This window comes from Chenopodium album, chromosome 11 (genome assembly GCF_948465745.1).
Source record: "Chenopodium album chromosome 11, dcCheAlbu1.1, whole genome shotgun sequence".
Taxonomy (NCBI): domain Eukaryota; kingdom Viridiplantae; phylum Streptophyta; class Magnoliopsida; order Caryophyllales; family Amaranthaceae; genus Chenopodium; species Chenopodium album.
The window spans coordinates 39686170-39758258 of NC_137844.1; the positions used below are offsets into that span (position 1 = coordinate 39686170).

The 72089-nt window shown below is 35.8% G+C and overlaps 3 long non-coding RNA genes and 1 pseudogene across 3 annotated transcripts; 3 read left to right on the plus strand and 1 right to left on the minus strand.

The window, feature by feature from the left end:
- Positions 1 to 5531: 5531 nt before the first annotated feature.
- LOC145569655 (small nucleolar RNA R71) lies at positions 5532 to 5629 on the plus strand (annotated as a pseudogene).
- Positions 5630 to 9172: 3543 nt separating this feature from the next.
- LOC145568869 (uncharacterized) lies at positions 9173 to 10151 on the plus strand. The gene is made up of 3 exons (XR_014095996.1): positions 9173 to 9435; positions 9711 to 9835; positions 9916 to 10151. It is a non-coding gene; the product is annotated as an uncharacterized LOC145568869 (long non-coding RNA).
- Positions 10152 to 30804: 20653 nt separating this feature from the next.
- Positions 30805 to 35789, plus strand: LOC145568870 (uncharacterized). Its single transcript, XR_014095997.1, has 3 exons — positions 30805 to 31019; positions 31164 to 31189; positions 35542 to 35789. It is a non-coding gene; the product is annotated as an uncharacterized LOC145568870 (long non-coding RNA).
- A 12474-nt stretch (positions 35790 to 48263) lies between these two features.
- Positions 48264 to 48844, minus strand: LOC145568871 (uncharacterized). The gene is made up of 2 exons (XR_014095998.1): positions 48692 to 48844; positions 48264 to 48592 (listed from the first exon to the last, which is right to left on the minus strand). It is a non-coding gene; the product is annotated as an uncharacterized LOC145568871 (long non-coding RNA).
- Positions 48845 to 72089: the final 23245 nt, after the last annotated feature.

Sequence of the window (72089 nt, forward strand, 5' to 3'; positions counted from 1 at the left end):
TGCGTATAAAAGAGTACGCAGCAAGCCTCGCCCCTAAGCTGCGCGCATGCGCCAGCCCTCTGCTCGCCCGCGGCCGTGCAAATTGAGGTTGTCATGCCTCCGAGCTTTTTCGTGCGCACACCGGTGCGCACAACACCTATAATGATGATAAACACGAACATAAGCAGTTTCTAAACCCTTGACGGTGGGTTCAACATCCTTATTTCATGAACCCTCCATATTGCACCTACCAAGACTCAATTCTTACTCAAAACTTCAAATAAGCACAAAAACACTTTATTTTCAAAATTTGATACCAAGATTGTTGGAAAACTAACTTCCATCATATTAAAACTACCTAAAATCACAACAAACAAAGAAAATTGGTTAGTCCATAAACATCAAGAAGAAAGATAAAATCAAAAGAAAAATGGAAAGAAGGTTAGAAAGTCGGGTTGCCTCCCGAGAAGTGGTTGTTTAACGTCATTAGCTTGACGTTCTCCACCTTTTCTCAAGGTGGATCATAAAGAGTCATCTTGCGAATAAGACCGACAAAAACACCATCGAAATATTTCTTGAGCCGATGACCATTGACTTTGAAAGAAGATGATGAATCTAACGAAGAAATTTCCACAACACCATTAGGAAAAACATCTTGCACCAAGAAAGGACCACTCCATCTAGACATGAGTTTTTCGGGGAATAACTTGATCTTGGAATTGTAGAGGAGGACCTTGTCACCAACACAAAAATCCTTTTTCTTGATAACCTTGTCATGAGCTTCCTTAGAACGCGCCTTGTAAATGCTAGCACAATCATATGCATCAAGCCTAAGTTCCTCTAACCCTTTAAGATCTAACCACCTCTGCTCTCCCGCACTTGCTAAATCAAAATTGATTTTCTTGATCGCCTAAAGAGAACGGTGCTCAAGTTCCACCGGAAGATGGCATGATTTGCCATAGACAAGATGATATGGAGTGGTGCCGATAGGAGTCTTAAAAGCCGTTTGATATGCCCACAAGGCATCATCAAACTTGTCCGCCCAATCTTTCCTATTTCTAACAACTGTCTTCTCAAGAATTAATTTGCTTTGGCGATTAGACACCTCAACTTGTCCACTAGTTTGAGGATGATAAGGAAGGCCAAAACGTTAATGAACTCCTTGCTTTTTCAACATCTTTTGAAAGGCATTGTGCACAAAATGCGAGTCATTGTCACTTATCACCGCCTTGGGAACACCAAATCTTGGGAAAATGATTTTTTGAACAATTTCAGCACCACCTTGTGGTCATTTGTTGGGGACGCAATGGCCTCAACCCATTTTGATACATTATCTACCACAACAAAAATGTATTGGTTTCCAAAAGAAGAAGGAAACGGTCCCATGAAATCAATTCCCTACACATCAAATACTTCCAACTCAAGGATAGGTTGTTGAGGCATCTCGTTTCTCTTTGAGATGTTCTCAGTTCGTTGACATCGATCACATGACTTAACAAAGCCTCATGTATCCTTGAAGAGATGAGGCCACCATAAACCATTTTGAAGAATCTTAGTTGCGGTTTTAGAAACACCCATATGACCACCACTAGGATCCGAGTGGCACATCTTAAAAACGTTATGGCACCTCCTCATTTGGATCACAACGCCTTAGCAAGCCATCAACCACTCGTTTGTACAAGATGAGATCATCCCACAAATAGTGCCTAGCCTCTCTCTTGAGCTTCTTTCTTTGATTCTTGGAGAATGAAGGTGGAAACTCCCCACATGCAAGGAAATTGACCAAATCGGCAAACCATGGGAGCTCCTTTACATCAATGGCATACAAGAAGTCATCATGCATTCTATGCTCAATTGGAGAACCATCATCATGGATTTGGGAATCTTCAAGGCGAGAAAGATGGTCCGCCACAACATTTTCCGCTCCTTTCTTATCTCTAATCTATATATCAAAAGTTTGAAGTTCAAGCACCCAACGGTTCAACCTAGGCTTGGATTCCTTTTTGGCAAAAAGTTATTTGAGAGCCGCATGATCCGTAAAGACAATGGTCTTAGAACCCAACAATTAACAACGGAAATTTTCAAAAGCTTGCACAATTACAAAAATTCCTTTGAGCTCCATTAAGGGTTTTTGACATGTAGTAGATGACATGAAGCTTCTTATCCACCCTATGACCTAATAATCCCCTAATGGCCGTGTCACTAGCATCGCACATCAACGTGAAAGGCAAATCCCATCTCAGGGCTTGGACAATAGGAGTAGAGATCAAAGCCTTTTTCAACTTGTAAAAAGCTTCTAAGCATCTACCATCAATTACAAATACGACATTTTTTGGAAGAAGATCATTGAGAGGTTTTTATAATAAGAGAAAAATCCTTGATGAATCTTCTATAGAACCCGGCATGCCCTAAGAAAGGTCTCACTCCTTTTACATTAACCGGAGGTGGAAGCTTTTCAATCACTTCAATGTTCGCCTTATCCACCTCTATGCCTTTGTGGAAGATCTTGTGACCAAGGATAATGCCCTCCTCAACCATGAAATGACATTTCTCCCAATTCAAAACTAAATTCACCTTCTCACATCGAGCTAAACATTTCTCAAGATTCTCAAGGCATGCTTCAAATAAAACACCACCTACTGAAAAATCATCCATGAACACCTCCATTTCTTCTTCCAACAAATACCAAATATGCTCTTCATACATCGTTGGAAAATGGCAGGGGAGTTGCAAAGCCTAAATGGCGTTAACCTATAGGCAAAAGTTCCATATGGACAAGTAAAACTTGTTTTCTCTTGGTCGTTCGGGTGAATAAGAATTTGGAAAAACCCAGAATATCCATCAAGAAAACAATAATACTTGTGACTTGTTAGTCTTTCAAGCATTTGATCAATGAAGGGAAGGGGAAAATGATTCTTTTGGTGGATGTGTTTAGACGTCGATAGTCTATACACATTCGCCATCCTTTGACCGTCCTTGTAGGAATGAGCTCACCTATCTCATTCTCTACAACGGTCATGCCCCCTTTCTTTGGGACAACGTGGACCAGGGAAACCCATCTAGAGCTAGACATGAGGAATATGATTCCCGCATCCAATTACTTAGTTATTTCCTTCTTAACTACCTCCCCCATTTGAGGGTGTAACTTTTGTTGCCTTTCAATGCTATGTGAGGCGCCCTCCTCAAGAGTGATATGGTCTGAACATAAAGCCGGGCTTATAACTTTGAGGTCATCAATTGTATAACCCAAAGCACCTTGGTGCCTTCTCAAAGCACCACATAAATCTTGAGCTTGACTCTCACTCAAGGAGGAGCTAACAATAACGGGATAAGTAGAATTGGGGCCCAAGAATTCATACCTAAGGTGTGATGGTAGAGGTTTGAGCTCTACCATTAGGACACCGTTACCTTCCTTGGTTGAGGATGCTTGCAATGCACCTTTACTTGAGAATCCCATGCAAATATGATTATCACTCTCTTCCATGCTTTCATCAATGACTCTCTCAAAGAACGCCATTTCCTTGCCATGCTCACCTATCTTTTCCTTATTCAATAAAACACACTCAAGTGGATCATTAGAAGTGAGCAAATGCTCATGCATAGAATTCACAATATTATCCAAGATTTCAACTCTCATGCAATTTTCAAGTGAAGAAGAAGGATATTTTATGCTTTCATTCAAATCAAATTCAATGGCTTCTTCTCCAACTTTGAGAGAAATCTTAGCACTTTTAACATCATTCATGGCATCCGAGGTAGCAAGGAAAGGTCTACCAAGTATGATAGGAATATTGGCATCCTCATCAATTTCAAGAACAACAAAATTAACGGAATTACAAACTTTCCTACCCTCAAAGGAACATCCTCTACCTTACCTTTTAGAAACTTAATTGATCTATCGGCTAGTTGCAAGGTGATATTGGTAGGTAAAAGTTCCCATAACACAAGTCTTTGATAAACCAAATATGGCATAAGGATAACACTAGCTCCTAAGTCACACAAGGCATTATCAATTTTCATCTTATAGATAGCACAAGGGATAAATAAAATTTCGAGGTCCTTCAACTTGGGCGATATCTTGTTCATAATAATTTCACTACAATTCTCGGTCAAGCTAACCATTTCCGCCACATCACAATTTCTTTTTCCACTCAAGATGTCCTTAAGGAATTTTGCATAATTCGGCATTTGGTCAATGACATCGGTAAATGGAAGGGAAAGATGAAGTTGCCTAAGCATCTCTATGAATTTGCCAAATTGTTCATCTAATTTGTGCCTATTGAACTTTTGGGGATATGGGAGCTTGGGTTAGACAACTTCTCTTACTTTCTCTTTTTCTTTTTCAATTGATTTCTCACTTACATCCTCATTCAAAGAGCTTTTTCCTTCCTCATCCTCCACCAAAATTTCCTTAGGACTCTTCTTAGCCTCACTTTTCTTAGGCACTACATTCTCAAGAATCCTACCACTCCATATCACTATGGCATTAATTGGTCTCTTGGGATCTAAAGCTTGAGATGGTAGAGAAGAAGGGCTAACATGCTCTTTAAAAACATTTGTCAATTGAGAAATTTGATTCTCCAACATTTTACTATGAGCCATCATCATTAAACTTCTTATCACTAGATGACATGTAAGTGTTCAACACCTCGATTTGATTTTCACTGACATCCTCCAAACTACCTCTAGAAGAAGATGGTTGGGAATAAGAGCTATCATTTTGGCCTTGAGCCTTTGGACAGAAACCGGGTAGGGGACCCCTTTGATTGTTATTTTTAAAATTCCCCGATTTTTATTACTCCAATTGCCCCTACCTTGATTTTGGCCATTTTGGTTATGAGTACCATAATTTTGATTTTGGTTCCCATATCCTAGGCCTTGGTTTTGACCACCATAACCTTGGTGGTTATAGTTGCCTCGGAAACCTTGGTTTCCTTGGTTTCTATGACCCCATTGTGGTTATAATTATCAAAATTCCCATTATGATAGCTCCTATTCCCATTATTTCTTTGATTATAAAATCTAGGTCAAACATTTTTACTAGACACATAATTCACATGTTCATTCTCATTGCCAACATAGTCATAACATCCATGAAAAGAAGCATTAGGGCAAGTTGAAGCATCATGATCATATGAATCACAAAAATCACAAAACATATAGCTACTAGACATGTTGCTAGAAAAGGGAAGGGGATTTAGGTTAGGAATGAACCTCTCCCCTTTGGGAGAGAAGAATCGGGGCTTAAGATGAATCACTCTCAAGTTTGGCTTTGATGGAGGTCATTTCCTTCCCTAATTCCGAGATTTGTGAGGAAAAATTGTTGATGGCATTGATGTGATCAACTGAGTACACCGAAGTACCACTTTTGCTTATTGTTTCATGCTCATCATCTTGTCAATCCATATAATGCCTCACTATATCTTCGATGATGTCCACCACTTCCTCCTCCGTCTTGTTCATTATTGGTCCTCCGGCTCCCACATCAAGGACAAGATATTCCTCGAGGACTAAGACCGCCATAGAAGATTTGGATGACTTAATAGGTAGGAATCCCATGGTGTGGGCACTCTCTTTGGTATTCCTTGTACCTCTCCCATACCTCATAAAGACTTTCATTGGGTTTTTGCTTGAAACTTTGAATGAGAGCTCTTGCTTTGGCCGTCTTCTTTTGAGAAAAAAACCGAGATAAAAACTCTTTTGTCACCTCATCCCATGTCCTCAAGGAGTTTGGTTTCACCTCCTTGTCCAACCACTCCAATGCACGTCCAATGAGAGAAAAAGGGAAAATCTTAAAACGAATAAACTCTTGAAAAACCCCACAAACTTTGATAGTGTTGCAATACTTCTCAAATTCCTTATGATGGTTGAGGGGACTCTCATGCTTTGCACCACTAAATGGACGCCTTTCTATCAAGGTAATCATGGCTAGTCTAATCTTAAAGTCGTTTGCCGGTGTCATAGGTAGAGCAATACCACTCTCATATCTATAGACTCCTGAAACTCCTAACTCCTTTAATGCCACTCTTTGGTTATCTCCCATGATGACTTTCTCTTCTTCTTGCCTTGGAGAAAGTCTAGCAACTCTCAACTTTGTAATCGTCCTTTCAATTTCCGAATCGAAAGGCAATAGAGAATGAACACAAGATCTACGCATACAATCTCAAAGAAAAGATTAGTAGCACGGCTACAAATGTAGCCTAAAAGAAAGAAAATCTTTTTGTATTTTCAAGTAAGATGAAATAGACTCAATCAACAATAGCAAATAACCATGCCATTCTTCGCCAACGGTGCCATTTTGACGGGAGGAAGATCTAGGTAGTTGAGTTCTAAGTATCCCCCGATCAAACCAAATCTATAACCAAACCCAACCCTAATTATAGGGGTAAGTCCGGGTCGAACCCAAGGGAATGAGGTATTAGCTATAGTCTCAATTTAAGCTATCCCGAATTCTAGGTAAAAGTTGGTCTAAACTAACTAATCAATGCTACTATATGAATATGAAGAACAATATTATGTATGCTAGGGAATTAGGATCCACATACATTCACGACAATCATACTAATTGGGCAAGAATTCAACCAATCGAATAATGTGAGGGAAGGTAGCAAATGCAATCAAAATCACTTGTAAAGCTATTTCCTAGGGCCAAGCTAGTGGTCTCTACGAATGACATTCAAAGGAAAATCGCAAAACAAGATCAATCGATAATAATAACTTCCAAATCAACGTGTCGTATCAATGAAAACTACTGTGCAATCTAGCTTGATAGTTAAGGTTGATCACTCCTCAAGACACCAAACACATGCACAAATTTCACCAACCAATTTAATCACAATATTGATCAATCAAAATCCCCAAATTAGCTATGAATTATCACTCATACATGCTTCACTACATCCCTAAAAAGCAATCTACTCACTACACATTGCAAAAATGAATAGCAAAACTAAACTTATCACCAATTTCATTATCAACATTGTATTCAAAATATACTCAAGTTATAAAAATTCAAATTAAACAAATAATAAGAAATTCAACCAAATATCAAGAATCAAATACTAAAATTACATTAAAGAGTAAAGAATTCTTACAAAACTTTGATCAAAATCAAAGAGGAAGAAGGTTGAAAGTAGCATTCATCAAAATCACCAAGTTTCTATCTCTAGAATCCAAGAACAAAGGTTTCCAAAATTGAGCTTCTCTCTCTAAAAATCCAATCTAAAACAAATTCTAGTCTAATTCTCTCTCTAAAAAGGAAGAAACTCTATATATAGCAAAATTAATAACGGAGGAGTTAGTTAAACGTCCAAAAAGAACCCCAATAGGTGCACCCTCGCTTCAACATGCGCGGATGCAAAGAAGTGGGTACGAAACGAGGAAGTAGAGATGTGCAGCCTCACCTCCCACCTACGCGGCCGCGCCCCTGCTCTGTGCACCCGCGCCGACCTAGTGCGTGCCTGCACCAAGGAGCGGGGCATCTCCTTCTCATGCGTCCGTTGATGCTTTCGTGCGCTCCACTTGATGCATTTGGGGGTGGCAGTTTCCAAAGGCCTCCACGGTGGGTTCAACACCATTTTTGATGCCCACGCAACTTGAGAGCGCGGCTTAGAAGACTTGGATTTTACACTCCTTAGCACTTGAGCTTCTAGGGGAGAGACCGGCTTGCATTTTGAGCCTTACAAATCCCGAGAAAAATCCATTATGCTCCATAGACATCACCAATCTCCTGAAATCAAAGAAAAGCACACAAATAAAAGAGAAAAAGCAAAATAAACCTAAGAAATACAAGAAAATGGGAAGAACAAATTAGAAAGCACAAACTAGAGATAAAGTAATATAAAACTAAAGAAAAAAGGATAAAAGAGTTATAAAAGAAATCAAAATTCATCCTAAAAAAGACTAAATGAGTGCCATAAATGACACTCATCAAGTATTATTATTGAGGCGGGTGTATATTTAGAATGGGAGATGGAGGGATATAAGGATTATTCCAACCCGACCACAAGGATTAAATGCGGAGTTGTAGCCACTATTTCAAACCATTTCCAAAATTTTATGATTTTTGAAGCTAAACTTTGATCATGTAGGCAATTAAATGAATAGTATAAGAGAATAACAAAAGCCTGAAAAGGAAAAAAAAAAAGGAAATGAGTATAGAAGCAAGTATGTATTACATTATTGCTGAGTAAAGCTAATAATTAGGTACTCACATTAAAGGGTTTTCACCCTTTGAGTACTCACTTTTTTTTCTTCACCCTTTAGGTACTCATGCTCAAATGTAGGTTAGTAATCATTTTTTCACCATATCACAATTAATCCTAATATAATTAACTTGTTTTTTTCCAAAAAAATATCAATTTTATGTATAAATGTAAGTTTTATTTTATCCGGCATTGTTTTGTATAGTGTTAATGTTGTGTGGCTTGCTTTTAGAATGACCAATTATAAATATAATGTAATCTACTCCATATATGTATGCATACAATAATTTTAAAGAGCAAATTTTGTAAAATATTTAGTTTAGTATATATTTATGATTTTATTTTTAGATTTAATTCTTGATCAAATTCTTCTATGAGGATTAATAAAATAATCATGTAATATTATTTCCTTGTATTTTTTCAATTTTTGGGACCGCGTACGTCTTTTAAGTGTTGCATCTATTATTTTTTATTAGAATTAAAATCTGATCTAGATCAAAGCCTTTTAATTGTTTCATTTTATTTTGAACGAGTTAATATTGAATTTATCTTTTTTAACTTTTCTTGTTTCTTGGTATTTATAAAAAAAAAAATTTTTTTTATTAAAAAAAAAAATTATGTTAATGGCCTAGTGAGTTAAATCATACTTGTAGTTAACTTACATGATTTGTAGGGGAGAGTACCCAAAAGGTGAAGAGGAAAAAAAGTACTCAGAAGGTGAAAATCCTCAAATTTTAATACGTAATTATTAGCTAAACTCCGCTATTACTCTATATTTACTTAAGAGATCAAAATTGAAATTAAACTTTGAACAAGTAGAGAAGCAAATGTGTGGTGGAGGTAAGGATGGCAATTTTATATGGATATCCAGTAATCTGCTCCACCTGCTCTAATTGAATGGATGAAAACCCGACTTATACGGATGGAAGGCTGGTGGTGGATAAAACGGATAACGGATCAGGTCGGATTCGGGTGGAACTTTTAGTCATTTGTCACTCGATCCGTCACCCGTTTACCATCGGATCCATCATCCACCCGTTTAATTTTTATAATAAATATATATATATATATGCCCTAAACTTTAAAAAAAAAAAAAAAAAAACCTAATCTTAAATGCAAGCAGCCGCATTCTTTCATTTCAATTTCTTTCTAACCTCTCTCTATCTTTTATTTTTTAGGCTCCACCCTCACCGACGACTCCACCTTCACCGGCGACTCCATCCTCACCTACGACGTCCAGCGATATTTTTATGTAAGTTATAATTTTTATACTCTTGTTTTTTTTTTTGTTTTTTTTTTTTTTAATTTTTTTAATTTCCCTATTTTAATTTGTTCTTTTGGCACACCATCTATATTCTGACAATCAATTCTGTGATTGTGTGTTTCGATTTAACCATTTTTTATTAAAGATTGTTACTTTATTGTTATGTTTTTAATTTGTATATAGTTGCATTCAAAATTTTCGAATAATCACTAAGCAGTAGCTCTAAAATTTGTTTTAATCTTCCTTCTTTTACGTTTCTGAAGTTATTCAACTTTAGCTCTAAAATTGTGGAGTATAAGTGGTATAACTTTATAACCACCTATTCAACTTCAACATTCATGCGGTGGTGAGTGGACTTAGTTGTAACGAGGTCGTTGACATGGATTCGGTAATAATCAAAACTTATATAAAAAAATTGTGTGTTAATATTCATTATATGGTCTTAATTTCGTTGTTTAACTCTTGTAGGATGATGACGATTTCATGGATATTTGAAGAAAAAAAGGACTTGATGACAAAGCTCACCTCTTTAGCTCTTTGCAAGTTAATTCTACTGTAATTGTGTTCTAGTCATTAGTTCATTTCTATGTTATTGACATATTTGAGTAATTTGACACCTAGTTGGTGTCCTACTTTACTCGTAATTAAGCTTGTAATATTATACATTTATTGAAGGTTGTAATGTTTTGTTTTTCAAGGACAAATTATAATTTCGGCAAATTATAATTTCATTACAGGTTTAATAGCTTTCATTCGTTTAGCATCCGATCCACCCGTTTCACCCGCAGATGATAGGTGGATCGGATATGGATGACGGGGTAAGCGGGTGGTGGGTGGAGTGAACGACGGGTGCGGATGGATGTAGGTGAAGCTCCATCCGATCCAAATCCAACCCTTTGCCATCCCTAGGTGGAGGATTAACCAATACCCAAAAATGAAAATAAGTACCGCATAACTCAAACCCGTGACCAAAGGTCCAAAGTACTATATTATAAGCGGATGTTAACGCGTGACCAAACACTAGTACTGATGCAACGCCAAAAAAAGGACTTCCGCGACGCTAAAAAGAGCTACTATACCCTATACCGACGCTACAAATAGTGTCGCTTAAGTGGATGCCGCAAGACCCTACAGCGACACAATTTACATGTGTCGGTAAGTATAAAAAAGCGTTGCGACCTTGACGTGGTTTTTTTTTTTTTATCTTATTGAGGCACTTGTAAGCGCCGCTATTTGCTAGAACCACGTACTGCACATCAGCCTTCCAAGGTACTAAAAAGCGCCGCCATAACTTATAAGGTCTGCTTTTATATTCTTTTAGCGACACTTTTATGCGCCGCCATCACCATTGTACCGCACTTTTCTATAGCCTATTAAGGCACTTTTAAGCGTTGTTTAGGTAACCTAAGCACTATTCTCAATTCTTTTTTTCATAATAATATTGTAAATGATTTTTAAAAAAATTTCAAAAATGAATTATAATAACAAATGTCATTAAGAAATAAACATTAAAATTTATTCAAGGGCCTAAAAACATTCGCATAATAACCATCTAAAATCTTTCAACACCAATGTATTTTATACCTAAAACAAAATATGTGCATAAAAGTTCAATAATAACTTGTCCTACGCAAGACAATTAATGTTATTCAAAATGGCCTTCACGTTCCAACTTCCAAGTTTCCATAGCACAACCTACATTAGTTAAAATTAATAATCAACAACTGAACGAAAGTAATCAATTACAATTACGTAATGAAAAACACACGTATTTAAGAGGAACCAAAGTTATCCACTTCGAGAAAAGTTAAGAAAATTGTTAAAAATACAATAAAAGCTAACCTTCAATTAAAGATTTTACAAATGCAATAACTAATCTCTATGATCATTGTTAGCCCTGGGAGAAGCTTCGACATCCTAGACCAAAAAAATAAAAGTTACATCACATCCATAATCTTTTTTTTTTCTTTTTTTCTTTTTTTTTTTTTTTTTTTTTTTTTTTTTTTTTTTTTTTGTTAAAGAAAAGTCCAGTATTGCCAATGTCAAAGTTTAACCAACAAGCATATATATAATTTTATTTTGAAATTTTGAATAATAATGACTACAACTAAAATAGAGACACAACATGGTAGCTATAAACTAGTTTTATTATTTACCTGATTAACATGATCATATTCTTCCTCAGATTCAGATAAATCAGAATCAAAGAGACGATACAAGCTAAAACTCAACAAAGAAAAAGTGTATAAATTAATTAAATAATATAGTTTCGAGGTTTAAAAAGGTACCATATCTTCACCAATACGTGCATAACTCTTAGTACCAGTAGTATGAATCGGCTTCACTTTAGCATTTGCATGTGATTCTTTGCTACGCTTGCTTCTTTTCCGCCATCATGCAAAATAAATTAAAAAAATTAGTATACCAAAAATATATATGCTTCAATTTTCCGGTTCCTGATTATGAATACACTTCAATATATTTTCACTACGATAAATTTGAATACAACCACCAAAAGATATTATTCCTATAAGAATATACTTGCAAAAGTCATACCAAAAGCTCTTCATAAGGGCTATAAAGTATTTGTAATGATAGGCATTTGAAAGACATATCACATTGTGGAGTCAGGAATATGTGAATATGTAGTCATAAACATCTAGTATAAGACTAAGACTTTAAAATTGAATATGTGATGGGCTACTGCCAAAATAGTTTTTCATATTATGTTTGAGTCATTGGGAAAAAGGTTCTGTAAACTCAAATGATGATCAACATAAACAATAGAAACAAGAAGGAATAAAATTCACTTCCATCATCTTTTTCATAATTTTTTTTTTTGTGTGTGTGTGCGTGAAAAGGCTGATTTTATTACTCAAAGCAAAAAAGATCATATAGTACATCAGCGTTGCACTAGGAGGGATTTCCTTTATCCAAGCCCTCATTTCATCAAACTCCCTACCTAACTAAACTATAATGGCAACAATATGAGTTCTTTGGTGTAGTAAAATTAAACTTTATAAAGAACTATATCATATTCTAATATCATTCACAATATTACTACAATCTTGTCAAAGGCTATGTAATTAGGGAGGATATATATATCGGTTTTTTCACTAAATGCCCTTGACCTTTTGCAAAATTCACCAAACACCCTCAAGTTTTTCAAAGTTCACCAAATACCACTGACGTTTGTTATTATTCACACCATGACCTCAAAATACCCATGACGTTAAAGGTCCGTTAGCAATAAAATTTAATTCACCAAATGCCCTAAATTTGTTAAATAATTACACAATTTCACACGAAACTGAATTTGCAAGCACTATTTTTATATTTTGCGTTTACCTAAGCGCCATAATAGACTGTATTTGTAATAGTGTAAAGTACACATTACCAAAGTACTGTATTAGGTTGGTGCCAAAAGATTAGAATAAATAATTTAGGAGAATAAAATTTCTTTGTCCATGACTAGATAACTCTAACTATTGGTAATCAGAACAATATAATACTTATAATTTGTATTTATTTTGGTTTATATTCAGTATATATTTAGTGTAACAACTGTTATTTATGGTCTCTCAACCTTTGGCGAATATATCATTTAATTTTACACAAGTAGATTCAAATTAAATAAAAAAAATAAATTATATTATAGTTATTTATAAATTAACAAATTACATGAAACTACGTATATATTATATTGGAAATGTTTTCAAAAAAATAGAAATTATTGACACATAAAATTATTGATATTGATAAATTAATCATAAATTTATTTGTTACAATATTTATTTTACACAATTTAGTGGGGTCATTTGACCTCATTACTTTAAACATAGATCCGCCTCTACTCCCAACATTGTTGAAAATTTGATAAATTTGAGTTAAGATATTACGATAAGTATTAAGGGAATCACCGAATCAAATATATGCATCCATGTAAGCGAATCAAAGTTGCATGAAATATGCATGTTGTACTGTTTTACGTTGCTTTTTTACTACATGCAGATTACACTTGAAGTTGCTATCTTACTTGTTTTTTACCTTCACAAAGAGTAGAGAACAAGCCAAATAACAAACCAAAGAACTCTATCTTACTTGAAAATACTATCTTACTTGCTCTTCAACTTAAACCTTCTCATAACTAACTTCAACCGAAATACCTTTTCTGTATCAAAATGTCTTCTTCAAGAGCCTCTTCAAGAGCTATATATCAAAGATAACCAAACTCAAATGCAACAAAAACTTTGATCTAAAAGTTCCAAAAGGTGAAATAATTTTTGACATGAACAAAGAAGATGTTATAGAAATCAATGAAGAACAAGAAAATGAAAATATTGATAATGATGTTTTGGACAAATCATCGAAATTGGCGACGGAGGGTGCTATAGTCAAGTATACCTTTAAAGCCGGCGCGGCGGGAAAAGCGTATGCCGAAGGAGATGTTACTTTTGAGAAGCTCAAAAGCAAGCTCGGTGTCTCGGGTTCGGATGCATCCTACCATGATGTGAACAATATGCATGAGGAGGTGATAAGAGATGCGGACAAGTGTAGGCATCGTTTGAAGCGCGCCTACGTTAAGCATGTGTGAATATGCTTGGCACTCATAGGAAGTGGGAATTGACGTATATGATTAGGGACAAATAAATTAGGGAGCCGCCAACAAGTTTTTAAGGAACTTTTAAACCGTTCACGGATCATTTAAGGCAACCACGATAAAAGGACAACGATAGGCAACAACGATTGACCCGTGAAGGTTACACCCCATTCATAATCCATGAGATTGCTAACTCCATATGGATCAGAACCACAAAAGAAGGATCGGGGATGATGGTACGAAGTGAGTCATGGAGTAACATTCGCCCGTATTGGCCTCTACTCGATTCTTATAGTGAAAAGTAATCCCTGCAATCTCAAAGGCATGCAAACAAAGATTCAATTCTCTCCAAACTATTATTAGGCTAAATTAGTTGAAAATTAATGCAACATATAATTCTAAAATTTGTGATCACTTGATTAAATAACAAGATTAAAAAGGAACCTAAACCGGTTGTCCAAATTATCTTATTCGGTGTTATATTCAATTACATATTCCCTTTAAACATGCAATATGATGATCATAAAATATAGTAAAATAAACTTTAATATTGGAAGCAATTTAACAATAATCCAACAATTAATATATGACAAATATGATAAAAATTATTAGAAAAATAATAGAAATAAAAGGAACATGATTCCATACTTTGATTTTGTTTGCTTGCAACTATAAAATAATAAACGAGTTAGTAACTTCAAGGAAATAAATAAAACAATAATTAAAATTAATTTAAATAAAGTTGATTTGGGGCCAAACCCTCAAATAGTTCTACCTTTCACGCCTTGGTTTAAGGATGGAACCTTGGGTAAAGTACGGACTCCTTGGAGTGCTTAAAGGAAGTATTTTGGAAGAATAGGGTAGGCTAGTGTTTAGGCTAGAGTATAGAAGAGAGAAGAGAGAATTAATTAATGCCCTAAACTGCAAAAAAGAAGGGGTATTTATAGGGAAAATGAGTAGAGGGAACACACGGAACCCTAAAAAGATAAAACCCTAAATTTGGGTACCGTGACACGTCAAGGGTTTGCCGCGACATGGGAAATTATACCACGTTGCGGGAAATATCTGCCCTAAAAAAGATAAAACACGTTCAGGTTTTACGCGGAGAAAACACAGGAAAATCCCGTATCACGGCATGTGTACCATGACACGGTGGAATTTGCCGCGTCGGGGCAGAATATGCCGCGACGCGGCAAATTCCACCGTGGCGCGGCACGTGATGCCGTGACACTGTGGACATTTTTCCACTTTTGCGTCCAAATTCATTTTAAACCTAATTATGCTCAGCATTTTTAAGTGTCGTTTTATAAGTTCTGGCTGTTTAGGTTTATTATTCATTAATTGGGATAAATTAATAATTAATATGAAATGAATAAAAAGGGTTCGGGCCAAAATAAAAATTGGACTATGCTTTGATTAAACATTAGGACTGATCCGTTGACTAAGTTTGATTGAACATGGATTTTAAGCACTCCCAGGATAAAATACTCAACCCGACCAATAATGGACGTGAAAGATTGTTCATAATCGGGTTCATTTTCGGGGAGACATTTTTAGGTGTCTACAGAAGCCCCCACTTTGACTGAGTTTATAGAAACGTCAGTTTTGAAAAAAATAGTCAAAGTAGTCAATAGGGATGGAGAATGATTTAAGACGTTCTACGATCCTAAATCACTCTGTATATGCCGATACCTGCAGAAAAGTGTTACTTCCACAGATAAAAGAGTGAAGAGATAGAATGCTTATCTGACACCAATGTATCGGTGGCAAATATGTTCAATAGTATCTGACACTAGTGTATCGGTGACAAATAAATTTGACAGTTTTCTATGCTTGAAGAAATCCACCGGATGATGTTTGTTGAGATACCTTCCATGCTTGAGGAAAGTCGATAGATGATATAATCGCTGACTTCTTCGCCTTGAGAGGAGGCAACGACCGACATTTTTCCATGCTTGAGGAAAATTTGTCTAATGATTAAATTGCAAGTCTCTGTGTATCGAGAACCTTGCGCCGTGAGTCATCTTCGCTTGGAAGATGATCACTAAAATGATGATGGTTCGATTGTCCCCGAATGTGGGCCGTAAATGGTTCATTTTCCCCGAATGTGGGCCGTAAATGGTTCACTTGTCCCCGAACGTGGGCCGTAAATGGTTCGCTTGTCCCCGAATATGGGCTGTAGATGGTTAGGCCTTGAAGTCGACTATCCGACCATATTAGGCGCTTGAAATATGACTTTGATGCTTAGTAAGGGTAAAATGGTAATTTTAGTACCATTTAAATTTCAGTTAGGATTTCCCATGAGTTTTTAGGTAGAAAAATAACTGTTCACGAAGTTTCGGAAATAATTCAAACTGGTCAAAGGTGCCTGGAATATTCCAGGAACAAGTCCCTGCGGTGTGCAGGTCACGTGCAAGCACCGTGCCACGTGGACATCTGTCGTGACACGGCGTTCCTTTGCCGTCATGCGGCAATTTTTGGTGGCACAGCGTTGCTTTCTTGCCGTTGAATTAGTCAAATAGCTGCAGGAAACTTCGCTGACATATTCCAACAGGTGCAGACCACCGTGCCACATGGAATGTTGCTGTGACACGGCATATGTTGCCGTCACGCGGCATGCTTTTGTGTGACGCAACGTCCTTTTTCCTGCTAAAACAGTCACGCGTGCCCGAATCTTTTGGTTTATGTGCGCTGTTTTGCCGCGTCTCGAAGGGTAACACCGTTACTCGGCAACAAGTACCGTGACACGGGACGTTACGCCGTGCACGGCGTTTTATTTTTTCTTTAAATTCAGAATTTTCGCATGCCATTTTCCTCATTTCATTTCTGCTTCTGCTGGTGCTGCTCGTGTTCTCTGCCGGTTTTTCGAGTTTTCCTCACTCAATTCTCCATCAAATTCACCCAAATATCTTGCTAGCTTCATCATTTTCAAATCTCTACAAGAATCTATGTAAGTTTCCTTTCCTTTTGTCTTGAATTTCGTTGTAAATGAGCAATTTTAATGTAAAAACCTTTGAAAAATAAAAGTGGGGATTTGATTTTGAGGTTTTATGTCAAAATTCTTGCCATGAATTATCTTGTATATAAATGTATGTTGGTTTATGAGCAATTTGAGACCAAGTTTGCATGATTTGGTGAAGAAATGAGCAAATCACCATTTTTAGTACTACTTTGTGTGTGAGTGTGTTCTTGTTGTTTCTTTGCACTTGAAATGATGATAGAATTGTTGTAGATCTTGTAAAACATGCTATGATGAGCCAATCTATTATTTTCGTGCAATTTCGAACATGTTCTTTTTTTGTGTATGTACTACATTGTCATGGAGAACATAGTATCATGCGATTAGGAGAACTTTACTATTAGTTTGTCATGGAGAAACTAAATATTAGAAATGATTCTATTATTTTGCCAATTATTTAGCCTTGAGGTAAAAATTTAGCATATAACAGAAAATGCAAGTTGAAGTAGTTGTTAAGCTATTTTTTAATAAATAACTAAATAACTTAGGAAATGATGCTAAGTATTTAGATTTTTATCTTTTGTTTGAACATAATAGCGTGCCTAGACAACGAGATCGAGATATTTCTACTCGTGGCCGGCGTTAGGCTTTTCGGAGGACACTCCGACGGTTCCCGAGGATATAGATGATGCCTTGGAGACCGAGCCTCGCCCCTCTACAAGTAGGGGTAGGTGGACTTCACCTTCGTGGACACCAGACGAGTTGGTTTTCTGTCGTGAGAACCGTATTTCTCATCGTCCGCTTATCGGAATAGTTGATGGTGTACTTTGCCATCATGGCTCAAGAGCCGGAGACTTGATTCCTCGGATATATATGATCATCATAGGGGATCCCATCACCAACACCTTGTGGGAGTCTGCTGGTTTAGGAGATTTTTATTCAGTAGTTGTGGGATTTCGCAGCCCCTGAGGCTTTGGTTCGATAGAAGTTCGAGCGCCGTTGGAGTATTTTTGGGATACTACCAACAGTTTCCACTTCGCTTGGGGGGAGATGACGGTGACTCCTCTTGACTTCAGCATGATCAACAGCTTACGTTTCACTGATCGGCCTGTCAAGCAGATTCCTGACCTCACTTGGGAGGCGAATGAGGCAGTGGAGTTGTTAGGTCCTGTCGTTCAACTGGTGCCTCAGGGTGGTCCTAGGAGTGAGCGATCAGAGTCGGCTTCTGTTCTCGCCCATGGTTTTGATATAGCTGAGACGACGCCTGAGTAGCGAGTACGGATCTTCATCTTGATCCTTATTTCTAGGACCCTTTTCCATGATACGAGTTCTCATGCCCTCAATTGTTACCTGCCGTCTTTGACCAGGATTGCTGAGATAGGATCATTCAGTTGGGCTAGTGTAGGGTATGCTGATCTGCTCACATCGCTGCGTAATGGCTGCAGGCAACTAAACGATCAATCCCCTGTCACTGTCTATGGTCTTTGGAGAGTCGTAGAGGTGACGATCTTTCCTTCTTCGTGTTTTGCTCTTATCGGTTTGGCTCATGTACTTAGAGACTATTCTTGTTGCAGCTATGGTTCTATGAGTACTTTCCGGGATTAGACCCTCGACGGCGTCGCAGAGCAGTCCATGATTTTCCTGTCAGTGCCAGCTAGGGTGACCGGGGCGAGTCACGAGTGGAATCAGTATCGAGTCTTTGAGGGCTACTGCGTTAGGGTACCTCTATTGTTGGGGTAAAGATCGAATTCTTAGTGTATTTCTTTAACTTTTTATTTTTCGGCATTCATTGAATTCTTTTATGGTTTTTAGGTCCCTGTTGAGATCCAGTATCAGCCTTGGGCTAGCTTGACCGACCTTCTCGAGGCTTTGGAGCGCTCAGCGTGTCGTACCGTCTTCTTTGGTACATGACGTTTTGTTTGGTACCTTGGAGAGCGTGTAGTCCGTCAGCACATTGTTGATCGTTTTGTGGTGCCATTGCCTCCACCTGAGTCGATGTTGCACTCACTCTTATTGGAGGAGCTAATGAACAGGAGAGAGCACTATTAGTTTCCTTGGCAGGAGCTTGTGCGCATGGACGACGATTATTCTCAGGACTTGCTTCCTTACTTGGCTCCTCCGCCCCGTCTTCCCGAGGTTTGATTTTCTTTGAAGAATTTTCATTTTTTGCTAGTCCCTGTTTAAACTTTCGAATAACCTGATTATTCGATAATGTTTTAGACGACTGTTCGTTGTAGGGGGAAGGTTGAGATCCCGCCTCAGTCTGTCCGTTACCCGGGGCCGATTGGTATGGTTGAGGAGCATATTGCTGATGCACCGGAGGGTTTTAGACAGGCGCAGGAGTCCCTGCCCGATGAGTTTGAGTCGGTAAGCTTTCTGGCATATCTATCATCCTTCTTAATATTGCTTGTTATTGAATTTTTTGCTTTCAGGTCACGCACTCGGATATTATGGGCTTTATGAAGTTGATTGATGCTCTAAAGCTTTGTGTCATCAAGCTACGACGTGGTGCGAGTTGTTAGAGTGGTTTAGACGATGTTCACGAGGTATATTCACCTGTTTTCCCATGTTTACCTTTTCTTTTATCTTACATCACTGATATCTTTTTATTTTGTGTCTTTCAGGAGTGACGGAGGTCTCGTTTGCGCTAGAGGCATATAGGCTCGGACGAGGGGGATCCTAGTCACCGCAGACGATCCCCTGAGGATCGTCGGCATTCTCAGATCCAGTGGCAGCAGCCTTAGACTTCTCAGCCATTTCAGGGGTTTCAGACTCAATGGCAGCAGCCTTAGTCTTCTCAGCCGTTTCAGGAGACTCAGTGACAACAGCCATTCTTGCACTTTCAGGCTCAGTGGCAGCATCTTCCATCTTCCCAGCCATTCCATTCTTCACAGCCTGAGTTTAGGCCGGTCATTACTCCTGTGGATCAGGGCTTATTTTCGGTTCCATTGTTTAGGACAATGCCTCCACCGACGCTTCCTACATCTCGGAGTCAGTCTACGCAGTTTACCAGCTGAACATGACCTGCTTTGAGTATGTCTTCTGCTGGAGTTGTGGGGACTAGTAGGGACACTACTCCGCCATTCCCTTACTCACGGTCTCGTGATGACACTGATCCTAGTTCTTCTGTATCTAGAGAGTTTTGACCGAGGGTTTTATTATGTACATTGACACTACTTGTACCATGACTCATTCTTGTTCATTTTATTCATGCTTTATGCATTTGACATTTATTTACTCATTTAGTGTGTATGTTAGTGTGTGCTTGTGACTATTTGTGTGTGATCGTGTATTTATGGAGGGTACTGTCTTTCTCTCTAAAAAAAATACGACAAAGAAGAACGGAAAAAATTTACAACTTCCCAAAATAAATAAAAAAATGGAACAAGTTTTACAACTTCCCCAAAAATGGGACAAGTTTTACAACTTCCCAAAAATAAATAGAAATTAAAAACAAAAATGGGACAAGTTTTACATCTTCTCCGAAAATAAAAGGAAATAAAAATGGGACAAGTTTTACAACTTTCCCGAAAATAAAAAGAAATAAAAATAAAAACAGGAGAACTTTATTAGGTATAAAACTCTCAAAAGAAGATTTCGAAGGATAAACGGTTAAGGAAAACATAAGAAAAATTCGGGATAAATAGGTCAAGGATAAAAATTGATAACGTGTGACCATCGAGACACGTGGGCCAGTACCGTGTCACGGTATATGTTGCCGCGTAACAGCAATATATCCCGTGACACGGTATACTTTGTCGTGTCGCGGCGTGCAAATAATGCAGCGGTGTGTTTGCGCGTGGAACAGGATAATTTTTTTGCGTTTTTAGGCTCTTTTGGCTATAAATTACGACCAGTTAATTCGTGATATGCATAATTCCGAAACATAAAATAGCTAGAATTTCATATTTCAATAATAATGTCTCAGAATTTTGATAATACATTGCGTGACTGGTCATATTCTTTGACTAATGCAGACAGAAGAGAGCTAGAATTGTTTCGTGTCAGAGGTTTATTAGCATTGAGGCATGTAGCAATTGAACATGATTTTCTGAGAGCAGCCTTAGACTATCGGAGTCCGGAAACCCATTGTTTCAAGTTCGATTATGATGAAATATGTCCTCTGCCGGAGGAATTTGGTGCTATTTTTGGCTTCCCTGCTAAAGTTCTCGTTGCAATGCCTACTCTGTGTGAATATTATTACCAGCATTTCGAGCGTCATCTAAATCTAACAGATCTAAATTTAAATAAAATTGTATGTGGTAACGAGGTGGATCTAGAAAATGTTGCAAATTTATATTGCAATCGTCCTGTCTCTGAGTCATACCATGCATACCGTAGGAGAGCTTATATTTTTTGCATGTTTAGCAAGCTTTTATTTGCAAACGGTAGAGTAGGACTGCTAGCTTAGCGTCTTTGCTTGAACATATTGAATCTGGGAGATCCCGTATGCCTACTTGCCTTGGAGAAACTTTGCGTGGTCTCGACGAAGCAAAATCTGACCACAAAAGTCGTCAGGAAGGGCTCTCTGGTACTGTTGCAGGTAAAAACGATTTCAGTTTGGTTACCATGACACGTGGCTAGCACCATGCCACGGTGCTTCTTGCTGCGACACGATGCGTTGTGCCGTGTCACGGTGCCCCATCAATTTTTTTTCCCTTTCTAGATTTGGTTGACGGAGCATGTGGAACTCTTTAGTGGAGACTTACTAGGATGGTCGGGACGAATGATACTCCGTATTGTCGTGTTCCTAGCATGTCAAAGTTGACTTTTTATTTCCCTTCCCGATTAATGCGACAGTATGGACTTGAACAGGTAGTTCCACGCTATAATGATACTCCTCGTGAAGTATCATTGCATGAAAGTAATCTTCATAAGTATGAGACCTATTGGATTAGAAGGCCTATGTTGACCGTTTTTGCGATTAGTCAACCTTCTCCACCCTTGTCTAGTGCATACAAATCATGGTTGAATTCTCGGAGTAGGAGAGAGCAAGTTGGACTGCGTAAGTTTGACGGTGATGTGAAGGAACGACTTGGAAGTAAGAAGGCACCTCCTAAGGATCGTCTTGATCTGAGAACACGAGGAATTGAGTTTAAGACTCCTATCATGCCTAAGAAGAAGAGTTGTGTAAAAGGAAAGGGTAAAGACAAGATGGTGTATAGAGAGAAACAACCTAAGAAACCTAAGAGAGGTGAAAGGGGTGAAAGCTCTACTAGGAGTGTGACGGTTCGAGCTACGAAGGACACACTAATGGTGAAGGCCGACTTAGTTGAAAAGAAGAAAGAAATTCCTAAGTCTAAGAAGGATTAGACCAATATTGCTTTGCTTTTATGATTTAAGTTTTAATTTTTTAAATAAGGCGCATGATGCCAATAATTGTAGTGACATTTAATTAATAATAGCATATTTATTTTTGCCATAATTAAAACTTACAATGAATTTTATTTTATTTTAATTTAATTTTATTTTATTTTATTTTAGGAAATTTTAGAAAATAACACCACAAAAAAACCCCAATTTTGATTATAACACCACAACAAAAAAAACTTTTATTATAACACCACAAAAAACCTCAAAAATTTGATTTCACAACCACTTAACAGATTCTTGGATGAAATCCGTTAGTGGAGCCCATAATAGACACGTGTCAATAATTTGTTGGTTTTAAAAAAAATTTAAATAAAAAAAAGAAAAATTAAAAACAAAAAAGAAAAAACCCTAAACAACCTAACCCAGCCCACTGCACCACCGACAGCACCTGTCCCCCACCACCAACAGCCTAACCCAAGCCGTCGGCACCCATGCCCCACCTAAACCGGCGAAACCCTCCCCTCCCCCTCCCCAAAAACCACCGCAGCTTCGCCTTGCCTCACAGCTCCAACAACACCAACTCGAATCCGTACACCCCAGCCACCAGAATAGCTACTAGCGGTCGAGCAACCCCCGCAACCACCTCCGCCACTACTCACACCGATCAATTCCCACCCCTTCGAACCATTTCTGACACCCCTCCATGCTTCAGCCACCGAAACCCTCCTCCAACACACCCTAGCCACCGGAATAGCTACTAGCGGTCAAGATCGGCTACTTTAGGGTCGAATTTGACCACTCCGGCCCTAAATTGGCTGATTTCAACCGAAAGTGGCCGTTTTGGTAGCTAGGGTAAGGGGAGTTGAAGGCTGGGTTAATCGATGTGTTTGGTGGACAATAGGGCTTTTCGGGGTTGGTTAAGGAGGATGGGGGTGAACGCTAGTGGTGGGCTTGGTGGCTAGGCTAGGGTTGGGTAGAGTGTGGTGCGTCGTTCAGGTGGTCGGCTGGGCGGGTTTCGTCATTTGAGAGTGGTCGGATGTGAGAGCCGGCAGTGGGGGTTAGGGTGACGGTGGTGGGGCTAGGGGGAATCGGCGCCGGTGGTGAAGGAGGTGGCTGGGTTAGGGTTTTTGGGTTTTAAATTTTTTTTTATTTTTCCATTTTTTATTTATTCATTTTTTTAATCCAATAGATTATTGCCACGTGTATAATGTGGGGACAATTACCGGTTTTTTTGATGGCGTTAGTAATTGGTGGTGAAATCAAATTTTTGAGGTTTTTTGCGGTGTTATAATAAAAGTTTTTTGTTTAGTGTGGTGTTATAATCAAAATTTGGGTTTTTTTGTTGTGTTATTTTCTAAAATTTCCTTTATTTTAATTTAATATTTTTTAAAACCCAAGTCAAAGAGTTGGACGCAATGGAAGAATAATAACATTTATCAAACAAATAATCGTAAAAACTGAATCGCAAAATCCTGCAACAGACTCCACCGCGCCACAGTACGTCTGCCGCGTCACGGTAATTTCTGCCGTGTCACGGTACGCTTTGCCGCGACACGATGCTTTTATAGTGTATTTAAATGCCAAAATTTCGTTGTGTCGCAGCAATTTTTGCCGCTTAGCGGTGTAATCTGCCGCGTCACGGGCGTAACTTGCCGTGGCACGATGCTTGGTTGTTGCATATTTTCGCTAAAATTTCGCCGTGTCGCATTATTTTCTGCCGCATCGCGGTGTTTTCTTGACGTGACACGGTGCCCGTTGCTTTGCGATTTTCTTCAATATATGTTGTAGTTATATTGACGAAGAAAGGATTTTTATTTTTAAAGTGGCCGGGCCCCCTTGAGGGGTTGCCTACGTATCCTTAACAAGGAATTAGGCCAAACATAGCTCTATCAGGTCTCGAACCCATGAAACTAGGCATAAAATTTCTTGAGTTGATCCAAGTTGGTTAAATTATGGAAGCTGTTGCCATCCATGTCTTCTAATTGTGCCGCTCCGCCCGACAAAATGGACTTGACAATGTATGGACTTGACAATGTATGGAGTTCTTCCTTGAGGAGCACATACTGTGAGGCTAGGAGCCTCAAAGCACGGCATGCCCTTTTATATGTGTTAGGAGGGTATTCTCCCTTTGTCTCATAGTTAAGGATATTTTTATATCATGATTCTTCATCTTCTTCTTGTGATTTTTGTTCATCATCATGTGCATGAACATAAGCTGGCTCATATCTTCTTTCTATGGTCAATGGCATTCGGATTGTGTCTCTGGGGATTTGCACCATTGATACCAACTTAGCTAGTGCGTCGGCAACCTGATTCTCTTCTCTAGGAAAATATGTGTATTTTACTTCATCAAGTTGCTCCATGAGAGTTTCCAGATGAGCTTGAGACGTAGCGAGACTTTCATTTCTCACTTTTCATCTCTTGGAAATCTGGTTGATAATTAGTGACGAATCGCCGTAGATTCTGAGCTTCTTAACTCCCAAGGCCACAGCTGTTTCTAACCCAAGATGCATGCTTCAAATTCTGCAGCATTGTTGGTGACATCAAAATCGAGCTTCATGGAATTTGGGATGTGTTCTTGGTTGGGTGATACGAGCAGGACTCCTACACCACAACCTTTTTGGTTCGAAGATCCGTCGAAATAGAGCGTCCATCTATCATCCTGGGTCATTAGTAGATCCTGATTAGGGAAATCATACTCTTCTTCTTCTTTCTCAACTTCTTCTAGAGGAAAATCTGCTAAGAAGTCAGAAACTACAAAACTTTTGATGGCCTTTTGTGGTACGAATTTCAAGTCAAACTGAGCAAGGTTGACTATCCACCTTGATAATCTGCCATTAAGTGTTTCCTTTTCGAACAAGTACTTGAAAGGATCCATCTTTGACACAACATGAGCTGTATGAGAGACCATGTAATGTCTTAATTTTTGTGCGGCCCACACGAGATTTTCAAGTGGTGTGTACCTGGTCTCATAACCTTGAAGCTTCTTACTTAAATAATAGATTGCATTTTCTTTTCTTTCGATCTCTTGTGCTAGCATTGCTCCCATCGTTTCTCTTGTGACCGTAAGGTAGAGTCGAAGAGGAAAGTCAGGTATTGCTGGCGCTAGCACAGTTGGGTTTTCCAAGTACTCTTTGATCTTGTCGAAAGATTTTTGGTAGTCGTCATCCCATGTAACTGGAACATTCTTTTTTAGCTTCTTGAATATAGGTTCACATATCCCAGTGAGTTTTAATATGAACCTACTTATATATTGCAACCTTCCAATAAAATCTCGAATCTCCTTCTCAGTCTTGGGTGGTGGCATGGCCATGATTGCTTTAACTTTTGTAGGATCTATTTCAATCCCTCGAGAACTGATCACATAGCCAAGGAGTTTGTCTGATGTAACTCCAAATGCGCACTTTGCTGGACTCAATCTCATGTTGTATTTGCGGAGTCTTTCAAAGAATTTACGAAGTGCAATGATGTGACCTGGTCGATCTTTTGATTTGACGATCATATCATCAACATAAACCTCCACCTCTTTATGAATCATATCATGTAACAATGCTATGGCTGCTCTTTGGTAGGTAGCCTCCGCGTTTTTCAACCCGAATGGCATTACCGTATAGCAATATGTACCCCATTATGTGATGAATGTGGTTTTCTCCATGTCTTCCTCAGCCATCAGTATTTGATAATATCCAGCGTAGCCGTCCATGAAGGATAGGAGCGCATGGTTTGTTGTTTTGTCGACCAGAATGTCAATGTGAGGTAGAGGGAATCCATCCTTTGGGCTTGCCTTGTTGAGATCCCTGTAATCAACACACATTCTGACCCTTCCATCTTCCTTTGGAACTAGAACTACATTAGCTATCCACTCTGGATACTTGGATACTTTGATGAAACCTGCAGCCAGTTGCTTTCTGATTTCTTCCTTGATTTTGAGTGCCACATCCGGTTTCATACGGCGTAGCTTTTGTTTGATAGGCTTCATACCTGGAAGAAGTGGTATCGTATGCTGAGTTATATCCTTGTCAATCCCTAGCATATCTTGGTATGACCAAGCAAATACATCAACAAATTCACTAAGCAAGTTAATTAGCTCTTTGTGTTCGTCTTGAATTAGTGTTAATCCAATTTTAACTTCTTTGATAGTTGTATCATTGGAAATATTAACTGTTTCTGTATCTTCCATAATTGCAGTTTTATTTTCATGTTCTTCCATTGCTTTTATTATTTCTTTGTCATCTTTATCATTAGCAAAGCAATATTGATCAGGGCTAGGGGAATGCCTCGCATCGTAAGGAAAGGTACTCATCTTATTAAATTCATTAAACATTACATCAGAGAGGGCGAGGTCAGCTGCGACCTCACCGGATTTACTTGGGATAAAAGGAGGAGATTCGACAAGAGGCTCAATATTAGGAGGAACTACAGAAAAGACTCAACAGCAGAAAGGGGGTGTAAGGAATATTTCAAGCATCCCACACTTGAGCCCCACTATGATCATACACTTAAGCATGGTGGCGTCAAAAGGGAAGGAAGCTAGAGTAAAAGAGTCGCCAACAAGTTTTAGGAACTTGTAAACCGTTCACAGGGTGAAGGTTACACCCCTTCATGATCCATGAGATCGCTAACTCCATAGGTCTGGAACAATGACTAGATATTCGGGGATGAAGGTACAAATCCAACCTAAAAGAGATTGAACCTGCCCTAAAAATAGGCCTCTACTTTATTCTTCTCATATTCATGTGCGCTTTCTGACTAACATACAATTATTAGGTTAACCCTAAACCTGTTTATCTATGTTGGTTGAATATTAATATACAAACAAAACTATTATTGGTGATCACTTGAATTATAATCATTTTAACCTAAACAAGATTATTTATTATCTTATTAAGCGTGATTACAAGTACAAATTCCCTTTGAACATGCAAGAGAGAGCGTGATCAAGCAATAACAATAACAATATATATCAAGCAACATATTTATAATAATAACAACCATGTTAACAATAAAGCATAATAATGTTAGCAAGATCCTAGGCATGATACTAACAAGATTAATAACAAACCCTAGCGTGTTACTAAACAATAAAAATCAAATCTTTATCCCTAACATGATATTAAGAAAGAATAGGAAGCATCATATAAACATACATGATATTAGAAATCTTAGTTATTACCCTAAACATAATACTAGGAAGCAATAAAGGCATCCTAACATGATATTAGGAATTAAAATAATCAAAGCATGCTTTCTATGTCAAAACAATTATTAAATTACTTACTTGGATGCCTCGTATCTCTTTCTAATAACCAAATACACACGTTAGTAACTTCAAGGAAAATATAAACAATTGATCTAAATAATTGAAATAAGATTTGGGACTAAACCCTCAGAAATTATAAACCTTTCACGTCTAGGGCGAAGGCAACTTCGAACTTGGCTAGGTGTGGCTAGAACTAATATATGCGATATGATGTATTTTGAAAAGGGCTAAGCTTAGAAAAAGAATAGAGGGAAGAAGCTTTAGCTTAGAGAGTGAAGAGGGATGATTGGTGATTGTTGGTAGATGGGAATAATGATTGTGAATGAATGAAAACGGGGGTCTAGGACCCTATTTATAGAAAAATAGTCCGAAAAAAATCAAGTCCTATTCGGAATAAAACTGGCATCTGTCGCCAGGCGACAGACATTAGCTCCAGGCGACAAGATTATCGCCAGGCGACGGAAGTTAGCGCCAGGCGACGGACTCTGTCGTTTGGCGCTAATTAAAAGATAAAACGCGCTTTGTACGCGAAATCCTCTTCTTAATATGATTAAGCAGCAGATTTCGTGTTTATCAAATTAAAATCAAGTTTATCATAAAACACTTATTTTATTCCAAATAAAACTCTTTGAAATATAATTATCAATCCTAATACTATTAGAATTTAAAAGAACCTTCTAAATTATTCTAGAAGAGCAATCCTAATAACTTTAGGAATGATAATTAATAGGCCCTCCTCTAGATCATTGGGCCACATATAAAATTCATTTTGGGCCAAATTTAATTTAATCCATAACTTTCTCATTATTCATTGGAATTGGGCTTATAATGTATCGTTGAAAAGCTCTTTTCGAGCCTAATCCAACTACACTATTATTGGATTCTTATCATAGACCAAACTAAATTGGACTGACTACTTTCATAAATAGAGTGTAAGAAGAAATATTTTCAAAAACAAAAAGAGAGATATTTTAATAAAAACAACCACATAACTAGACTGTTCACACTTTCACTTCGTTCGATAATCAAATAACGTGAAAGGTATTCATCACTGGGTTCGGTTTTGGGGAGACACATTTAGGTGTCTACAGAAGCCCCCACTTTGACTGAGTTTGGAGAAACGCAAGTTTCTAAAACAAAAGTCAAAGTAGCGATAGGGACGGAGAATGATTCAGAACGTTCTGCGATCTTAAATCATTCTTGTAAAGCCGATACCTGCAAAGTAGCGTTAGTTAAATAGATAAAAGAGTTAAGAAACCCGTATCTTGCACCGTCGAGCACACGTCTCTAGAGTAACCGATTTTTGTTTGACGATCTTCCTCAAGCTAGGGGATATCGCCTGAAGACTGCTCCGCTTGTAGCTGCCTTTAATTTCTGCTGCTTTATGACCATCTTCCACATCCTAGGGAATATGATCGAAGATAACTCTGCTTGTAGCCATCTTTTATTGTTTATGGCAACTCTCCACATCCTATGGAACATAGTCGAAAGTGACTGCTTATAGTAATCTTCACTTGTTTGTCAAAATCTTCCACATGCTAGGGAACACCGTCTATCATTGCTGCTAAATCTCGAGCTATTTTCTTGAATCATGGTGACAACCTTCCCAATCATAGCGAATGTCATCGAAGATCGCCCATCTCGTGCCATCTTCTCAAATCTAGGTGACAACCTCCACAATCTTAGCGAACGTCGTCGAAGACCGCCCATCCCGTGCCATCTTCTCAAATCTAAGTGACAACCTCCACAATCTTAGCGAACGTCATCGAAGACCGCCCATCTCGTGCCATCTTCTCAAATCAAGATGAAAACCTCCATAATCTTAGCGAACGTCGTCGAAGACCGCCCACATCGTGCCATCTTCTCAAATCTAGGTGACAACCTCCACAATCTTAGCGAACGTCGTCGAAGACCGCCCATCTTGTCCCATCTTCTCGAATCTAGGTGACAACCTCCACAATCTTAGCGAAAGCTATCAAAAATCGCTTCATCTCGAATCGTTCTTTTCTTAAATCAAATAATAACGTCCCCAATCATAGTGAAAGCTATCGAAGGTCGTTTTCATCTCAAACCGTCCTTCTCAAATCTAAGCGAGAGACTCTTTTGGAGCCTTCTGTTGAAAGCTTCTTCACCTTGAATCTTCAAATCTTCTTGTCCTTACTTTTAGGAGTAATCGACCTTTCTAGCTTTGGGAAGAACTTTATTCTTAAGATTCTTCGATCTTCAAGTCAATCTCTATAGAAATCTCCATCCTAGGAATCCTTTGTGATTATAATCAATCACTACTCAAATTAGTTTTCAAATTCTCTTAATTAATATGCAATTGATAATTTGATCGTCATCAGGCCGATCATCAATCAAGATCGTAATCAGGCCCACTACTAATCAAATATCCATCAATTGCTCAAATGTTCTTCAAAAAGGCTCCAAATCAGAGTCGTGAGATTATCGAAGGCCGGCGCGAAAAAAATCAAAGTCGTCGCGCAGCGATAGGTCTGTCACGTCGCGTCAAAGAATATTGTGATGCGCCAAGGTGTATCGTCTTGCGCCGGGGTGCATCCTGCTGCATGGTGCTTTAATCCAAGTCCGAGATTTTTTGCTCATTCATTTGTGCTCAATCCAATTGCCTGTGATTGTACCTACATCTATATTCTGGGACTATAAGACTTTGCTTATGTTTGTAATTATCTTAGGGTTAACCTAAGGCTCGGTGTTACTCAACTTAATGTGCAAGACCACATATGACTTGGCATGACTCAAGGTGATTGACACGTGTGTTAGACTCAAATTGATGTGATTTAATGTGTTTTGACACATGTGTTAGACTCAATTCAAGGTGACATGACTCAACGTGCATGACTCGTGTATGCATGTGCTTGACTCAAAATGCAGAAAAGCAAAAAAATTCCATCATTTTTGTGGAGGGTACCGACTTTCTCCCAAAGAAGAAAGACACAAAAAAGAATCGAAATGTTGGAGGTCACTACTACAAAAAGAGTGATTTTTGGACGCAATTGGTTCGACGCTGTTGAAGGGGCGTCAGTCTATAATTTTTGGTTCCGTCTTTTTGCGACGCTTTTTGTAGTCGAAAATTTTCTCGACACTTAAAACCGTCGAGAAACTCACGTGCTATGCACGTGAGTAAGGTTGCCCGCAATTTTGAATTTTTTTAATGAAATAATTAGCGGGTTCGTCTTTTTTCAGCCTCAGCTCAGTCGAATTAGTTCCCAATTAAACGTCTTCAAAAAAGAAAAAAAAAAAAGAAAAAGGTTCCCAATTAAACTGCCCATATTTTATTCTGCTCTCCTCCAAATTTGGACTCCATCATCACTTTCATCAGCGACAAAAAAAATCTCACATTTTAGGTTAATTTCTGGGTTTTGCTTGCTAAATTTCAAGGAATTTGGGGTTTTGTGGCTCGTCACTTTCATAAATTTGAGGTATTAATTTACAATTTGCTGAACAATATTGTTGCTAGGTATATATCTCTATCGTTTTTGGCATATAATATATCACAATTCTCTAAATTTTCGTTAAAATTGGGAATTATTTGTTTGCATGTCTTCGATTTTGCGTTGGTGAAGAACAAGAATCAATCTCTTATTGCGAGGTAATTTTTTGCCCTTAATTAGATAAATTAATTTCTTTTTATGTTGTTTTTTCGTGAATTCTGTTTTAAAATCCAATTTTTCATGTTTTTTTTTCATATTGTTTTTTGGTTTTTGTTTTGATTTTTATGGCGTTTTAGGGTTTTAGTTTGGAATGTTATGGGTTTTTTATATGAATATTATAGGCTCTGAATTTTCTGGTTTTTGATATGAATTTTGTAGGCTTTGAATTTTATGGGTTTTTGATATATATGAATTTTCTGGTTTTTGATATGAAATTTGTAGGCTTTGAATTTTATGGGTTTTTGATATGAATTTTATGGGTTTTTGATATGAATTTTCTTGTTTTTCTATGGTGATTTTGTGGCTGATGATTGCATTCTGTCCTCACATGCTCTACTCTTAGAAGCAATACTCATTCCCTTATAAATCATTAGACAACACCCCCAATACTCACGGCCTGCTGCTGATGAATCAGTATAAGTTTGTTTGTTCGTTATTATGATATGTACGTATAGAGCCAAGGCAACAGTGTGAACTGGATATGATCCTAGGTTTGGGAGCTGTTGATGAATCAAGTCTTGTTGTTAAGAAAGTACGTATTGTTGTTTTCTTTTGAGGTGTGGGAGCCATAGCAGGTAATCTCATATAAATAATGTACTCTATATATAAGAGGAGGACAGTGAGATTGATTTTGGGACAGTGATTTTGGTCTAATATTGGGCTTTATCTCAGAGATGAAATCAAACTTTATGATTTCCCCCTTAAATATGCTATATTAATTGGAAGTTGAAACACAGTAGTTTTTACATGGACTATATCTAGCAATATCCTTTGTCTTTAGTTTCCCCAATTCCATTTTTTCCACCTAATGTGGTTCCTATCGTTCTTTTTTCCTTTTCCTCTCAGCTTCCCCATCTGGGTGCTCAGTTATTTAAGATTTGATCACTTTGTTTTTCTTCTATCATATTTTGATATTCTCAGTTTATTCGTTATTGTATTGTAGGAAAAATAGAGTTTGACTCGTTGCTTTTCCCTTCTTAGACATGCATATTGCATGATGTTTGGGAATCATTGTAGTCTTTACAAGGACCCCTTCAATTCCTTACCCCATAAATTTTGTTACTTTCAGTGCCAATCTCCGCATTGTGCATATTTTGTCTAGCTGGACAATTTACACTCGGGTATCACATTTTGTTATGGTTGAGTAAAGTCTCAATTTTATACATTTTATATTTAGTCTAAATATGGAGTCCTAGTAGACTCCTACTGTTGTCTAGCAAAGATAGATTACCAAAATGGATGTGTGTGAGTTAGTTGGATTTGAATAGCTTCGTGCCTCAACTTTCCTTTTTTTGTTCACTATTGTATTGGTGCCTTGGTGCCTTTTTTTGTTCACTCCGGATTGGCGAGATGACATTGATTTTGACGACAAGGAGGAGGTTCTAACCATAGGTAAATGTTTTGTATTCAAAGTTGTCTGCTGATGCTTGATGTTTTGTGGTGTGATCCTGCCCTATTGCTGCTGCTTGTTATTGTGGGGGGAGGGGGAGGGGGGCTAGCTTGTGTTATACGTGTTATACATGCATATGTATTTTAAATATCATTGTCAAACTTGTTCTAAATTTGGATATATGGAATTGTTTATATCTTGAAACTTGTATTGAGCTGCATAATTAATTGTGTTATACGTGTTATGTGCTAATGTCATGTTTGTTTGGTTTTTATTTTTATTTTTATATTTTTTTTCCTTACTTCATCATGAGATCAGATTTTGAGACACACATATGATATGTGTAGCATGCTTTCTTTTTTGATTTAGTACATGCTAATTGTGTTATACGTGATTCAGTACATCTGATTTCAGTTCTGGATTTCAGTTTTGATTTCAGCTCTGAACATTAGAAATGAATTCTAGAACTGAAATCAGAACTGAAAATCAAATCTGATTTCAGTTCTGGATATCAGTTTTGATTTCAGCTCTGATCATCAGAAATGAATTCTAGAACTGAAATTCAAATCTGAATTCAGTTCTGGATTTCAGTTTTGATTTCAGCTCTGATCATCAGAAATGAATTCTAGAACTGATATCAGAACTGAAATTCAAATCTGAATTCAGTTTTGGAATTCAGCTCTGAACATCAGAACTGAATTACAAAACTGAAATCAGAACTGAAATTCAAATCTGAATTCAGTTTTGGAATTCAGTTTTGAATTCAGCTCTGAACATCAGAACTGAATTACAGAACTGAAATTCAAATCTTAAAGCGCTTGTTGGACAATTTTCTCAGATTGTAGGTGCAGTTCGTCAAGGGAATGCATCTCCGGGTCTTCTAGACAAAGCATCTGAATTCTTAGGAAAGGCAAAACATCAGGTAACAAACTGATCTGAAGTTCAGAAATGGAAATCAGAACTTCAATCCAAAAATGCTTGTGTGTGTGTGAAATTCAAAGCTTGTGTGTGTGTGTGTGAAAGTCAGAGCTTGTGTGAATGCTTGCTTGTGATGTGTGTGTGTGTGTGTGTGTGTGAGAGTGTGCCTTGCTCCCCTGCTACTGCTTGTCTGCCCTGCTCCCCTGCTGCTTTTATTCTGCTTGTCTGTCCTGCTCCCCTGCTACTTGCTGTATTGTGTAGTAAGTTGTTGTATTGTGTATTGTAACTTGCTGTTTACTATATATTCTTAACAATTTCAGAACTGAAATCCAGAACTAAAAATTGTTGATTATTTGATTATTAGTAGTGCATAATCGACCTATAAATTGTTGTATCGCCTTATGAAATTGGTTAAATTGCCTTGTTAAATCAAAAGTTTTTTTGTTTCAATTCTCCCTTGTCATCAAGATTTGTTTTTGAAATTTCATCGCATTAGCTGTATGTTTTTGCTACCCTCTCTTGCTTTATATACTGTATTTGATTCATATACTATGATGTTTGAATGTTACAATTGCATTAATCTGTCAATGTTTGGATGTTCAGTGTGATTTTTGGGGATCCTTATTTTCGAACTCTTTAATTTCTTATAATTTGAGAGTTTGAAAGCTATATTTGAGTATGATAGCAAAAAATAAATAAAATTTTATTGCTTAAGCTTGCTGTGCATATTCTTTGAAGCTGGTGTTCTGTTCAAATTGATTTTTGTGGAGTAGTATAGTTTTGTGATTTGAAAACAATTAAGATCTGGGTTTTGGTTTAATTGCAAGAAGTTCATCATTTTGTTTGGCTATTAAAATTTTGAGTTTTAATTTGGGGTTTTGGTTTTTGTGGCAAGATGTTTATCTGGCAATTATACTGAGTTCTGAACTGGGGTTGTTTGAATTATACTGAGTTCTGAACTGGGGTTGCTGTAGACTGCTAGTATGGCTGGGATGCTTCAGAAATGTTCCTGGTATTTTTTGACATTCCTATGTGCATATATCAAGTTTTGAGTGTGACCACTGATAGAGTATTTTTGAAGTTGTCAGGCAGACTGTAATATTAAGTTTTGACCAAGTATATCCTGCTATTGATTGAAGGACTTAACCTCTGAATAACATGTATTAATAATTAGCATTTCACTCATCTTATGTAAATTGCTTTTTTGGGATAAGTTGGAATAAATAAATAATTATTTTAACTTTTTAGCTCGTTAAGGGCTATCTTGAGGAGTGTCATCATTTGGGAATTATGAAATACAGCATCAAAAATTATGATCATCTGAATTAATCATTCGTTTCCAATAATTATCAGTTAACATTCTTCCTTTTCATATATATCACAATCCCATAAAATTCAAAGCCTACTGTGATGTGCTATTTCTTAATGTGATAAATGAAAAGGAAAAGTTTCTGTTACACTCTTCTTTCTCCTTAATGTGCTATTTCCTACTGTGATGCCATGCTTTTCACATATAGAGAAATGCAGAGTATTAGTTTTTGTTCATTTGTTTTTTAGACATGTTTGATGCCATGCTGTAATACCTAATATGTGAAAAGCTCTTTGCTGCTTCTTTTCTTTATAATTTTCTAATAAAGACCATAGTCCATAGGTTACTTTGGTTGCGCTTCTGAAAAACATCATTAGCTAATTGCCCTGTATAAGGCTTAGGTTAGTAATTTATGAGTGTTAATTTATGACATCATTTCTTAATTAGAGTAATCTACTACAGTTTCCTGCTTTTACATTCCTTGTGAAAAATTGTTGATACCCAATATAATTCTTTATTTTGTTAGCAACTGGGATAGTTTTGGACTGAGAAAGTGATGTGTGTGTGTGTGTGTGTGTGTATAAGCCAATATAATTTTGAGCTTGTGTGTGTGTGTGTGTGTAAGGCTATATTGTGTAATGTACTAATTTATACTTTGTTTTTTTTTTTTTAAGATTGGAAAAGGCAATGTAGGAGCAACAAGAGAATAGGTCGAGACACTTGAGCATCAAAACAAGCGACTATATCTATCTATTTAGTCTTATTTATATTAGTGATGTATTTATTTAGGGACAAGCTACTATAATATGCGACTTTTTTTTTATTTTAGTTAATTGTGTTGATGTTTTCTTTTATTTATAAATTTGGTAATTGTTAGCAACATACTCTTATTATTGTTGATTAATTATTGTTTTTTATTTAATCTGATCTAAACTTGGTATATTGAATATTTGTTTATTTTAATTTTAATGTTCTTAATTTAATTTATGATAAATTTAAATAACTATATTGTATATGATGGTAATAATTTAATAAAAGGAAAAAAAAGAAAAAAAAAATCTTAAAAAATCTTAAATAACATAATTGCACATTTTCAAATTTCAAAGACTTTCCCGCCATACCATAGGCTGACACGAATAAACGCAAGACAACAAAAAGCGTCGCAAAATTTGATTATGTGGACAGGAAAAAGCGTCGCTAAAAAACTACATACATTTGGGATAATGCGCGAAATACGTGATTTTGGACGCTTCGTATATTCGTTTGGACAATAAAAAGCGTCGAGAATCTCGACGCTTTTTTGTGTCTCCGAAAAATTTTCGACTCTTGGATTTGCGACGCTTTTTTGCAGCGCCGAGAAATTATTTTTCGACGCTTTTTCGTCGAAAAAAGGCCTAAAAAGCGTCCAAAAAACACGCATTTTGTAGTAGTGGGTGCACGATGAATGAGCTTAGTTGAATGTATGCATTGATGTTTATCTCATAGTGCAAGGATTAATTCACCCTAGGTTATCTCGATTGTTGACTTGATGATGCAAGTATTTAGGTAATTTAGGCACGGAGGCTAAGCACTTCATACTTTGTGATGCAATGATGAGTGAGTGATGAAGGACCCTAAGATGGCGAGGCATGCTTCAACGTCATGTTGAGATTTCATGATAAAAGGTTCCTAAGGGGAGGATTATTTGTCTATGTATCTGTGATGTGTGTGAAAGTGACACTAAAGCTAGGCTGCAAAGGCTATGTGTATGGAATATTTTTTTTGAAAAGAGTCAAATAGATGATACTCTTAGGCTAGGTAAGCTAATGATGTAGGGACCAAACCCCCAAGTCTATCTCTAAATGGATAGAGATGAGCATTGGAGATCCCTTGATATGATCATGGTGTGAGTGTGTGAATGTCAATATGAATGCATTTTTATTACGGTCGCACCCCTATGTGAGGTTGCCTACGCATCCGTTAGGAATCAGGCCGAACGTAGCTCTAGCTGAACCTAGCACAAGTGTGTGTATACCTCAAAGAGTTCTTTTAAGGGTTGTAACGTGGTTAGGCTAAAGGTTAGAGAAGAAAGGTGATAAAGGCTCAAGACCCTAGATAAGCCCCCAAGGTGTGAAATCTTGCATTTGAAAGCTGTATGCTTGAGATTTCCTAACTTTTGAACTCTCTTTTGTTTGTATTTTACTCTCTCTCTTTTTTTTGCTTTTGCATTTTTTTTTTGATAAGTGTGGGCAATCCCGATCATGCGGTCTATCACTCACTTGGCATTTATGTTTCTCAGGCACGGTACCTAGCACTCGATAAGAGACGCAATTTGAGACGTGTTCTCATCAAAGATATATTCATATCAAAGACATTGGAAAACTTGCCCTTTTGCACACTTTTATTGCTATTTTATTCTTTTGAAATTCTTATAAAATCACTCAAGCTTTTATTCTTTGAAAATTGCATAAGTTGCATACCATCCCATCCCAAGGTTATGTAGATGTGGGTCGAAGAAACAAAGGTCTATCGTTGGACGAGGCTCAAAGTGGTTTATCACGAAAGAATTGTATATTTGAAGGGTGAAATGTAATATGATATGGCTACAAGGGGTGCCTCAAATCATTAGTATACCTTGTGCTAAATTCGACATGGATTTTTTTTTTTTTTTTATGAATGCAATGCAATGATCATATGCAAGGAAATAAATGCTCATTTTATTAAAAGGAAAATAAAGATCCTATAAAATAAATTTAAGGGAAAATAAAAGGTGCCTATGCTAGACTTAATGGGGATGGGTTTCAAAAAAGAAGAAGAAAGCATGAAATATTGGTGAGAAGCTTGCCTCGCGTTTTGTCTCATCATTACTTTTTTTTCATGTCAATCACATGACTCAGACTCGATTCAACATGCATAGATGGGAAGAGATCATGAAATAATGAGGGAAATGATATGTATGGAGAAAGCATGTGGAGAGTGGAAAACTGATGTAGATAGAGAGATGTGGAAGAATTTGGGATAGACTGGACCCCCAACTCAAATGACGAAAAGGATGACTCATGCATGAACCAAAGACATGGTCATGGTGACATATTCATAAAGTGTGTGCTAATATTAATGAGTGTAAGTGGCATGTTTGACTAGTGTCATGACCATGTGACTAGACTATGTGACTAGACTCAAACAAAGACTAAGCTAAGAATTCACGTATGTGCACTAAACTGGACAGGTTGTGGTATTTTAGTCATAACTTTTGATCTGTGAATCCGAATTGGACGAAACCAACGGCAAATGAAAGATAAAACTCGGGGCCACATATCCATAAGTTGTACGACTCATAACTATTTCTAGAACTCCGACTATGACCAAAACAATTAGACGCTTGTGCAGTATGCGGGAATAAAAATCCGGGTTGACACAAAGGAACTATGACTCGACTATAGACATATTTATTAGCTTAAATTAATTAAGAAAAGTCCTTTAGTCCTTGGTTAGTTTTTTTAAGCATATTTATGATCACAAGTCAAACCAAACGGTTAGTTTAGTCACATGTAGGTATGCACAAGCAAATAATGCACAAGTAGTCAAGTAAGCACAATATGATGCAATGAGTTTTCCACCTAACCATGGCTCTAGTTCTCTAAAGTTCAGGATATGGGTTAGTCAAAGAGGGTCCATGGTTATGAGTCTAGATGCACCGCGCGGAAGCCATACCTTTGGAAGAGTTGGTGCGGGTGGATGGGACCCCGCGAGTTAAACTCGCTTCCACGGTTTGGTGAATTCAACAAACTCGGATGTACCTTTCGTTGCCAGGAGCGTTCGATTGGGTAGATGGAGTGTGAATTCCTAGAGGGTTATGGCCATATGTAGAACACATATGGGTTCAGAAAAAGGAAAAAACTCAATCAGGAAGTAAAACCGAGCAAACAGTACTAGAAACTAGTTGAAACAAGAAGGTAGACTTCTGGCTCGGTATTAGAAGAATTCAGCGCGAGATAACAGTGCCTGTCGCTCGACGAAAATTACAGCCGCCAGGCGACAGAGCCATCGCTTGGCGATGGCGCTGTTTTCTCGGCTCTAATTCCTACATGCCTCGGCAGCTTTCTGTTCTTGAATTTTCCAGTTTTTCGCAGCGTTATTTCGATTCTAGTTGTGAATGATATTTCCCTAATTTCCTACGTATAAAAATCCTATGTTTTTGACGCATTACGGATGTTCTTTCCAATGCGGACCTTTTTATGCATATGCCAATAATGTTAATTAAAATTACGCACATGAAATACTTAGAACTTTTCGAGTCCCATCCACTCATTCTAAATTATTGCCAAAATAAATTTAAGGAATTATAATAGAAATCCTCCCCAGTGGAGTCGCCAAAAAACTGTAGGGAATATTTCAAGCATCCCACACTTGAGCCCTACTGTGATCATACACTTAAGCATTATGGCGTCCAAAGGGAAGGAAGCTAGAGTAAAAGAGTCACCAACAAGTTTAGGAACTTGTAAACCGTTTACAGGGTGAAGGTTACACCCCTTCACGATTCATGAGATCGCTAACTCCACAGGTCTGGAACCATGACTGGATATTCGGGGATGAAGGTACAAATCCAACCTAAAAGAGATTGAACCTGCCCTAAAAATAGGCCTTTCTACTTTATTCTTCTCATATTCATGTGCGCTTTCTAACTAACATACAATTATTAGGTTAACCCTAAACCTGTTTATCTATGTTGGTTGAATATTAATGCACAAACAAAACTATTATTGGTGATCACTTGAATTATAATCATATTACCCTAAACAAGATTATTAATTATCTTATTAAGCGTGATTACAAGTACAAATTCCCTTTAAACATGCAAGAGAAGGCGTGATCAAGCAATAATAATAACAATATATATCAAGCAACATAATTATAATAATAACAACCATGTTAACAATAAATCATAATAATATTAGCAAGATCCTAGACATGATACTAACAAGATTAATAACAAACCCTAGCAAGTTACTAAACAATAAAAATCAAATCTTTATCCCTAACATGATATTAAGAAAGAATAGGAAGCATCATATAAACATACATGATAATAGAAATCTTAGTTATTACCCTAAACATGATACTAAGAAGCAATAAAGGCATCCTAACATGATATTAGGAATTAAAACAATCAAAGCATGCTTTTTATATCAAAACAACTATTAAATTACTTACTTGGATGCCTCGTATCTCTTTCTAATAACAAAATACACACGTTAGTAACTTCAAGGAAAATATAAACAATTAATCTAAATAATTGAAATAGGATTTGGGACCAAACCCTCAGAAATTATAAACCTTTCACGTCTTGGGCAAAGGCAAATTTGAACTTAGCTAGGTGTGTCTAGAACTAATGTATGCGATATGATGTATTTTGAAAAGGGCTAAGCTTAGAAAAAGAATAGAGAGAAGAAGCTTTAGCTTAAAGAGAGAAGAGAGATGATTGATGATTGTTGGTAGCTGGGAATAATGATTGTGAATGAATGAAAACGGGGGTCTAGGACCCTATTTATAGAAAAATAATCTGAAAACAAATCAAGTCCTATTCGGAATAATACTGGCATCTGTCGCTAGGCGTCAGACATCAACGTCAGGCGACAAGATTAGCGCAGGCGACGGATGTTTGCGCCTGGCGACGGACTCTGTCGTTTGACGCTAATTAAAAGATAAAACGCGCTTTGTACGCGGAATCCTCTTCTTAATATGATTAAGCAGCAGATTCCGTGTTTATCAAATTAAAATCAGGTTTATCATAAAACACTTATTTTATTCCAAATAAAACTCTTTAAAATATAATTATCAATCCTAATACTATTAGAATTTAAAAGAACCTTCTAAATTATTCCAGAAGATCAATCCTAATAACTTTAGGAATAATAATTAATAGGCTCTCCTCTAGATCATTGGGCCACATATAAAATTCATTTTGGGCCAAATTTAATTTAATCCATAACTTCCTCATTATTCATCGAAATTGGGCTTATAATGTATCTTTGAAAAGCTCTTTTCGAGCCCAATCCAACTACACTATTATTGGACCCTTATCATGGACCAAACTAATATGGACTGACTATTTTATTAAATAGAGTGTAAGAAGAAATATTTTCAAAAACAGAAAGAGGGATATTTTAATTAAAACAACCACATCACTAAACTGTTCACACTTTCACTTCGTTCGATAATTAAATAACGTGAAAGGTATTCATCACTGGGTTCGGTTTTAGGGAGACACATTTGGGGGTCTACAGGGGGTCAGCCTTAGATCCTAAAAACTCATCAACAGACTCAAACTCGGACTCGGACCCAGACGTTTCAGATTTATCAAACATAGGGCCTTCGCTAGTAGTCACTTCCAGCTTTTCTCCACTCGGCGTAGTGATCTTCATCGTCTTGCGCCATCCCTTTTGAACACCATCAGCTGGGATAATTAACTCAGAGGGGTCGAAATCGTTACTTGACATGACAACTTGAATGAGCTCAGAATTGTCATTGTCAACGAGCTTAGATTCATTCTTTTCTAGCCCGAAAATAAGATTAATATTCATATCATTAGAGTTTGGATTAATTGGTTTCTCAGCTGTCAAGAACTTATCGCCTTCGTCGATAAAATCACAATCCATGAACACCTCGACATCTGGCTCACGTTTCCCACTATGGATGAAAGGCTCGGGAAATTCATAGCATGGGAAATATTCTCCTTCTTTGATGTAATGTCCATTGAGAGTGATCCATGGCCATTTCTGTTTTCATGGTTCAAGCATTGTTATGAGCTTTCATCTTCAAGAGATCTTGCTTCATATCTTCCTTCGTTGGCTTGAATCCCAAGCCAAAGGTGTCTTTCTTGGGTGCACCAGGGTGGCCCCAAAGTTCAGCTATTTTCTTCTTAAGCCCAAGGGTCATTCTAGGGAAATGCCCTTGCTTCTTCATAATTGCATTTATGTTGGTATTCCAATAGGGATCAAAGTCAAGATGACACTTCTCTTCTTCTTCGATCATGAGAACGTCTTCTAGAGAGAAACCCTAGAGATCTTCATCTTCTTCATCGTGTTCGACATGTACGATGGGAGTATCAATGACTTGAATACGCATAGGAGAGGCATCAATGGTGATTGGAACCCCTCCAACTATGGCCTTGACTTTCTGGTGCAGCGATGATGGGACCGCCTTTAGCTCATGAAGACAAGGACGACCTAACAACAGATTGAAAGAAGCCTTAATGTCCACCACCTGAAACTTGGTGCGACGTTCAATGGCTCTAGTAGTTACGTTTAACATGATAGTACCCACAGCCTAACGGCGGGTAATATCATAAGCACGAATCCCTTGAGTAGAGGGAATCATTTCATCATCTTTTATGTCCAGCTTCTTCGCAGTGCTTAGTGGGCATACATTGAGTGCCGAGCCATTATCAACTAGGCTCATGGGAACATTCATCTACCTACACACCATAGTAATGTGTAAGGCCTTGTTATGTTAATCCCCTTCCGGGGGCAAATTCTTATCAGAAAAGGAAATCAGATTGTTAGTACTCGGCAATTCAGTAGTGAGAAAGCTGACTAGCCCTTGAGGAGTCATGTCACTATCAACCCCTATCTTCACAAGAGCATTCATTACAGCCTTTCGATGCTCGTGGGAGGTAGCCAAAAGCTTCCAAACATTCATTTCCACCTTAGTTTTTTGCAGTTGCTTAATCACATCGTTGCTTACAGGGTAGATGGGATCAACTATTGGTTGTGCTTGCGGTGGAGGTGGACTAGGTTGCTATAACCTTCCATTCCTAGTGAGAACATTGACTTCAAGGTCCCCCCCAAACATTTTCGCTATCTTCATGGTTGACAGCGCCAAGAGTTGAACCGAATATATCTTTGAGATAGACGTCTTCGTCATCACTATTCCGAATTCCATTAACTTCCTCATAGCTTGAAACAAAAATAACTTCTAATAGAGGTTCATCCATAGATTGGATGGGTAGTGACGGATCAAAGGAGATTTCATCTCCTGTGATAGCCAAAGAATCAGAAAGAGGACCTGTTTGAATATGGGCTTTTTGCCCCCTAGAGGAACAAGAAGCTGATTAGCATCAATCAAGTCTTTGATTGCATCCTTTAACTTCCAACATTTCTCAGTAGTATGACCTTTGCCTTGGTGAATCTTGCAATGAGCATTGGGGTCATAGCTATTAGTTCTGCTCTCTGGTCTGGGTTCTGGAAATGGCCCAATAGGCATGATCAATCCTTGACTATACAGGTGGTCAAAAGAAGCGTCATAGCTCATTCCCAAAGGTGTTTAAACCATCCTTTGCCTTTGGAATATCTGAGTGGGAGCATTAAGAGCCAACACATCATTGAGGTTAATGTTGTTGGTAGCATTATTGGGCTTAGAAAACGAAGAAGGTCAAGGACTGTCGTTCTTCTTGTTTCTCCAAGTGTTGTTGTTGTTATTATTACTACCAGCGGTCTTCATCAACTTCTCCTCAATATTGATCCCAATATCGTACACAGCTTCAAAAGTGTTCAAAGGCATAAACTTCAAATGTTGTTTTTACTTATGGGTCAGATTCTAAATGAAGATACAAACCATCTCCTTCTTTTTGGGAGGATCCACCAAGAGTGAAGCTGTTTCCCTCCACCTGTTCAGATATGTAGTGAAGCCTTCATTCTATTTCTGTTTGAGAATGGAGAGTTCACGTTCAGAAGTCTTAGCTTGGATGTTACACTTGTAACGACTCATAAAGCTTTCAGTAACATCCTCCCAAGTCGCAGTATGCTTGGAGTCCAAAGAGTAAAACCACTGTTGACAAGCTTGCTCCAAGGAAAGAGGGAACACATTAGGGAAGAGTGCTACATCTAATCTTTAAGAACCATAGTTGCAGAAAATGCCTTCAAGTGAAACATCGGGTTATCAGTAGGCTTAAAATTTGGGATGTAAGCAGTAGAAAACTTCTCGGGAAGCTTGTCCTTGACATTTAGAGAAGTGGCAGGTTGCTCCACATAGGTGAAGTCTTCAGAAATCTTACTCACTTGTTCTTTGATCTTGTCCATTGCAGCCACAGTAACATTATTTTGTTCCATGGTGGAGACTTTGGTAGTGAGCGTTTGCACCACAGCAGCGAGTGCTTCAATGGTCTTGTTAAGGTTCTTGACGTCTTCCTTACTGGCCATTGGAATGAACTCAAAATGGACCGGAGACGAAGATGGATTCTGTGGAGATGATTGTGCAGGTTTCCTTGTACGCCTCTTAGGTTTAAGAGGTTGTTGAGGTAATGATTCGAACCGTAACAATCTACCTTTGCTTCTCGACAAAGTGCTGCGATATTAAAAATAAATGCACCTTTAATGACTAGACTTAACCTTGACCCATCCGGAAAAGAAAAAAGGCAAGAAATTTTTCGAAATTTTTTTTAAAAAAGAAAGTAAAAGTATGTATAGGAGGATACCATCTGACTTACTCCCTAAAAAGAATGGAAAAAAGACAAGACCTTCCTAATGTACGATCATGAACGAAACGGTGCACGACTCAAGAAAAAGTGTGTGAACTCGACATGACATGTGAGTGTTTAAGTGAGGTTATGGGCGCATGTTATAATCGTACGGCTAGACATGGTACTAAACCGGACATATGAACCACATAAGTATGCACAAAAACCAAAAAAAGACTTACAGAGGACTTTTCCTGGGCACTGTGTCACGGTGCTAACTGTCGTGAGACGATGCTCCATACCGTCAGATGGTACAAGGCGCTGGGTCACGGCACTACACACCGTGGCGCGGCATTTCTGCCGTGACATGGTGCACAGTTCCAGGGTCCAGTGCTGTTATTTTTCCAGATTTTAGCCGATTTAAGTCCGTATTAAATTCTATGTGAAATAAAAACCCTCGGTCATAGGTTAGTCCAAAAACAACATGAACAAACACATATGGGGTTAGCATCAAATAAACCACATAGCACTTAGTCACGATGATAAGAAAAAAAGTTCGCAACCTAAGGTCAAGATCTGTGTTCAACTATGGCCAAGCTTTTGGTGTCAAACGGTACCATGGTTAAGAGTTTGGACGTGTTGGCAAGGCAGATATTTCCTGCGACGCGGTATAATGTCCTGTGACACGGCAGGCTCTGCCGTGGCGCGGCAGTTAGGAAATCTGACTGGTGCCCCTATTTTCTTCGTTCACGACCAGGTTATCCAATTTTTCATACGGGACATACCTGAATACGACGTTAAAACGTCTATGCTATGCAAAAATGCCAAATTAATCACAAGAATACTTTTCAAGAATCTTTCAAGTCTCATCCACTCATCTTAATTAAATACCGATCACTCAAATCGATAAATAACCAAGAATCTTCCGCTGTGGAGTCGCCAAATTGTAGGCGTCGTTTGAAGCGCACCTACGTTAAGCATGTGTGAATATGCTTGGCACTCATAGGAAGTAGGAATTAACGTATACGATTAGGGACAAGTAAAGTAGGGAGCCGCCAACAAGTTTTTAAGGAACTTATAAACCGTTCACGGATCATTTAAGGCAAACACGATAAAGGGACAACGATAGGCAACAACGATTGACCCGTAAAGGTTTCACCCCATTCGTAACCCATGAGATTACTAACTCCATATGGTTCGGAACCACTAAAGGAGGATCAAGGATGACCGTACGAAGTGAGTCATGGAGTCATATTCGCCCGTATTGGCCTCTACTCGATTCTTATAGTGAAAGGTAATCCCTGCGATCTCAAAGGCATGCAAACAAAGATTCAATTCGCTCCAAACTATTATTAGGCTAAATTGGTTGAATATTAATGCAACATATAATTCTAAAATTTTTTATCATTTGATTAAATAACAAGATTAAAAAGGAACCTAAACCGGTTGTCTAAATTATCTTATTAGGAGTTATATTCAATTACATATTCCCTTTAAACATGCAATATGATGATCATAAAATATAGTAAAATAAACATTAATATTGGAAGCAATTTAACAATAATCCAACAATTAATGTATGACAAACATGATAAAAATCGTTAGAAAAATAATAGAAATAAAAGGAACATGATTCCTTACTTTGATTTATAAGGAAAATGATAGAGGAAACACAGAACCCTAAAAAGATAAAACCCTAAATTTGGGTGTCGTGCCACGTCGGGGGTTTGCCGCGACACGGCAAAGTCTGCCTTGACACGAGACATTATACCACGTCGCGGGAAATATCTGCCCTAAAAAAGATAAAACGCATTTAGGTTTTACGCAGAGAAAACACGGGAAATTCCCGTGTCACGGCATTTGTACCGTGACACGCAGAATATGCCGCGACGCGGAAAATTCCACCTTGGCGCGGCACGTGATGGCGTGAAACGGTTGACATTTTTCCACTTTTGCGTCTAAATTTATTTTAAACCTAATTACGCTCAGCATTTTTAAGTGCCCTTTTATAATTTCGGGCTATTTAGGTTTATTATTCATTAATTAGGCTAAATTAATAAATAATATGAAATGAATAAAAAGGGTTCGGGCCAAAATATAAATTGGACTATGCTTTGACTTAACATTAGGACTAATCCGTTGACTGAGTTTGATTGAACATGGATTTTAAGCACTCCCAGGATTAAATACTCAACCCGACCAATAATGGCGGTGAAAGACTGTTCATCATCGGGTTCGGTTTCGAGGAGACATTTTTAGGTTTCTACAACAAGCAAGAAGAGGAGCTTAACAAGATTGAGGAGGAAAAGAAAGCTAAGGGCAAAGCAAATGTGGAGGGGAGTGAAGATGAAGAGGATGATGAGAGTGATGAAAGTGAAGTCGATGAGTAATAGGGGTTGTTTTAGTATAATTGTATCCTATGCCTAACTACTAAGTATGTTTTTTTTAGAGAGAGTTACTAACTAGTGCCTAGTATGGTGTTGGTTGTTGATTCAAAAGATTATTGTGTTTTATTTATTAATTTATTATTGTTGATATAATATGTAGTTATTAACGAAGTGAAATGAATGGTTGGGCTTTAATTATTAAATTAATCTTGAATTTCATTATTTCAATAGCCACAATAATGTTTCTTTTTAATTTATTACAAATATAAGAATTTTATCCTTATATTCCTTAAGTTTTTTTAATCTAATATCCAGTTAATTTGATCCTATATTCCCAAAGTTTTTTTAATCTAATATCTCAAATTTTTTGATGTGCTAACATCAGTATAATTCTACAAGATAATTTTGATTACTCTTTCGAAGATCAAGTCTTATACACTTACTATTGAATGTGAACAACTATAAGAATGTGAACAACTATAAGAAAAGTTAATCACGATGAAGTGAAGAAATTAGTATTGGTACTTTTGCAACTACTATGTACTACAACTAATAATAAATGAAACAAATTTAAATGAATTGAACTAAGTTGAATTAAACTGAAAATAAGTCCACAAAAATATGACCTTATTGTACCAACACAGTCAAGTAATTGTACTAAGTGATTCCTTGCGGATTTTTACGCCTTAAAAATATACGTGTAGTATAAGTGTATAACATAATTAAACACATAATTACTATGAGTAGTATGTTATAAACCCATACATTTAAGTTTTTTAAATTTTTTTTTTTTTTGGTTTTTTGGAAGCTAAGGGATATACACAGATCTGGATTCGGACTTTAGGATTCAAACACTTGAGACAACTACACTAACAACTACTCCATCAAGACTTTCTTATACTACATACACTATTTTTGAGCGGTCACGCATGTTGTACTCCCTAAGCCCCGGCCTTGGATGTAAATCTTCTTAAGTTTATTAATGATTCTAAACTCATATATATATTTTTAATTTGATTATATAATATTGATTCTAAACTCCTACTATACTCAATACATACTCAGCTTGTGAACAAAACGTTTCCTTAATGATATTAAAGGTAACAATGCAATATTTTTCTCATCTTTATTTAACCAATGCAATATCAAGAATAAATATCCTAATTCCTAACTACTACTCTACTTAAGTAATAGGTATTACTGTATTTGTGATACAGGAAAAGTTATGAATCATGTACTTCTCAAATGACTTCTTAAATACATATATCAAGTAATCAGAGACCCAAATATGAGATTATGTGAATGTAATCGACATGTATGGATCGATGATTGAATCAATATATTGTTCGTCTTATTCCAAACAGTTTACAACCATAAATTGAAAAAATAGTTAAACCAAAAGAGATAAAATATAAGAGATGCAAAACTAATTAGCTTCAATACGTACACTAATTGTTATACTCCCTCTGTCGCTATACAATTTTTAAGGAATTTGGTGCAAAAAAATGGATTGTACATATGTAATATGAAGCGTCATTTATGCAGGAAAAAATAATAATAACAATAAAAACAATTACTACTACTACTATAATAACAATAACAATAAAAACAATAATGACACATTTGCAAATTGATGTGGATTTTTTTTAAACCCAAACCAATATACAAATAAAAAAATAAAAAAATAAATAAATAAATAAAAAAGATTATTAGTTGTTAAATAGATACTATTTCTCTTACTGTATTAAATATGAAGTAGTTACAAGAAGAATCAAGCAGAAATATCATAATGATGGAAGATAAATTATAGTTTTCTTCCTTGTAATCCTTAATCTCATAGCCATAATACTTTGTCAAATGATATGCAATAGAGCTGTCAGGTTCCCCATACTCTTTAACCTCCTACAACAATAGACAAAATCTTTAGAAGTCTTCATTTTTCATACAAAACTAAAGTGAATTATAAAATCATAATGAGCATATATAGCAAAGCTAACAAACCTTCATATAAGACTTGAAGAGATCCTCACACTTCTTACGACTTTATTTCCATAATAAGACTTGGCTACGAACCACTCCGTAACTGCACTAGTCCCAAAGCTCTTTGTTCAGAAAATAAGTTCTTCTTGTATTGACATGCCACTCTGTTGCTTTCCCAGGGAGGCTAAAAGCTCTTCAACACTTGATAAACCCCGTAAACGACAACTTGTTTAAGCATGTCATGATGATCTAAAAGAAATAACATAACATTCACATTATTATTATTATTATTATTATTATTTATTTATTTATTTCTTTGCACATTTAAATCATTTTTCCGATAAAAATATGGCTTTAAATAGAGAAGAATGGAGGGAGAGAATTTATGATAAAGAATTCTATATTCTTTATATTGACACATTTCTGGCTGACCCCAAATTATTTTGGGATTAAGACTTTGTTGTTGTAGTTGTAGTATTTATATTATTTTTTTGAAGTTGGCAACAAGAGCAATTGTGATCATCTCCTTCCAATAGACTTTCATCATCATACAAGGAAGAAGATTGCTCCCCAAGCATTTTTGTTAGTCTAACAGTAATTAGTGTATTTTATGTCATGGCCTCTTCCTTATAATAATGCTTGTAATGCAGTACTTGTATTTAAGATGTTGTTTCTAATTGTAGTACAGTTAGGCCTTGTTTTAATTCAGTCAAATTATGTCCTAAGGATACTTGAGCTTCCAAGCATGATCATAAAATAATAAGAGCACCCATATATATAGTTGAGCCCCATGATTTATAAAATATGATACATAAAGGAGAAACAATGGAAAAAATTTCAACTTATAGTAACCTGGTCCTCCAAGCTTTAATGTTGTTTTAAGGCCAAGTAAAGTAACGTGAGAAAGGGCATTCATTGAAAGGAAGAGTATGACGATTGAAAAATACATGATATAGGATAAAACAAGAGTACAATACATGATTGAGCGAAAAGAAAGATTGGGACAATATTCTGAAAAATTGTGACATAATTGAGCAATAAAAACAAGGAAAAATTGAAAACAATAATCCTACGCACCTTTAGGTGGTGTTCCCAAAATAGTCCCACATTTACTTAACTTCAAAATAATCCTACCTTTAACTTCAATTTTAATAAAACAAGTCTTTGCCTATTGCTAAGCTATGGTAACCGATATATATATATACCCAAAATAGTCCCACATTTACTTAACTTCAAAATAATCTTACCTTTAACTTCAATTTTAATAAAACAAGCCTTTGCCTATTGCTAAGCTATGGTAACCGATATATATATATATAAAGTATATTTTAGCACTTGTCAAGTTTTCATTGGTTTGGATATTTATTTTTCTTAAAAAGCTTAAAACTATAAAATATAATCAATATCTTTGCAGCTCACATCTTTCGTAATTGTACAACACCACTCGCCCTCATCCAAAAATTCAACCCCTGCCACCAAACCTTCCTACCCCAACATCACAACATCTTTGTATGATTGTACCTAACCAATGCAACTTCTAATAGATCTATGTTTCTCGCCCTAGCACCATTCAATCATATCAGCTAAGAATGATTAACGTGTTTAACTATAAAAATTAAGGTTGAAAATTAGGACAAAAAAAAGATGCTCCAAGTAGTCTAATCCTGAAAACATGGGAAGAGATTTCGAATGGTTAATAATTTGGAATCAAATTATAAACCATTCCATAAAACAACTTAATTCTGCTAAGTTGAACTTGTGTAGTTAAAAACATAAAATTGTAATTAAATCACTAAAAAGTTTTGTTTATTTAATTAAACCAGAAAAAAATTGATATTTTTAAGGGGAGTTAACCTTTGCAACTCTTGACATTGAAATCCTACCACCATTGATACTACCAAGCAACACCACGCAAAACCCACAAATTGATCCATATCAAGGGGCGCACTAAAGTAGCTAGAACAAGAAGCCCAATCCATGCCATTCGAGATTTTGTATCATGAATAATGATGTTGATGATATTCATCATTGGCAGCACATATGGAAAACATATTTAATTGCAATAAAATGGTGATAATGTGGAGTAGATAAGAGAAAAAAGGGAGGTGTTTGGCACGGTGGTATGAGGGTGTTTGCAAGAAAGGTGAGGTGAGATAAAGGGATAGTGAGAGAAAATTAATTATTGAATTAGTTTTTATTTTTTAAAATGAATTTAACATACACAACATTTTCTAGGTAAACCGGCCTATTTTGAGAATATTAGATAGAAAGGTAGGATTATTCTTCAATTAATTGAATGTTGGATTATTTTGAAAATATGTAATGAATCAATATTATTAGTAGAACAAGGGTACTCTAGGTATTTTATAATAATTTAGATACTAGGATTTAGTAGAAGTTTCTAGAGTTTCTTAGGGTTTAGTTATTTATAAATATAGCTAATGTGTTCCACATGAGCCAGATTCGAAAGTATATACCTGATGTGACACATGTGTTGCAATCGAAAACCATTGAGATGGATGAGAATTTGACCTATGAAGAAAGACCAATGAAGATTATGGATTCTAAAGTGAGATGTACAAGGAACAAGGATGTGAGGATTGTGAAAGTATTACGGTTGAACTAGAAAACCGAGGAGGCTACACGGGAAGTTGAGGATGATATGAGGAAACGTTACCCAAAACTGTTTGCCTAAGGTTAATGGTAGAGTTATGGGGCATAACTCCTTTTAAGGGGGGTAGAGGACGATAGAGTTTCGCGCATTTGCTTTTCGAGTCATTTTTGAGTAATTTTGAGTCTTTCTTGAGTTGGTTAGAGTCTTGAGTCAAGTTAGGATGTGCATGAATCAATAATTTAAAATGATTTTTCGTATCTTTTTTGGTTAAGTTTCAGGAAGAAATTTCTTTTAAGGGGAGTAAACTGTAATATCCTGTATTTTGATACGTATTTTCTAATTAATTAATTAATTATTTTCTAAAAAGGGTATTTTAGTATTTTATTTTACTATTTAGATTTTGAAGCCAAAATGTTATTTGAATTTTAGCGCCAAAAGTATTTTAAAACTTAATTATTATTTTTGGATTTTTGATAAGATTTATTATCCATTTATTTTATTATTATAACCGGATTATTTATATATATTTTGGATATTTTAATTAAGCAAAAATTATATTTAAATATTTAATCACAAGGCCCAAAAATTCATAATGGTTTAGCTATGATTTTCGGATTTTCCTAGTGTTGGAAAATCTGATTTTCTTTGTTAGTTTAATTAGTGAATAATTGGTATTCTCCTAATTAATTATTTTATACAATATATATTATAAACACAATCATCTTTAATTTCCTAAATCTAGCAAAATAACTCCCTAAATAATACTAATGTGGTCCGAAATTTTGAGCTATTGTCGCTCAAATTTCGGCCACCATGGTTGGATTTTGGGTGATTTTTTTTTTTTTGTAATTTGTGTTTTAAATTATCTCCCTTAAATCTATTATTTTTCCTTAATTCTTATTTCTTATCTCCTAAATATTTGATCATCTTATTTTCCTATCTTATTTTATCCTTGATTATTCCCCAAGCAAAGCCCTTTTTTTATATTATTTTTCATGACAACATACTTTCCATAAATTAATCACTACTACAAAATCTAGAATAAGAAACGCATAATACAAAACGGTTATCTTGGATAGGCGTTCTCCATAACCTTATGGAACGCTTTTCTCTTACAACCGTTTTAGCGGTTCTTTTTAATTTTTACTCATATAAATATTTTTTTATATTCAAAATTTAAATAGATAGAGAACAGTGTTCTTTGACAGCCGTTTCGTATCTAGTCCGACCATTCCAATCAATTGTAGTATGTTTTTATATTCTTTTAACATGTAAAAAAAAAATTTAAAGGAAAAAAAATTAAAAACTTATCCCTACTATTCTTTCAACCGCCTCCTCTTCATTTCTTATTCCTTGTGGGTTTTTTCTTCGGCCCATTGTACGCCGTCAACCTTGTTTATCGCGAATAGATCTGATGAATTTTTTTTTTGGTACATAATTTTCTCCATCTATCTCCTCTTGTATAATCTCCTACCCCAACCTAAAATTAAGAAGCATTATTTATCTCTTACTCCAATTTAAAATAAAGAAACATTTTTTCGGCTTTGTTTAATCTCAATCAATTCAGGTTTGTCATATTGTTATTTTTTCTACTAACTTTGATATTTACTAATTGTAGATCAAAGATATGATGTATTATTCTACTCTGTACAAATCATAATTTGTTTTTAGTTTATGTATGAATTAATTTAGTTCAATATTTGATGATTATATTTTTCGATGCGATTTAAGTATCTTACTTTTAAATTCTCCAATTGTAAAGTTGGAGGCCGAATTGAACTTTAAATTTTGAGGTATATATGGTGGAAGAGATTATGGTTATATAATTGTATGTAATATAATAGAGAAAATTTTATGGATTTCAATGGAATCATAGTTTTCGAGGTTGGAGATGCGAGAGATGGACTTGAGTTGCTCTTATAATTGTTTGCCAATTGTTTCTTAAGTTTATTTTCCCCTTTGCAAATTCCTCGTAGTCTTATATATTATTGAATTTTTTCTAAAATTTTATAATTTAAAATGTTCGTTGTAGTTTATTTTCATTGTAATTTAATTTAGTCAAATCATAAATTAACTTATACATATTCTTTTGTTTGTTTTGCAGATTTATATGTATCAAAGATATAAAATGCAAACATAGATAATCAAATTTGTTTCACAAAGAAGGGCAATTATTTTCTTTCTTCCTCCTGTTCAGTAGAAATAGTTCTTCATTTTCATGCTCAAGCTTTGTAATTTTTGGTTTAACTTTTTATTTATTTAAAGCTTTGTAATTATTCGTTTAGCTTTTCTTTTTTTATTTGAAGTTTAAATCCTATTTTACTGTATTTCCTACTTAATATAATAGTGTGTAAATCTTTAGAAAAGATATTTGTCGAGATTTTGTAAGTGTTTCGTAATTTATTTATTTTTTTTATTAAAAAAAAAAGGGAATAGAGAACTGTTAGCCTACATAACAGTTCTCTTTGGTAAAGGTAAATAGAACAGTTAGGTGGAATAACCGTTGTATTTTCCTTCATTATCTTTTGATTTAAGGAAAGGAAAAGAGAACGGTTGTCCTATGGAACCGTTCTCTATTCCTTGGGCATACAAATCGCCTCTTCAACCCGTTCTATAAACTTTACACATCTTTTAGCAGGAGGTCGGTCCTCAAGCGTTCTATAAAGCCTATTTTAACCGTTCTCTAATGCCTTTTTTGTAGTAGTGAATTATTCCTTCATCACCTTAATATCAAACTTTTCATAATTCTTAAGCTCTCTTCTCCAAGTAATTTCCTTAATTCTTTTTACCAATTATTCTTCTTACATTCTCCTACCATAATTCTTGCATGAGTTAGCCTATAAATACCCATTGATTCATGGCTAAACACTAACACCAAATTCTCTAATTCTCTCTTAATTTCTCTCTAATTCTCTTCTCCTTTTCTCACCTTATCTTGCACTAAACACCATGACTACCACCCTCCACTAGCGACTGCCACCTGCCGCTGACCACCACCGCCGATCACAGGCCTGGCAGCCGCGAGCTGCCGCCCTTGGCGCCACCTCTTTTCTCCTTTTTCCTTGGTTTTCTACCTCTTCTTCTTCTCTTCTTTTATTTAATTAATTGTTATTATTATGGAGGATTTATAAAATTATTATGATCATTTTTAATTAAATACAATTAGATTTTTATTCAAGTTTATGAAAAATAATTTGAAAGGTTCATATACATATAGAGTTGGGGGTTTTTATTTATTTGTTGTGATTACTTGTTAACCTTATATTAATTAAGGTTATATTTATTTCTACGGAGTGTTTGATCAAAGTTCTTGAAGTTCCTTTTTGTGTTGCTAGCAAGGATCAAAGTTACGTTTAGGTGGCTAGATACCTTTGGAAGTGATTGGTTTGAATAACATGTTTATATGATTTTTATGATGATTAAATTAAATTGAATTGAATTATGATTTATGAAATAAAAGCATGTTTAAATAATTGGGTTTGATAACTAAATTGGAGGATTGATTTTTATATCATGTTTTGAATGGTTAAAATTATTTATCATGATTAAAAGGTTTGATTTTAAAAGCATGTTGAATTAAATAAAAAGGAGTTTTGAATTGTTTATTAGAGTTATTGATTTAAAAAGGATTTATTAAATTATTATTAAATCTTTACATGCACGTTAGTTGATAGTAATCCCGCTATGCGGATTTGGTTGATAAGATTATGGGCTTTGTATGACCTAGTCTTTTCTCAAGAATAGCCTTGCAATATAAGGAGACTAGCTTGGGGGTGTGCACACTTGGGTGAGGAATTTGATTTAAAAAGAGGAATAGGTTTTATCAATCACTAATTTATATCATTGAATTATTGGAATTGGTTTGGAATTGTGAGTTTGGAATTATTGGATTGGCACTGGCATTGGTTTAATTTTAAAAGCATGTTTGCAAATAAATTGAGTTTACTTATCTTGCACTTATTTTACTTAACATATTTTGGTAATCCATATTTTTTATTTATTTTGGTTTGCCCTGTTTACTTTAATGGTAGGCAGTGTTGACTATTTTCAAGTGGAGCAATAATTGAGCATATGAGAATCTTGGGATGTTCTTCACTTAGAATTAAGAACTTTGGTCTTTGTCTTTATGAATACTCATGACAATAATGGTTTCTATTTATAGTTATAACTAATAAAGAAAGATTTTGAGTTCTCACTGCAAATTATTGATTTTGGTTAGTAGTTTTGGTAGCCTTTCGTAATCAAGCGGTGGTAATATGCCTAAATCTATCTCTACAATATAATTATACGTATTATACTGGTATTTCTGTAGAGGGAGATTTGGGGGTGTTACATTAATAATTAGATTTAGGTTTGATATGATTTTTATTCAAGTGATTACCAATAGTAGATTTGATTGTGCATTAATAATCCACCAACGTAGATAAAACAAGTTTAGGATTAACTTAATGTGTGTACGTTGATCGAAAAACGTTCATGAATATCTAAGAATTAAGTAGAGGCCTATTATAACACTACTACATTTTTTATCAAATGCCACGGCCTAATAAAGGCTAATACAACGGTAATTTAATTGTCGTTGCAATAGAGTAGGCTAATGTGACGGATTCAGCATTAATGTTGTAAGAGGTAGAGCTATTACAACGGCTCTAATGAACCGTTGCATCAGCCTAAATATATCAATAAAAAGGAAAGCTGTTGCAACGGTAAGTGATTATGTAATGGAAAAAGTAGCAGGCGCGCCGAAAATTTCAGCTTCCCTCTACTTTTTTTGCCTAAATATTTTGAACCCTTACACTATTCCAAGGGCAAAAAATAAGGAAAAAAAATAGAGAATCAAAAGAAATATTTCCCCCAATTCTCATACTATCATTTTCTCCATTTTCGTTCAATTAAGTAGACTAAGCTATTTCCCCCAATTCTCCATTTTCTCCATTTCTCCATTTCCCTCAATTCTCCATTTCCCCCAATTCTCCATTTTCTCACATCAATTAAGCTATTTTAATTAAGCAATTTCAAAAACTTCAAATTCTCAATTTTCCCCAAATCTCCATTTTTGAGGCCATAAATTACTCAAAAATTCTAAGAGGAAAATTACTTATAATTTCTTGAAAATTCTAAGAGGAAAACTTAGCGAAGTAGACGAAGGCAGAACTCAAGAGGTGGCTGGTTGTTCGAACTTCAGGTGACGTCTGGTTGCTCAAGAGGCGGCGTAAATTAATTGGAGAAGTTCCATTTTCATCTTGCATGTCCCTTCCTTGTGGCTGATATCTCGAATTTGAGTTCAAGGTATACAACGATTTTTCATTTATGAAATTTCTTAATTGAAATTTTTGTTGTTGCATTTTGATAAATTAAATTTTAAATTTTTACTGCTGTCTCTGGGAATTTGTATTTGAGGCCATGGAATATGGAATTACTTTATCTTTGAGTTCGAATTTTAGGGTTTTTTTCCTCAAATTTTACTGTGAAAATGCTATATATTGTTGGGCTATGTTTGGTTGAATTTGTAGTTGTTTTTGCTCAAATTATATGGGGAAAAAATGCTGTGATTTTCTGGTGTATATTGTGCTCGAAATTTGGGGTGTTTTTGCTCGAATTTAATGGGTTTCTTTTAGCAGTATTGAATTTTTTTGTTTTGTTTTTTTTTAAATTTTTTTTTTATTATTATTGAAACTTAGTAGTACTGAATATTGTTGGTTTTTGGGGGAATTTCATATAAATGCAATTATTTAGTTTTTTGTATTTACGAATTATATTTTCGAATCTTGTTTTTTTGAGTGTTGTTGTGATTTTACATAGCCTTTGTAAACCGTGTGTCTTGTATTATTTAGTTCTTTAGAGAGGAGGGAATGTGGGTGTCAAGGGAGTCCAATGTGGGTGTCAAGGGAGTCCATCTGCCTCAAACATTTTACTGAGTGGTTCTCATAGAGCACTATTTACCGTAATATCTGTGAAGTTAGCTGTGAATAGATAAGTGAATAGATAAGCTAATATGAATTGGTACTTATCAAAGGGCATTGTCTAGAATATATTCTAGTTATATTACTCTATTACTACTAGTGTAGACTTTATGTTACTCTAAGTTTATTGAATTTAAAGGGCAATATAAAGTCTACTTATCTTGCTACGTCTACTGCAATGAAAAGCCAGGACTACTTGTTGAATCTTCATGAATATTGTTTTTTAGTGAAATCGATAACACAATCAGGGTATATAGCAAAAGTTCTGTTAATTAAGGGACAAGATAAAGAGAATCGTTCATGATTAGTTATCGATTTGTTTTATTTTATTTTCTTTTAGAGGTAGTTGAATCAGTAATTAGTCTGCATGATCTCTACGTTACTGAGTCTTGATTCTGCATTATTTTATACATTTTTCAGTTCTGCATTCCTAAGGAAAGTTTGTGAGAATGTTCTAGCTGATTGGTTGTATCCCTAAGTTATTCTCCATGAGTTTGTGGCCTATTTATGGCGTTGCCAAACTTTCTTGCACTTTATAAATAGCTGCAATTTTTTGAGTACTTGAATCTTATTTTAATGTTAGCTTATCTGTCACTTGAACTGTTAATGTCCAGAGTTTGCTGCTAATCATACAAATGAAGTGTCAATGAAATTGAGCAGTCCTCATTCCCCTAGTTTAATCATACAAAGGAAGTGTCACTAATTGACAGGTTTCATTGGGAACATGGTTTATGAATAATTGGAGGGCATAAAATCAGTTGTGTAATTTAAAATTAAATGTTTAACAACTCCAAAAACAAATATGGGACATAGAGATTATACACAATGGTAATTTAGCAGAAGAATTTGGTTTCACAAAGAATATTCAACCGTAATTGGAAACTCCAACTAATGAGCTAACTTTCTTTCAACTAAATCTGATTTTGAGACCAGACTTTGACTTGTACACCTGAATAAGGAACTGATTTCAGGTCCGGTTTTTAATCTATTCTTGACCAAACTTGACTTATATCTTTCAAATCCACATTTAGGCTAATGTTCTTGCTCACTCCTAATTGTAACTTGTTTTTGCCTTTATAGATGTAAAAGCACGCTTCATTATCCATGGTAAATCTCTAACACATATCCCATGATTTTAATTCAAAAAAAGCATGAAAGTGTAGGTGGAAAGCAACCTAACATTTCCCCCTATGGTCTTAAACTACACCACCCATGCTAATTAATCTAGAAAAGCTTTTACCATAATCTATCTATATATATTGCTTAATAATGAAAGGTATCAATTTCTTTTAGACTTTTCAATTGATCATGTACATGAAGGACTCTTAAGTACCTTGTTTGTTGCTGGTTCTGATAATGAAAGGTTTTTTATAATGAAAGGTTTCTGTCAATTGCTGGTTAAGGTAGCTTTGTTTGTTGGAGTATATTGGTAATTTGTTGACGATTTATGATATATTTTTATTTTCAAATGAAATATATATTTATCATGTAAATGTATGTCTGAAAATGCTCTTGTGTATCACAACTCATGAGTCATGGCTACAATTTAAATTGTGGAGCAGAAGTTGATTTTTAGACTAGTCCTCTTTCTTCCTAATTGATTAAAGTGACTCTCTTAATTCTTAGTGAATTGATTAAATGTTTTTATTGTAAACATTAAGTAAAATAACCCTCTTAATTCTTACCCTAAGGTATGGATAGTGGAACTAAAGAGTGGTGGATGTTTGCGAAATGGAGTGATGAATATGAACGGGGAGTAGATGAATATGTACAAAAGGCTTTTGCTTCTAAGTCTCAAGGAAATCAAATTTGTTGTCCTTGTGAAAGTTGTCATTATCGTTTTTGGTGTCATGAAGGTGTTGTGAGAGATCACCTTATTTGTAATGGTTTTGTTCCACGAACGGATAAGTTATCAGAGTTAGGGATCAACTTTGAAAGGGAACAAACTGTTTTGGATAATGAAGAAGGGTCAACCCCAAATGATTTTAATGATGACATAGTAGAATTGTTGCATGATGCACGTGATGCTTTTAGAAAGGGGCCAAATGACGAGGCATAAAAGTTTTTTAAGTTAGTTGAAGAGGGCCAGGAAGAATTGTTCCCTGGTTGTAAAAATCATTTAAAACTTTCCTTCATGATCCGACTTTTTATTTTGAAGTGTGATCATAAGCTAACTAATGTTGCTTTTGGAGATATATTGGAGCTTATAAGGGAGGTGTTACCTGATGCAAAACTGCCAGCTTCTTTTAATGAAGCAAAAAGTGTTCTGAAAGTGTTGGGGTTGGATTACACTAAGATAGATGCATGCCTAAATGATTGCATGATATATTGGGAGGAGCATGAAAATGCAACAAGCTGCCATGTTTGTGAGACGCCAAGATGGAAATCAAATGACACAGAGAATGACATACAAAATGAAAATGGAAAAACCTATAGGATACCTCAAAAGATTCTTAGGTACTTTCAATTAAGAAAAGGCTTTAACGACTATTTTTGTGTCAAGAGACGGCGAAATACATGACTTGGCATGCTGATGGGCGTGAAAATGATCATCTTTTACATCATCCAGTTGATGGTCAAGATTGGAAGGAATTTAATTCTTTATACCCAAAGTTTGCTGATGACCCACACAATGTGAGGCTTGGGTTAGCCACAGATGGATTTAGCCCATTCAATTCAATGAGCATTGTCCATAGTTATGGCCAGTTATGTTGATTAATTATAACTTGCCTCCTTAGATGATTATGAAGCCTGAGTTTTTGATGCTAGCCTTACTAATTCTCGGCTCGTCTTCCCCTAGCAATGACATGGACATATATTTTCAGCCACTTATCAAGGACTTGAAGGATTGGTGGGAGTTTGGGTTGGAAACTTATGATGCTTCGACTAATCAAAGGTTTGACATGCATGTAGCATTGATGACTACCGTGAGAGATTTTCCGGGTTATGCAATGTTATTTGGGTGGAGCACAAAAGGATACTTGGCATGCCCTGAATGTCATTATGAAACAGATTCTGAGTGGTTGCCTTGTAGTGGTAAGACTGTGTATAGGGCAAACCGTAAATTTTTGGATCCATCTCACCCTTGGCGTCATGATAAGAGGAATTTTGAGGGAAAACTTGAGGAAAGATGTCAACCTATTCCATTGAATGGAATTGATATTTAGGATATGTTGCGTGATTTTCCAAATGCATTTGGAAAGAAGCAAAAGAAACCAAGGCGTGATGTGGATGATTCGAATCCGTGGAGAAAGATACCCATATTTTTTGAGTTACCATATTGGAAGCATAGCTCTAATCGCCATAATCTTGATGTAATGCATATTGAGAAAAATTTCTTTGATAATATCATTGGTACATTATTAGACATTTCTCTGAAGACCAAGGATGATGTGAGTGCTCGTCGAGATTTGGTAGAACTTAATTTGATGCCAGAGCTTCAACCAATTGAATTGGAAGATGGTAGTGAAGAATTTCCAAGATCTCTCTTTTGGATGTCATTGGAGCAAAAGCGTAAGTTCTGCCAGGTTATAAAAAATGCTAAGCTTCCTCAAGGTTATGCTTCTAACCTTAGTCGTTGTGTGCAAGTTGGAGAAAGGAAAATAGCAGGCTACAAAGTCATGATGCTCATTTTATGATGAATTATCTTCTTCTAATTGTTGTGAAGACAACATTACCCAAAGATGTTGCTAGTCCTTTGATAAGACTTTCTGCTTTTTTCAAAGGTATATGGAATAAAACTATTGATCCTCGAGATCTTGACAGATTGCAATCTGAGATAGTTGAAACTCTATGCCAACTTGAGAGGATTTTTCCACCTGCTTTTTTTGATATAATGGAACATTTACCCATACACTTGGTAGAACAAATTAAGTTGGGTGGACCTGTGAGTTCAAGGTGTATGTATGGAATTGAGAGGAATCTTCATGAAATGAAACAAGATGTTCGAAACAAGGCTCGCCCAGAAGGCTCAATGGCAGAAGGATACCAAGCTAAAGAATGTGTTGCTTTCATAGCTAGATTTTTGAAACGATCAAGCAAAGCCACACTTGAAGTTAATGAGTGTGGTACCTCAAAATCACTTTTCCCTAAGGTAGGACATCCTATCAAAGGAAAAGGAAGGACCTCAAAGAAAAAAAATCGTGGAAACATAATTGATCGTAATACATGGGAACAAGCACATCGTTATGTCTTGTTCAATTGTCATTGTGAGGAAGTTGAGAAATATATAAGGTAAGATTTGTAACCAAAATTTAGGTTTATTAATATTTTTTTTTAAATGTCTTTATTCTAACTCTAGTGCGTTAGTAAGATAAATTTTTTATTTTTTTTTACAGTGAGCACAAGATTTGTGTAAGTGCTAAAAGGAAAAGAAAATGGAATAGTGCTCAAGACCATAGCAAGGATTTCATGGATTGGTTTAGGGAGAAAGTTGATTTGGTTCTTAAAGATGGCCATGATAATATCCCGGACCATATTTTGTGGTTATCAAAAGGTCTCTCTCACGTTGCCAAAAAGTACATAGGTTACTCGGTTAACGGCTATAGATTTCATACCATGAAGTGAGATGCAAACTGCATAACTCAAAATAGTGGCGTCACTCTAACAGCCATTACACATAGCTTTACAAGCTCCAAAGATCAAAATCCTGTTGTGGGAAATGTTAATTATTATGGTTCAATAACTGAAATCATTGAGATATCCTATCATGGTCATTTCAGTGTTGTCTTATTTAGATGTCAATGGTTTCACTCAGAGAAGGATGATGATGAGCTTATTACGGTTAATATCAATAAGACCGTTTCTAAAGAAGAACCTTTTATCTTAACAACTCAAGCACATCAAGTGTTTTATGTGGAAGATTTGAATAGAGAAGGTTGGCATTATGCTGTTCAAATACCTCCTAGAGAGTTTTCAGATGGTATTGACATACATTATTTCAATACTTCACTAAATGTTATTTTACATACATAATTAACATATTTCCATCTTTTCTTACATTGCAATTTATTTCAGTTTATTATATTTTACATTGCAATTTATTTTAGTTTATTATATTTACAAACATAATTAACATACTTCCATTTTTTTTCCTGATGAAACGGAGTAGACCCAAAGTTCCTGCTTCCCAAAGTCATCTTACAGAATATGAGTTGCAACGGCTTCAAAAACTAAAATTCAATGCAGAGAGAATGGAAGCCCGAGGATCAGCATCTGTAGCTAATAAGATACTTGAAGAAAAAACAAAAGCCTTAATTTGTCCAAGTGTAAGGCAGAATAGTATACCAGAAAATGAAGATGATGACTCTATGTCGGAATATGATGGTGAAAATGAGGCTGAAACTGATGACATTATGGAAGCTGACAATGTCACTTCTGGAAAAAGAAAAGCTAGTAAGAAGGTATTCACTTCTATCTTGTCATTTATACACACAGTTTACATGTAATGCTATAGTTGCCTTTTGTTTTATAGGTTTCAAAGCAAGTAAAGAAATCATCACTTCGCCCTAAAACTATGGCTGATGTTGTGGAAGTGAATAGCCGTAAGAAGCATGCAGTTGATGAAGTTCAGAACATTCACTCAATTGAGGTTGCTAGTGTTCAAGATCAATGCATCCAAAAGAAGCAGCAATTTATCTCAGAAAAGAAGGGAACAAAACGAGCGTTCTGCTCTCCTGGTTCTATATCAGCATACCTCGAGTTCCGGAAAAGGCAAAAAGAAAATAATGATGGGTTTGTATCAAGTAATCAGTCTTTGAATAATTCTCTTACAAGAAAAGCAAGGAATATTGGCGTTGCATTTAATGAGAATAACAATGATGAAGCGGATGCACTAAATGAGAATGATGAAGCGGATGCACTAAATGAGAATGATGATGATGTTGGTAATGAATATGAGGGTGATCAAGACTTACAAGATGAAGTTATATTTCAGTTTGGAAGCGAAGGAATGCAAGGTGTTTGCAATCATTTTATGTAGTATTATTTATTTCAGCTTTTGTTAACATGTTAAAGTATAGTGAATTGTTTTTCTCTTATTATATTTGGATTTGTTTACTAAATGGGCTTAATTTTATGTCAAGATTTATGAAATATTGGAGTAAATTGTAAGTTGGATTCTGCCACTAGCTGCCCTAGTAATTAGCTGACCATATCCATGGTCGGTATTCGGAATCGAGTTGGTGGAAATTTGTTTTGCTTTGTTGTTAAAGCTGATATGTTTGTCTTCTATTTATTGAGGTTTGAAAAGCACTTGAAACTTGTTAGAGCACTCTGGTATATTTAGGATTGTAAGTAATTACATTGGTTATATACTTGACCTTGTAGTGGCCTTGTGCTTGTGCTTGTCTGCTGCACTTTAACGGTTATCTGCCTGACCTTGTAGTGGCCTCGGTATGTTGTTGTTGTTGGTCTGATGCTGCTGTTTCTTCTATCTTCTGCTATAAGTTTAAATGGTAGGTGGAGGTTCTGGGTTCATTGCAGAGAAAAGGGAAAAACATTGCTACTATTGCTTGCTTATTTTCTCTGTGATTTTGTTATTAATGTCAGTTGAAACAGCATTACTTGTCTGCACATGATAATATTTGTTCTGATCTTATGAGTAATCTAGTCTTAGAAACTTTGCAGGTCTTTTTATGTTATCTTTCTTCTGTCACTCTTCAGATGCGTGCTATAGCAGAAGGAGATACTGTAAAATTTTTGTTTTTTTTTTATTTCCTACAAGCGGTTTTCTGTGATAAAAGTCCAATGTGTTTGTGGTAGGTTGAAGAATGAGCATTTGGATGTTCAATGATTAAATTTGATTACTTTATTGAATAATATTGTGAAATTTAATAATTGACTGTTCTAGTAACATTTAGATTTTGTGATGCAAAGATATCTAGAATTCTAGTAAGCTAACATTTAGATTTTGTGATGCAAAAATATCTAGAATTCTAGATATCCTTTTCAAATCTGTCCAAACTATACATTTTTATCACTCATACATGTATACATTCTAGCTTATATATGCTTCTATGCTGTAAGCTATTGCCGTAGGATCTATAGTCAGACTAATATTCATTTATTCAAATGCGGAAAAAGTTTTAAATCCAAAAAATTTACCATTGTTTTTTTGGTGAGACTGTGGACTTAAAACCTGCTAGTTATACTTGAAATAACTCTTTTCATGTCCGGCCATGCAATTACTGACTCTGTTCTTGTCTCGCCACACAAATTCTGTTCAAGAACCTCCTGATTCAGAACCTGAAAAAACCTTAAAAGCAAAAGGCATCGAGGTCCAACAATGCTACCCAAGGTTCATGCACGAACAAGAGACGAGCGTGAAGTTATTGTTTTAAAATCACTGGGCCAACCAATTGGACCTACACGTGAAATTGTTCAGGAGTTCAAGCAATTCTTGGGTACTATGGCAAGGGATTCTGAACTTGCACCACTAAATTATATGAAGTTTCCATGTCTACCCACATTTGACAAAATGTGGGAGTATGTCCAAGTATGTAGTAATATAATTCTTTAGCTTAAGTTTGTTGGATTTCATTTTTAAAAAATGCTTCATATTTTGTTAGTAGACAATAAATAATTATATACATGATTTGTGTAGGAAAAGTATATGGTTCCTGAAGTTGGAAGAGAATGGGTGATGCAAGCTATCAATGGAAGCTAGAAAGCTCATAAATGCTTGACTAAGAAGAACTACTTCTATGCATATCCCAGTGATGCTTTAAGATGGTTTCATAAGCCAGACACAATTTCAGAACCTCAATTCAGAGAGCTTTTGCAATATTAGCATTCTAAAGAGGCCGAGGTATTATGTATATGGTTTTGAACTGTTTTGTGCAATATTGACATAGTTTCATGACCTGAATAGCCTATTTTAGTTTATTGTTTTTATGATTTATTTACGTGGTTCAAAATTTTAAATCTTCATTGTGTTATCACATAGGAAATCAGTAAGATCAACAAAGACAATCGCTTAATTTTAGATGACATGCACACTATGGGCTGTAATTCTTATGCAATTTTACGCCATGAGTTGGTAAAATAATTCATCTCATTTCTAGACACTTTTATTATCTTTATAATCATTATTTTACAATCATTACATGTACTACATGAGGCTTTCACCCATGTCCTTTAATTATTTGTAACCACTTCAATTTTATGTATAATGTTTCACAGCAACAACAAGATCCTGATAAACAAGAACCTTCTCAAGCAAGGGTCTATAAGGAGTCAAGGAAGAGAACAGTGGGAAGGACGTACCTTACCAACCATGAAAAAATAGCAGAGAATATTGTGAGTTAACATGCATGTTAGATTTATGTTATATTTGTTTAGTTTTGATAAATATTAAGCAGGTGGCTTTATTTTCCTAATATAGGCTAAAATGGATGCTTTGGAGTCTTCCCAACATGAAGATGGTAGTAACTCTAAGGACCCTTATTCTGAAGTGATTCCAGAACCTAAGCGCAAAAGCCGTGTACGCCTACAAGGAAAAGGTGTGAAAAAGTCAGATTTGAAGAAAAAAGAAAAAAAGTCAGATTTCATATTCCCGGCGGAATTCTTAGAAAATATGCAAGCTCAATTAGTACAACAACTTGCACCAAGCGTAACAACTGCAATTTTGACTCAACTTCGGGATGGTAACCCCGGGATCAATCTTGTCATTCTTGATTTTGCGATTCCATCGGCTCCAAAGGATGCATGTAGTGCGTCACATCTTCCCGTTGACCAAAATAGGCAATCTTCTAAATCTGGGGCTACAATTAATCAGGTAACATAAATTATTTTCTATTGCTTCTGTCTAAATTTAGTTTATGCTATTGACCTGATTCTACCGTAGCTACTGTTGAAATATTGTTGTTGTTGATGTATTTTTCTGATGCACACTTTTGCTTTATTGCTTTTATTTCTGTTTAATGGTTGATTCTTTTGTTGTTTGTTGTTGCTTTTATTATTATATGTTGCTGTTGTTGATGTTCATGCTTTTGGTTGGTTTTGTCTGCCTTACATTTCCCCCCTTTTTTCACTTATATACACAAGTCCCCAAACTGATTTAGTGGTTGGTTTTGTCTTCACTTGCTGCACAACTTATCAATTGTCGTTGCCCTGTTCTGTACGCATGGCCAGCTATTGTAGTTGCTAATTTTTCTTCACTAGCTGACCACAGTCACAGCACAGCAGTCCCTCCTCCTACCATGTTCCTCACCCCCTTAGTGGAGTATTTTTCTTCACTCGACTCAGAATTTATAGGCTGCACGATCATAAGCATAAGCAGCAGTTTCTGCTGTTTCATATGTACCCAACCAAACCCTCATTCTGTTCTAGGGTAGTCTAGTCTTGATTCAGCAACCCACTTACCCCAATGCCTCTGCCTTACACCTCCGTAAAGATTCTTCGCTGGATTGTTCATATGTGAACTGAAACTAGAACTATTACTTTGAAACAGTTGATGAAGCATGAATCCCGGTCTTATCGACTAGTCATCGAGCCAAAATTGTTGCAATAGATCCCTTTGTTTGAGGTAAATAGAGGAACCTAACGGCTCGATCATGGAATTGTTGCTATTATTTGTAGGATTTGGGTTGGAATTTGGGAAGTATCAAAAGATTAAAACCTGATGTTAGAATAAGTGCTGATACTGAATATCTAATATCATCATTTAGTGTTGTAAATGATGTTGATGATGATTGGTAGTTGTTTTCTCATATTTCTTGATGATTTTTTTGTACCAAGAAAATTAAAACAGAGGATTTTTGCATAGTTTCTGCACAACAAGACAGAAATTTTCCATTTTTCAACCCAGTGTTGGGTCTGTGCTCTTGATTCATCACACATCACTTTCTTATAATAATCTGTCAAAAGCAATAGTTGTATTATTTTTATTGTTGTGCTTTATGAGTTTCCTTAATTCGGTTATATTATTTAGTTAAATTATTTAGTCACATTATTTTTCTATTGTTTAGTTCTATTATTTTATTCTATTTTACGTGTAGGAGCATGGTGAGCAAAATAGAGATAAAGTATAGTGACTAGATGACTAGTCATCTAACAAATGGTGCAAATATTTTGGTGACTCCTATTCTATTAAGTTCAAGTTGTGAAGATTTGAAAAATCCGGGTTATATATATGTTGGAATTTGTATTTTGGACGATTAAATTAATTATATAACTTTAGTTTATTAGTAGGGTGTCATACCGAAAACAAGTAAGTAATATTTTGTAATGTACGTATTTAGCATTATAATTATTATATATAAATTTAATGATTTTTTGTTTCTCTTAGCTTGTTAGTATATTTAGATTTGTAGTGACTAATTTAATTAGTGATTTAATTTACAACTAATATAACTAACTCATATAATATTATTTTACCGTTCCATTCAAAAAAAAAAAAAAAAGAAAATAATAATAATAATAATAATGCCGTTGCAGTAGATACACACTCCATATATCGTTGTATCAGCTACATCCATTGCATTAGGCGCCAAATTCATCATAATTATTAGTCAATAATCTATTTCCACGGATAATTTATGCCGTTGTATCAGGTATTGAGCTAACGCAATGGATCATAGATATCGTGGCATTAGACCTACTGCAACGCCAGCAGATGCCACGGTACATGGCCGTTGCAGTAGGCCTAATGGCACGGATTTTGACGCCTAATGCAACGCAATTAGGGGTTGCAATAGGTCAAAATGGTAGTAGTGTATAAGGCGGGTTAATTGGCTTCCCTTAAGTCAAATTCGTACCATCATCCCCGAACATCCAGTCATGGTTCCGGACCACTATGGAGTTAGAAATTTGTGAGATTGTGAATAGGGTTTAACCTTCAGAACCGTGAACGGTTTACAAATTCCTAAACCTTATTTACAACTCTTTTTCTCTAACATCTTTTCCTTGGAATGCCGCCATACCTATCAAAAATAGGATGGCAGTAATGTCTTAGTATTTCCTTATTAATCGGTTTATTAAAGGGCAAAACAAGATTTTTAAAGGAAGGAAATTTCCAGGGAGTTAAAATTTACCCCTTAGTGATTCAATTACAAACATCCAAGCTATCTTAATAATGATTTCATAAAAAGCTAAAGTAAAAGACTATGAAAACTGCAAAAATGTGTGTACTACAAGTTGATGATAAACTAATCTAATATGCTATTTCCTAGGATTATTTGAGCTTTTCAAGTGAATCCCTCAAAACTATGCGTGAAAGTTCAAGCTCAAAACTAGTAGTGTAATTGTGTTAAATAGTCCATGGCACATAAACTATTTTGGGACTTAAAGATCACATTTTAGGTGAAGGCATTTTCCACCAGCAGGTTTTGTCTGTGGCTGGTCATACGGCGTGACCAACTAACACACAAGTAACCCCGGCCTTGACAAAGTAACCCCTGATTTACCTATTAAACCCTGACCAAGTAACCCCTGACCGACCTAGTAACCCCTAAAAAAGATATTCCAAGAACACTAAATCAACGATAATACAACATTTAAAAAAATTATATAAATAAAATAAAATTCCCCTAAATCCAAAACTCCATTCATAATTTCATTAACCAGTAATAGTATTTACCCATTGAACTTCTTGTGAATATTATTCAACCAAAGTCTTTCTTTCTCCTTTGTCCTCTCCGAGCTTCAATCAGTACTAAAAATGGCGATTTTGCCTTATCTTTGTCGCGTATTCACCTCTATCGACCTCTTCTCACCGGAGACACACAATCGTGCAATTTCTCACCAGAGACCTCATCTCTCTGTCCATTGTGCCACCGAAGAGTCGTCTTCATCTTATGCCGTTGCTCCTGAGGAGAATTGACGGCGGAGAGCGAAAGAGGAGGTGTGCCTTCCGATAGCCGGACGCAAAAATTGGGCGACCATGGAATACATTCGAAGAGAAAGAAAGAGAGAATTTTGGGGATGAGATTGGTGGTGGAATGTGTATTGTGTTTGGCCATAATACCAAAAAAAAATATTTTGTGGCCAGCCACATATGAAAATTTGTGACTTTCCATAACGCATTACTCACATAAAGGAAAAAATTCTTTATATTATTTTGTTTCCATAAATAGAACTAGAATAATTTCCAAAGATATATATGAAATAATTTATTTCTAAATGTCACAATTATCCTTTCTCTTAGTTAGCGAATATTCTCATGCTTAAATTACATTAAATTAAAGACATAATCCTCAACCTTTATTTGGAAATGTTGATATTCCTAAATAATGGACCAAGTTTATTAAATAGACTTTTTAATAGTCACACACTTAACTCCTCTATGATGAAAAATATTTCACTAATCTAAATAACTATTCATGCACTTACAACAATTAGACTAATTAAGCTAAAGTTGTATCATAGAGATCCTTATGTTCTTCAAAATTTGAATCTTCCTTTGATTAACTCATTTTATTTTTCATCTTTTCTCGAACTAATTCACAAAAGCTAACATTCTTCGAGAACCAAGATAGCTATATTTATGGACATAGAAAATAGCTGACAATATTAAAATAAGTAGTAACCAACTAAGTTGTTTGTCATCACTTCAAAACCTATCATGGAACCCCAACATGGACTTAAAAATTCAAAATTAGTGTAAAAAAAACTTTCAACCAGTTTTATGTTATGAGATAGGACATTAGCAAAAATTTCAGAGAGTCATTAGAAAATAGAAATATTATTATAAGCATCTCGATCTTTGCTTATATCGATTCATTTCATAGCATGCAAGTTGAAATATATATGATAAGATTTTGAAAAATGTTGCCTTAAAATTTTCTCAGCTTGAAAATAACAACAAACTAAGACATTTCTAATTTATTTTTATATTTTTGCTAATTTTGATCTAAGTTAAGATTTTAACGCCAAAAAGGACCCCAAAAACCCTAAACAAACAATTATCTTGGCTATAAAATAACAACATGCAAACTTAAATATTTTTTGGCATGCAAAATGAGACATTTCTAGAAATTTTTTTATTAGTTTTGAACTTTATTTAATTTCTTAAGGGCAAAAATGACACATCAAAACCTTAACCAAATAATTTTCTAGGTTTAAAAATAACGATACGCAAACCAAGTGTTAAGTTCCTTGGCTGTGAAGTGATGATGACAAATAACTTAGTTGGTTGTTGCCTGTTTTTGTATTATTAATTGTTTCCCATATGCAATAATAGCTACTGCAGGTACTTGATGAATGATAACCTTCTTGAATTCAACTCAAGAAAAGAAGAAATTCTATGTGTTTACCAAAAGAAGTTTCAAGACCAAAAGAACATGAAGATCTCTGGAATAGGAATTTTAATTTAATTAGTCTTCTTGTTGTAAGTGTGTATGAGTAGTTCAATAAATTGGTTGACCTAGTACCTATGACACTATCAGTTAAGAAAATTAAACAGAAATGAAAAGACTATTAATTATTGAACTTGGATAATTAGTTGGTGAATGTTTAATATTTCTAAAAGTTAAGGAATTTGTCCTTAACATATTTTAGCAAAGGGAATATTTTTCAACTAAAAGAAATCATGTTTATATCAGTTTAGGAGATAAATTATTTCGCATATATCTTAGGATATTATTCTGGTTTTACTTTTGAAAGCAGAATAATATAGAAGATGATTCCCTTTATGCGAGTTATACATTAAGGAAAGAATCTTCACTACCTAAGATATGACCTTCAAGGTCACCATGAAATGATTTATCTCCCAATTATTATAAAAGATAAACACATTTTCAGTTTTTAGGCTTACATTTTTCACTCATATTTTGGAAGATCATTTTAAAAACTCAAAAATAACTTTGAGAAACCGTTCTTTAGTTTAGCAACTGTTTGTAGGTGCACACACTTTATTACCATATGTATTTTTTTTTCTGAGAAAGTGCTTTTCAAGAATATTTGTGTGTGGTAATTAAATCATCAAGAGGTTAGTGATTGGGTAGCATTTGTGAGTTCAAGTGCAAGTGCTTGTGATTTCAAGTGTTAGTGACAACTTGACACTATTATAAAATATACCAAAGAGACACATCTAAATTAGCCTAAGAGACTATCTTAATTAGAGGCGGTCTCTAGCTAAGTGTGGGGATTGTTCAGTTAGAGTTAGGTAACAACCATTGTAATTGCTTTTATTTTTTTGAGTTGATTTATAAGAGAAATTAGGATAGGGAGGATGTAGGCTTTGCATTAGGTTGAGCTAAACCTTGGTAAATCTCTGTGTCCTAGTTGTTTCTCATTGTGTTTCTATTTTCGATGAGCAAGATCAACTTCTATTTGTTTCCCTTTAATTCATGATTTTTTTAAAAGTTCACTATATTCTATCGTACTGAATAAAACCCCCTCCGTCCTCCCCCCCCCCCCCCCCCCACCTTTTCTTGAGTACTAGTTGCACTTTCACCAAGACATTTCTAACATACAAAGCAAAAAATTTCTAGATACTTTATGCCAATTTCGATCTCAAGTTGGGAGTTGGGCTAAACCCGTAAAACTTAACCGAATAATTTTCTCGGCTTGAAAATAATGGCACGCAAATTAACATTTCTTGGGAAGAAAAACAAGACATTTCTAGTTTTTTTTCCCAACTTTAACCTTCAATTGGATTCTTAAGGCCAAAATGATCCCAAAACCTTAATCAAATAAATATTTATGTTTATAAAATCATGTGATCTTTAACCATTGGCGGATCTACAGAGGAACTAAAAAAAAAATTCAGCAGTCCTTCAATTAAGCTTTAATAAAGTGCAGAATCAGTATTATTGTTCGCAATTTAATTACCTATGGTCAGCGCTGCCCTGGTTGTTTGTAATGTGTGAAGAGTCTGTGAAAGGTTTCAAGGTTAGGGTTC